This window comes from Typopeltis vanoorti, chromosome 19 (assembly GCF_054136105.1).
Source record: "Typopeltis vanoorti isolate ZY-2024b chromosome 19, IOZ_Tvanoo_1.0, whole genome shotgun sequence".
NCBI lineage: Eukaryota > Metazoa > Arthropoda > Arachnida > Uropygi > Thelyphonidae > Typopeltis > Typopeltis vanoorti.
This window is the reverse complement of record NC_143567.1, coordinates 85767607-85839695: the sequence shown is the minus strand read 5'-3', so window position 1 is coordinate 85839695 and position 72089 is coordinate 85767607. Positions and strand designations below refer to the sequence as shown.

General features: G+C 34.7%; 1 protein-coding gene across 1 annotated transcript; it reads left to right on the top strand.

Annotated features, from left to right (window-relative positions):
- Window positions 1-14749: 14749 nt before the first annotated feature.
- LOC150096311 (zinc finger MYM-type protein 6-like) lies at window positions 14750-68725 on the top strand. The gene is made up of 2 exons (XM_090409030.1): window positions 14750-15266; window positions 68616-68725. The coding sequence occupies exons 1-2, from the start codon at window positions 14750-14752 to the stop codon at window positions 68723-68725; spliced, it is 627 nt and encodes a 208-aa protein (XP_090265156.1).
- The last annotated feature ends 3364 nt before the right edge of the window (window positions 68726-72089 follow it).

Genomic DNA, 72089 nt, shown 5'->3' with positions numbered 1-72089 from the left:
AATCCTGCTGCCATACATATGGCCTACCATTGGCTACCCTTGTTATCCAGGGCTTGACTACAGTTAGCAACTCCACGAACAAAGCCCGAATTCCAATGCCAGGGTTCTTCAACACCTGTTCCTGCAGATTTGCGAGGAATTCTGCTGTACGAACGCAATCAGATCGTCTGCTAGGGATCTTTCTTCTTGCTACATCCTCGTAGTCACCATTGCAAGTCTCTAGTTCATGTCTGATTGTTTTTACTGTATTCAGGGAGCATTGGGCAGCAGTCGTAATATCCTTATTTTGATGGCGGGCACGAATCATCATGATACAAGTTATTCTCTTCCATGATTCAGGTGGGTTCCAGCTATCCATCCTTTCTGACATCTTGTATATGAATGAAGAAGGGTCCAAACTTTTAAATGAAGAGAAGTCTGTGTTAATACATGTAACTTACGGAAAAATATAATTAATTATAAATATGTCAAATTTATCCCGAACACCCTGTATATATATATATATATATATATATATATATATATATATATATATATATATATATATATATATATATATATGTATGTGTGTGTGTGTGTGTGTGTGTGTGTTTCGCCCCTTTATATTATATATATATATATATATATATATATATATATTCATTTTTTAAATTAACTGACTTAAACCCAAGAATTATAACACATTGACATTTATTTGAAAAAAAATGGATGGCAATGCTATTGGCTATAGCATTGCCATCCATTACCCTCCCTGGGTACCAATACCAATTTTAGTCGCCTCGTACGATATTCATTAGCTACATTGGTGCTATTCTTATCCCACACGGGGACTTTTTATATCCTTATAAGGACTGGCTTAAAGGGGCGAAGCAAGAATGCTTTTCATCTTCCCCATTATCTGTGGAGGACAGTGTATGGATAATAAGGTGTTATTGAGCAATTAAAGCTCTGATCATGGCAGGAGGGTAACAGCAATAGCCGAGCCTCAGTTAAAACTTCATTGGCTACAGCATTGCCATCCATTACCCTCCAAGGGTATTGGATTCAGGGACTTTTTTTCTTTATCCTTATAAGGACTGGCTTAAAGGGGCGAAGCAAGAATGCTTTTCATCTTCCCCGCTATCTGTAGAGGACAGTGTATGGTAAGGTGTTATTGAGCAATTAAAGCTCTGATCATGGCAGGAGGGTAACAGCAATAATCGTGCCTCAGTTAGAACCTCATTGGCTACAGCATTGCCATCCATTACCCTCCAAGGGTATTGGATTGAATGAATCAATCACCGCATCTCACGGTAAGTCATATATATTATAAAATGGTGCATTTATTAAAATTAAAGAAAATAGCGTAAAAAAAATATCATTTCAAAGTAACAGTAGATAAAATAAGTTATATTAAATTTATTTTTTAAAAAATTAAATTTAAGATTTCTGCTTTGTCATGACATAATGAGGAAAACCTCTCATGATTACTAGAAATATTTGTTGATATCCTGTTACATAATTCAAACCAAAGAAGTTGAATATTTTTTCTTCATAATTGTTCATTTCCAGCATGTTTCTATTTCTATTTTATTTTTATTGCTCCAAAGCATAGAATAGCTTACTAGTCTATACAAGCATTCGCGAGAACTGTTCTTCTTCTTTGAAATGTGGAAATCGTGACTGGCTTAAGTATCTCAGTTAAGATGGTCCTCTCCATGGAATGCTTCCTTTTTACTACAAGCTGTGGTTTAAAGATAAAGCGTTAAGAGTATACGTGATTACTGTAGACCAAGTTTGTTATTTTTTTCCTTTTTTATCTCTTGGAAATTTTCGAGTGTATCTCCTCTCACATTTCCTACAGAATAATTTCTCTCATCCCATTTCAACTGCACGAGGCATTTCTCTCGAGCGATATACGAGAAGTACATTGCGTGGGCATTGAACATCGTTGCTCTGACGCTTAGCGAAAAAATAAATTAAAAGAAGAAATAAACGAGTAACAAAACATTCAAAGCAACCAGACCACAACGATTATTATTATTATTATTATTATTATTATTATTATTATTATTATTATTATTATTATTATTATTATTATTATTATTATTATTATTATTATTATTATATTTTGTATATATCATTATATATACCTTTTGAATGCAGAAACCTTAAAAACTACAATAGCCTGAAAAGGACTCTAAGGACATACTATGAACAAGAAACACACATCCAAAATAGCATACAAGCGCAATGAAACACAATATATTCGTTCAGGTTTTCAGTTCAGCGACGCATCAAGACATTCCAAGTGTGTGTGTGTGTGTGTGTGTGTGTGTGTGTGTGTGTGTGTGTGTGTGTGTGTGTGTGTGTGTGCGTGCGTGCGTTCGAATTTCTCAATCAACGGTTGCAGTGGAAATCAAGCTAATTTGATCAATTAAACATAGATTTGATTCCATAGCTTCCCAGCACAGCAAATAAACCAATAAATAATAACTGGTGTCATCCTCGGATAAGCTCACAGATAAGCTTCGAGGATGAAAGCTGAGAAAATACATCTCATTTCATCCAAGATAAAAAAAAATATAAATAAATAAATAAATAAAATGTATCATATGTAATCAAATGCATCTAATGTACGTATCACATGTAAACAAATGTATGTAATGTTGTATCATATATAATGATAAGTATGTAATGTATGTATCATATGTTATAAATTATGATAATTATTATTGCGAAAAATTATTATTATTATCAGAATACATGAATGTATCAAACGTAAAGAAATGTATGTAATGTTGTATCATTCGTAAACAAATGTAAGTAATGTTGTTTCATATGTAATCAAAACAATGTAATGTATGTATCATATGTAATAAATTATTATTATTATTTTAAAAAATACATTATTATTATTATTATTATTATTATTATTATTATTGTCGACAACCTTATTAAAATACAGACTGGATTTGCTTACTCAAAATAAATGTTCCTGTAAATTTATACGAGAACTTCCATCTAATGTTCACAGAAATATACAAAAAAGCAACAAAGCCTACAAAAACGATGCGATGAACAGACAATAACTAATGGATAAATGACCACATTCTAAATAGTATTACTGTAAAAGAAAATCTATTTAATACATAGTAAAAACGTCGCCCAGTAACACTCATCTATAATCATTACACATAAACATAAGAAATCAACTAAAAACAAAGCCCACTCCTGGAATAGAGAAAATAAGACTCATAGACCTTTTAACACACTTTGATCAAATTAATCCAATACTTTTGAGACTCATGAACATAATATTAGACACTGACATTATTCCACAACAACTAGAAACTGCGATAATTACAAATTATCGCAGTTTCTAGTTGTTCAAATTACAAATAAGGATATATAGTTGGTAATTTATTATAATTTGATATGTTATATGGGAGCTATGCATTAATTTGATATCATATATATATACATATATATGGGAGTTCTAATAGTTCTAATAAGAACTGGGCGATGGACTGAGTCCTTGACTCTTTATCTCGTCATCTGAATGAAGTAAATCTGTGTGGATGGAGTGTTATTGAGCTAAAAAGCTCTAGTCATAGCTGGGTAACGGCAATAGCCGAGCCTCAGTTAAAACTTCATTGGCTACAGCATTGCCATTTGTTACCCTGGAAGTCCTAAAAAGGACTTTTACATTCTTCTTTCAAATCCTTATTCATATATATGGGAGTTCTTGTAATCGTTTCTTATATTGATTTATCATATATTCTAATAGGTGTTAGAATTTGTTTCAGATTATTTCATTATTTTCAGGTATATTTTATTTTTCATCTCAGAAAAATATAGTAAAATATTTATTTAAAAATAAATTATAAATAATTTTATAAATATTCTAATAATTATTTTTAAAGCATCCCATTTTGAAGATATAATGCAAGGCCTCAGTAAATTATGGGTTCAGGTATGCACTGCAAGGTGCATAGACATAAATATTCACATAAATGTATGTAATATATATAACTTGTATATATAAATAACTTGTATATATATAAAATGTATATAACTTTCAGGCTAAATCACATCCCTTTTTAATTAAATATAAACGTCTCATTTGATATTTGGTTATAAAAAAGGCAATGGATCTGTAATATTCTCAACATATACGTCTCATCTGATATTACTTCAAGATAATTTATGTTTAATTTCAGTTGAAAGTAATAATCATTCTAAACATTGTTTAGTGACGTACAGTATATCATTATCGCTTGATTCAGTTACTTTATCAAAGAGTGTTCATAACTTTCATAATTCAAACGTAGGACACGATGATATCGCTGATAATTGAATATAATTTGACATAATCAAGACTGTAATGGTGATTTTTATAGACTAGCCAGAGTAATCAGTAAATTTAAATAACCATTTTCTGTATTTATTATTCCATGATTTTATTTCTCTTTGAATATATATATAAAAAAAGGAAAACGTACTAATGACTTAGAACTTAAGCTTCAGTGATTACATCTTTGCTAATAAATGTAATTCGTCACTTGGATGTACATTATAAAAATAAGTTACACTGATTTTATTCATGTTTCTTTGTGAAGGGATCAGTAAGCGATGTTTTTTAACTATTACATTTTGTATTGTAGAAATAGCTTGCGTGATTGTCATAACAAAACCTGAGAACCCGGAGGAAAACACTTCAAATGAGTATTTCTTAAGCAGAAGGAAACATAGAAGTCTCTTTGTCTCTTAAACGTAACAACAGTTTCTTTTGTGCTTTGTCAACTAAATGCGTAAGTTTCCATTTACTATACGATGATAAAATAAATGCTATTGAGGGCACTGATTGTTTGCCTGATTTCTTGTCCACGATTTTGTTCGTTGTATTAAATCGAAAGACGTGTTTTTCATTAGCCCGATTGAGTAAATATTAATCAGAAACACTTCAAAATTCAACTGATTTTAAGCATTCCTTCTTACTCAACACACCAAATATCCTTTAGCGCTACATTTAATTGCATTTCTTGGAAGTGGGGAAGTGCAGTTTGGATAATTCGCAACCCCAAGTGGTCAAATAAAGATAACTTGAATTAGATGGGAGTAAATCTGACATTCTAAATGTCTTTTTATTTTAAAAGTAAATATGACCCAACCATTTCTTTACTTTTCATAACTTAACAAGATGCTAAAGATAAAGCAAATTGGGCTGGGAAATTGTAATGATTTCCTACTGTTCCTACACAGTCACACCGTTCAGATTGATTCCTTCTAGTAAATTCTATATTAATATTTTAACAGATTAAGCGGGTGTTAGGTTATTTAGTCTCAGCTTATTATCTTAGAAATAAGTCACTTTGACGTTACGTGAGAATATTATCGGCTTTCTTTATTTAACCCACAACAAGGATGAAAGTGGAAAAATTGATCATGGTGGAATTTTGAATAACTAATTATATGATTTTTTTTTCGAAATTTTACTGGCGATAATTTCTCAGAATAAGTGGATTACCCGTATTTTGATTCCCTTATCGCATCAATAGTTTACGTACGTTTTATAGATCAATATGCGCGTGTGATTTGTGAAACACCGTTAAAGTTGTATATCAGTGCAGCATTGTGCAGATGATAGCGGAGCTTCAGTTAAAACTTCATTGGCTACAGCATTGCCATCCATTACCCTCCCTGGATACCCATTTTAGTCACCTTGTAAGACATCAATGAGCTACATTGGTGCTATTCTTTTCCCGGCAACCACAAGGAGAGGTATATATATATATATATATATATATATATATATATATATATATATATATATATATATATATATATATATATATATATATATATATATATATACACACGTGGTCTTCATAGAGATACAAACTTTCCCTATATTTTCTCTTTTGTCTCATCCTTTTCAGCGATATCAACGAGATAATGTTTGGTATTGGAAAAAAATTATGAATAAATTTATTAGTTCCATTAAATTTTATTAAAATAGCAGTCATTCAACAAATCGCAACATCTCATATTGAAAATAATACAGACGAGGAATTTTTAATCGCCCATGAAGGTTCATATTTCCTTAGGGTATCAAGTGAGCTGTTCAATGTACCCTCGTCAAAACCAAGCTCGTTGTTCCTTCAGCAACTTTGATATCACAGGAAGGCAGCTAATTTATTCATCCTAAAAGAGTTTTAATACGCAAATGCATTTATTGTGTAGAAAAGGCTAATAATAGTATTGCTGACAGTTTAGGAATGCTTTCAAAATTGCCTCCGTGTCTCCGAGGGAATCACCAAATCTTAATATACCCAAGAGGAAATCAATAATCGCACTTTAATTATCACCACCTACTCAGATTGTAATTGAACTTTTCGAGTTAGACAGTAATTGGCTCTTCAGCCTGTCAATTCTCTTTCAATTTCATCTCATAAATCGCATGTTGGATTGGGAATCTACTAGTACGTTGAGAGTAGACTGTTTATTGCAGTGCAGTCGCGGGGACTACAGATAGGTAACTGTGAATGGCAGTGATTCCGACGATAAACAATCTATACATCGGAGAATACACAAACTTGCTTTGAATTTACGAACACTGGAATAGGAAGTTGCTTGCCTTATTGTATGAATCGATTTTACATTTTACAGCTTTATACAAATTGAGAACTTTATACATACAGAAGCATCAAATAATCTGATCTCATGTTATTATAATTTCATTTTACAAATGAGATATATTCCTTTGCGATTCGCGATAAATAAATCTATCTTTAATTTTATAATAATAATGTGATATAAAATATATTCAGGTGTATTTGTAACATTTTTATGATATTATAAATATTTAATATTTTATGAATTATTTAATTATTGTTTTAAAAATTCAAAAAATAAATTAAATATTAGAATAAAATTCTTATTTTAAAGGTACTTTTTTGGAATGTCTGAAAATAAGTTAAATCATGTAATGTTAAATCATGTAAGGTTGTGTCAGAAATTACGTCATCACTGTCTTTCATGTATAAATAGTATCACTCTGTTCTAAAATGTTGCTGTTTCCTAGACCGATCGATATCACACCACTCACAATTATTAGTTTATTGATTTGTTCTCCATAACAACGAACTTATTGTTTCCACCTTAGTCGCTTTCTCAACAGGTCTGGTTGTATTTATTCCTGTTAAGATACTTGCTTCAAAATTGAACGTGAAGATTGTATTAGCATATTTACATTCTAAACTAGAGTGTTTACTATTCTGCATTTTTTTCTTCCTGTTTTTGAAAAAAAAAAAAAAAAAAAACTTCTCTTGACGTAGTTCATATATCTCAAGAGTAAACCTGCACACTTACACTTCAAACATTTTTTATTCATTGAGAGGTTTCATCAATTTTGTTGCAAACAACAAATGAAAGGTTTCAGTCAAAATAAATATGCAAAGAGAAAAAACAAAAGAAAGATAGGGAACGGAGAAAGACGGAAATCGAAAAAGGGAAAAAAAATGAAATCCAAAAGATGTCACATGTCAACAGATTTTTTTTTTTTAATTAATTTTCAAATGTTAATATCTAAAGTGCTAGAGAAAGCAGTTCGAACAGGGCTTGCAGGATTAGTCTGGTGTGTCCTTTTTCTCTCTGCGTTAAGAAGTTTGAAACATTTTCATTTCAAACTTCTTATCTTGGATTTCTAAGAGTTGAAGTTCGTTTTGATATTTGTTTAGTGGAAAAAAATATCTTTCGATAATAATTGATCTGAAAAGAAAATCACTACATACATTTATATTTTAATCATTAATTTCCTTCCATCTTGAACAAAAAAAAAAGAAAGAAAGAAACAGAACAAAAAAAAACTATGCGATGTCCATAAACTTTAATTTTTTTACAAAATACTTTAAAAACGGATTTAGATTTTTCTTATTATGTTGTAACATAGATTATTAAAAGAATATAGATTGTTGCTCCACCTAGAGTCAATAAAAATGAACGTGAAAGTGAAAATGGAATTATGACCAAAGAATCTAAGACGACGACATTAAAAGTTCGACATCAGGTAGTGGGAAAATTTGGTCATGATGAAAGGATCTAGCAACTGCGGTTGAAGAAAATAATCATGTGGATTGGATTTTTTTAATGGCGTCTCTTCATTTCTTTTCCCAGGTACAAGCAATTGCGTTCTAATCCTTATTCATTTCGCATTAACCATTCAAATTCAAATAATAAATGAAAATTTTATCTTCTTTGGAGAAAAGAGTGCATTTTTCGTTGCTTTAGTGGCAGTAGTATACCCTGCATGGCCGCTGATAAAATAATCCACTAGAAATAAACGTTTCCTTTAAACAACAGCAATGAAAACGGATTGGGATGTTTTCATTCCTTTGATTTAAAAATGTTAATTGAATACTTTTCAATATTTGGATTTTTTTTTTTTTTTTTCAATAACAGAGGAGAAGGATGTTTGATCTGAACGCAAACAATGTTTCTTTAATGATTTTCCCCGAAAAGAATGCGCGAAAATTCTTTAAATCTATCCAAGAAATCTAGGGAAACTTTACTATCAGGGTTATTACTAATCCAGACGCAATGAGGGATTTGAATAGCGGTAAATTCTTCGTCTGCATTTGAGAGTTCTACGTCTTTTTCAATCAATGAAAGTTAATTCATCTTAGACATCAGAAGTTTTTTTTAAAAAAGATAAAAAAAATTACACAACAAACAAGCATAGACCATTAAAAGAATATATATTGTTGCTCCACTTACAATCAATAAAAAATGAACGTGAGATTGAAAATGGAATAACGACCGAAGAATTTAAGGTTACGACATTAGCTTATTAATTAAAGCAGACTATGAATACAGTGGTTAAATTATTGCTGCACCATTAAAAATATATTTGGATTTAAAATATTAAATTACTACTGATTCCGTTTTAGGTTAAAATAACAAATATAAATTGACTATTGATAAAATAGCCCTAGCAGTTCTTCCCTATTCAGAATTAATTTTTCATCAAACACTTGCCTCCGATTGTCTACCGTTGGAAGAAGCCTTTACCAAATGGATAAAGTGCACAGTTGGTCAGCAACATGTTTAAATAATCTTTAACATTTACAGGGTTATCATCTGCTACCCACTTTCATTATAAGGTCTGATGTATTGTTGATTCTCAATACATTCCAAACGCTGTTTTATGTAAACACACTAACTTATAGGCACTTTTTTTTGGGAACCAATTATCATACCGCACAATTGAAAGTAGCTGCTGATCCATCTATCCATTACAGTGTCAATATGCACGCGACCGTACACACAGTCTCACAATATCTGTCTCTTTGCTTTATAGTATAAAGCAAGTAGATTTAGATGTAAGTTGAAAAGATTTAGGCTTTCAACTTTCAAGCGGCCTTGCCCTGGTTGCCGAAGGCCAATTGTCAGGTGAATGTGTACATACCAGTGTATTGTCCCATTCAGTTTCTGATACTACAGTTCATTCTTACCTGACAAAGAATCAAAATCTTCGGTAGTGATGACATCAATCATTTATTTTTCTAGTTTTGATATGTCTTCTGAGTCAACCATTTCTTCTTTAGTTACTAGGGATGCCAATCCAGATTACTTAACATCTTTATCATCTTGTGTGTGTGTGTGTGTGTGTGTGTGTGTGTGTGTGTGTGTGTGTGTGTGTGTGTGTGTGTGTGTGTGTGTGTGTGTGTGTGTGTGTGTGTGTGTGTGTGTGTGTGTGTGTGTGTGTGTCTATATCACCTCTTGAATCTGATGTCAAGGCAGAAACGAAAGATTATGCAGTCCATTTCACATCTTCTAATGTATCAACTGTTTTTCCTGTATTAATTGACTCGTATAAACACCGACGTTTTAGTGTAATATATGATGATACATGTGGCTTGTCTAATATCCCAAGTTTAAATGATCATCAAGACCCCACAGTTAGGGTGCCATCAGTCTCATAGGAAACATGCCTTTTTTATACAGCCATATCCCAATGTAACTGATAGAAGCATGTGGAGTAAATTGTGTTCTGCAAGTTCTCCTGAGACAAAGGAACTGACATTTTTAAATGACTATAATAATACACTGAAAAAAGAGAGCCAAAAGGCTTCACTTTGGCGATGCAAAATTATTCAAATTAAGTGGATATTGAATCCAACATTATTTCAAAGCCGAATAGAGAAACCACAAGAGTTTCATGCCGAATATATATAGGAACTATAAAAGTTTCGGCGGATCCAAGCGTAAACAAACCTTTCAACAGGGGAAACGCGTAGTAAAGGTGGCGTAAGCTCCGATCACTATCCTTAGAATTTACCATTATGTAAAACACATATTCTAGCGGACATGTATGATGTTATTCATTATGGGGGGAGGGTCACTACCCAGACCGGTTTCTACCTTTGTATAGGTGAAGCGGGCTTTAAAAATAAGACGATCCTGAAAGATCGCCCAACTCAGTGTTGTTCCACTCGGTGACACCCACCGTCACCGAGAAGAACTTCGCAGCATTGGCTCTACATAGTCGCAGGCTCACCCCACCACCAAGAAGAGCCATAATCTCTGTGGTGGCCCCACTCAGAGACAGGCAAAAACCTACCCACAAGCATAGCATCTCGAAGCAAGACCCAAACCGGTTTAATTGAGGTCTCATCAGTGGGAGCCTGACCCAAAATTTACCACGCGAGTTGCTAATAAAATGGTGTCATCACAAAAGGCACCAAGAATTACTGAAAAAGAGAGCCAAAAGACTTCACTTTGCCGATGCAAAAATTATTTACATTAAGTGTATATTGAATCCAACATTATTTCAAACCCGAATAGAGAAACTACAAGAGTTTCGTGCCGCATATAGAAACTATAAACGTTTCAGCGGATCCAAGCGTAAGCAAACCTTTCATGACAGGAGCAACTGGTAATAAAGGTGGATTAAGATCCGATCACTATCCTTAGTATTTCCCATAATGTAAACTGATGAGACCTCAATTAAGTCATACATGTCCGCTAGTGAGATGAGTTTTACTTTATGGGAAATACTAAGGATAATGATCGGCAGTCATTCGTGGCATACCGTTATTATGAATTTGGGGGAGTCAAGAAAGGTTCTTAAGTGCTTGTCAAACTTGTCTCGTCCCCATCAGGAGTTTTTCTTGGATCCACTGATTTTAATAATGATTCGATTATATTATGCATAATTTCGCCATCGTTAGCAGAATTTAAGTCAGTTTTGCCAATCTGTGCGTTTTGTGAATTTCCTGATCTGTTGATCATATGGGTATTAATTTATTCTTGCTTGCTAGTAACTTGTGCGTGTTATAAACTATCGCGCACATGTGTGTGTGTGTGTGTGTGGGTGGGTCAAACAAAAAATCAACAGAAACACAACGAAAGTTAATTTTTAAAAATTTTATGAAGTGAATGTATAGTGCTGTATATTACTCTATAATAGACATTAAAAATTTATTCATTTAAGGTATTCTACTTTTATACTGCGACATGGGATGATATATGTTACTATATTCAGTTTTCTAAAAACTAGTAGTTCAACGTTTAGCAAAAAAAAAAAAAAAAAAAAATCAGATTCTTCGTCAGAGACCTTTTCAACTGGATGCTGTAAGACCTAACACGCTGACTATTGTAAAATAAGGGAAGAACAATCATGAAGAATTTCGTGTGTTCGAAGAGAAACCTCCAGGATTAACTCATCTGGTCTCATTCACATATTTATTCCTCCCACCACCCAAAAAAAAAGAAACCGTATTAGAACTCTTTTTCAGCTCTTCTTAATGTTGAAACTAAGAGAAAAATTAGATTAGGAGAAGCTATTGAAATTATGGAACTATATATCCCTTTGACAACAGCTTTAAGGAAAGACAAGAATATAATTAAATACACGAATTACTAGAATTAGAACTAATAAATTAAAGAGAGAGAGAGAGTAGTCCAATGGTCGGCAACCATTTTAATATGAAGGGCGCAATACTGAGGGCGCTATGACGTTCGCGGGCGCTGCGTTGCCGACTCCTCCTGATTTAAATAACTAAACTTAAAATTGCAATTGGCATGAATGGTTTTGAAATATCTTTCTATATTGCTTTTTTTTAGAAACAGCCACACTATTTTTGCATAATAAACAAATATATTTGCCATTATGATTGATAAAGCAAGGGGCTCGCATCTGATCTGACAGATACATGCTAATTGTTAACATGAATATTCTTTAACGGTTAAAGAATATTCATGTTAACAATTAGCTTGTATCTGTCAGAACAGATGCGAGCGCTCGAGTGACCTCTGATCATAAGTAGTTTGAGTTGTTGACGTCATCTACCCTTCACACCATTTCTAAACGTTGTGAGACCCCTTTGGTTTTTAGTATGTGTGTTTGTTGAATCATTCCCGCTATCAGTGCAAAAGCTTTGGTTTACAAATATATTTCTAACCCTTTATAATGGATAAACGTGAAAGTACTATTTTAATGACGATTTAAAAACGATTTAATGATGTTTTATCAATCTTCAAGCATGATCTGGAGCCTGCTCCACCTTTACTACGAGTTGCCCATAAGGCGCTACTTATGCTTGCATCCGCCGAAACTTTTAGTTTCTATATATTCGGCTATGAAATAATGTTGGATTCAATATTCACTTAATTTGTACCATCATGTATCATATTTGCAGTGTTTTTTCTTTATGTTTCTTGCATTTTAGCACATACTGGTAATAAATGTATCTCTTAGATATAATGCGATCTACGCTGCAAAATTACCGCTGCGAGCTCCAAAAAAACAGTTTACAATTTCTCTGAGGGCGCAATAAAAATTCACTGCGGGCGCCCACGGGCATTGCGTTGCCAACCTCTGGTTTTAACTATACTTAATAATTATCAAAGCAACAATTGAAATATAAACTTGCGTCTCATTTTTTAGTTTCGTAAAACATTTACAAAATTATTTTATTCTTTATTTATAATTTTCTCTTTCAATGCCTTTGATTTTCACGTTTCGTTTTCTTAATTACTGACTTGTAGAGTAAAAAATATAAAGAATATACTCTTTTAACATCGATCCTCATTTATTGTTATTTTTAGTATAAAACTCAGTAAACTTTCTTTAAAAGATTTATTTTTGCTGCAATAATTAGTACTAAAATGCGTTATCTCCATCTTAGTTCATTAATCTTTTCAGATCGCTACATTTACAATTCTTTTGCTTATCATCCATCTCAAAATTCTGGCATTATTAAATCACTAGTTTCCAGAGCACACAAATTCTGCTCTTCTGAAGAATCTCTAAACCAAGAACTAGAAGTAATCAAAATACAGCCATCCTAAATGGATATAATCCTAAAACAACTCAAAAAATCATCAGTCACTTTCCCACACATCAAACCTAACAGGAAGAAGTCCATAGGATTTCCATACCTTACGTGAAAGGCATCTCCGAACGTCTTTCTAAAATTATGAAGAAATACAATTTTGCCACTACTTCCAAACCTATCAACCAAATTTACAACTTGTTACCGTCTCCTAAGGACAAACTCTCACCTTTGATGTTACCTGGCGTTTATGAGATCCGATGCTCCTGCAAATTGTCTTACTTCGGACCGACAGGTAGGTCTGTTCAGAAACGCATCTCGGAAACATCAAGACCACGTTCGTCTTTTCAAACCGCAGAAATCTGACCTCTCTCAACACGGAATTGAAAATCCAAACCATAGGATCCAATGGGAAAAGTCGAAACTTTTGCATAGATCTTTATATAAACATGAACATTTATACAAAGAAAGTGCTGAAGCCCTACTACACGGACTATATTTAAACCGTAACGACGTTCTTACTATTCCTAAAGTATGGGAAACTGTCATACAAAATTGTGTCAAATGACCTTTATATGTGTTATTTATTTATTTTTTTTATTATTATTTTTACTTTATTTTTATTTTTATTTATTTATTTATTTATTTATTTTTTTTGTTCAGCTATATTGTAATTTACTTCTGTGATACGTTACTGCACGCATGTTGAGATTTCATTGTAATCATGCGCCCCAACTGTATGTACTAAGTGATAACTGAAAACCGTTATCACTTAGTAATAACTGTTTGCAGAAGCCTCTACAAACGGTTACTAGATGGCGCTCTACAATCATTAAGTTTCTCGAACTTTCTCGGTACTTTGTGTTCGTATATAAATAGCCGTCTGTTTCGCGAGGTCTTAGTGTTGAATGTTTTCGGAGATTGTATCAACTGAATATTGTTGTGATTTAGTCAAGTGAAGTTTTTGAAGTATTTCTTCTCGTATGTATTTTTAAAAATGGATCGGTTTTTAATAAACATAATAAGCGTTGTGAGAGAGAAAATAAAGGGGGCACACCGTCAAATAGTGAAGAAGCGTAAATAACGAAAATATGATAACAGTTATTTGGACTTTGGTTTTACGTCGACAGACGTCAATGGTGAAGGAAGGCCGCAGTGTGTTCTGTGTATGACAATTTTGGCACCAGCGTGCATGCTACCAAGTAAGTTGAAACGCCATTTAGAAACCAATCATCCCAGCATGGTTAGTACATCTCGTGACTATTTTACCAGAAAGTTAAAAGAGTTAAATCAACGAAAAGGTAGTGTTTATAAGCAGGCGTCAATACTCAGCAATGCTTTGCTAGCATCTTACAAGGTGGCACGTAGAATCGCAAAATATAAGAAGCCTCATACCTTCGCAGAATAACTCATTCAACCGGCTGCTAGATATGGTGAACATTATGATCCGTGAGTCTGCTGGGAAGCTGCTTTCAAAAGTGCCTTTGTCCAATAACACCATCAGTCGTAGAATGCAGCACATAGCGGAGGACCTCAATGATCAATTAATTGAAAAAATAAAAGGGAAGGAATTTGGGTTGCAGCTGGATGAGGCCAGAGATAATAATAACGATGCTCACTTGATTTGCTATGTACGGTTTATAGATGGTAATAACATTGTAGAAGACCTTCTCTTTTGTAAAAGTTTCACTGCTGGTGCTATGGCTCAAGACTTGTTCGAGATCCTTGATAATTTTATATCCGAAAATAATTTGAAATGGACTAAGTGCGTTGGTGTCTGTACCGATGGTGCTCGTTCTATGTCCGGCTGTTATGGAGGATTGCAGGCACTTATTCGAAGCAAAGCCCCTGATGCACTGTGGATCCATTGCGTTATTCACAGGGAAGCACTGGCGTCAAAATGTATGAGTCCTACATTGAACCAGCTCTTAGAATATAGTGAATGTAGTAAACTTTATAAAAACTCGGCCGTTGAAGGCAAGGTTTTTCAAAAAACTAATGTTAATGTTTTTTGAAAAATATTAACATTAGTTTTTTGATCGCGGTAATGTTTTGTCTCGTACGTTTGAACTGCGAAGGAAATTTATATTTTTCTTAAAGGCGAAGACCACAAGTATACCGAAAATTTTGTAAATGACGATTTTTTGATAAACCTAGCATACTTATGTGATATTTTTGAAAATATGAATGCTCTGAATCTCTCCCTGCTGGGATGCAACATGCACTTTTTAAAGTCGATTGATGAAATTTCAGCTTTTATAAAAAAACTAAAACTGGGAGAAAATGAATGAAGACGGAGGCAAAGAATGTTTCCCTTTGTTTCAACAGTTTTTCACCTCCAATGGAGTTGATTTCTCTCGAGGTATGAAATCCATTTTTGAAGAACACTTATCACAACTCATCACCTGGTTTGAGAAAGATTTTCAAATTGATAATATCGATAAATTTGCATGGATTCAAGATCCATTTAATGCCAGTGCTTCATCTGAATTTACAGCTGCAGAAGAAGAGAATTTTATTGAGTTGTCTTGCGGCAATACGTTGAAAACAAAATTTAGTAGCATGAAATTAACTGAATTTTGGATATCAGTAAAAGATGAATATCCTCTTCTGAGTGAAAAAGCTCAGAGAATTTTAATTCCATTTGCGACTTCTTATTTGTGCGAAGCTGGATTTTCGGTGGTCGCTGTAATAAAAACTAGGTATCCCGCGAAAATCAATGTGGAGAAGGAAATGAGGGTGGCTGTGTCCAGTTTGATTCCAAGATTTGAGAAGATGTGCTGTGATCAACAGGCTCATCCATCCCACTAATGATAATTAGTTGAATTTAGTCAATTACTTTTTTATGTGATCTTAAATACGTGTTTTATTTAATTTTATCTAACCCTTTAATTTAAAACAATTATTCGCTATTTCCCATACTGTACTTGTTAGAATTTGACATAGGGCGCCTTGGGAAAACATGGATTCAGCAAGGGCGCCGAGAATCGAAAAAGTTTGGGAAACCACTGCATTATGGCATCACGGACGTATCTTCGAACGGACGTAAGTCGAGGGATGACTGTACTATAAAATCTGTTTTCAAGAGTCGAAAGGTGTACATGTTAGCGTTTGTTTTGGTTTCCTCTTTTTTTCTTATAAAACCAAAACTGGGTGTTTACTGTACACAATATTTACATGCATAAATCTTATAAACATGTTAAGATTTTTATATGCATAAGTTATGATTACTGAAGTCTGAGACAGTATGGAAACACCACAAAGCTGTTTTGTTTTGTCAGACGTAGAGGGCGCTACTAATCCGAATAATGCTTAGTCCTCGTGATACTCGTTTCGTTACGAGTAACTCTTAAATTTCATAAAGTTTTTAGGCTTGTGATAATAATTAAATAACCACACCTGCAGTTAATTTATTCGATTAATCCTTCGTGCCGCTAGCATCGCTGAATGAATAAGCGGTAATGTTAACACTTCGTATCTCTAAATTCTGAATCGTGCTTTGAATGAATTATAAAGAGGCACGTGCTCTCAACATGACTGAACTTAACGTTAAGTTTTGTCATTTTACAATGAGCACAGTAACATTTCTATATGTTTAGAATAATCATGATTAAAAAAAACTAGTGCTGATTAAATGTTTGAATATTTAATAATTTTAAACATTCTTACTCTTAATATTAATCAGAACTCAATTAAAATCGAGAACTATTGAATAAAAATCCGTGACATCATGAAGTTTATCTGAAAATACGAAATTGAAAATGTTTTGTTTCATTTCGTGCAGTTGCCTTTTTTCTATTGCGTTCAATTTTAAGCCAATAAAAAAATAAATTAAAACATGAACTCGGAAATCGTCTAAATTCGTCATCGTCTTGGATGAATCTTGTAACGCAAATATCTTTCCTGGTGAACTACTGTTATCGACTTGCAACGTGTTGGGGAGAAGAGGAGAAGGGTGAGGGGGAAGTACCTCTTTCAATCTCATGACGTTTCTCTCATGCTACAAGAATAATTCTACTCAAGTAGACAATCTCCGCTATGCTAATATGAAAAGAGACTTCTGCACACACCGAGAAGACTTCAAAGCGACTACAAACTATTAAATTTCGATTTCGACAGAGCGAAGGATTTTTATCAATTGTATTGTATTTTCTTTTTTCGTTCCCCTTTCTTATTCTCCCACGACACCAAAATCGTGAGTAACGAAATAGTCTTCGATTATGTGCAATAAATAAAGATCGGTCTTATAAAAGTATTCTTTTTAAGGATGTTATTTTTACTGTAATAGAATTTCCTTGTGCATGTGTGTAGTGTAAATAATACGATGTGTACCTTACATATTCCTATCAATTCGGTTTTATATATAATACTTTCATCTAATATAATTGTATCTAAAACTAAGATCCAAAAACTAGCAATCATTCTTCCAAAAATAATCAATACCAGTTATTATGAAGATCTTTGAGGTTTGCTGTTCGGATTAACTGAGTTAAAATAAAGAACAGAAGGTTAAATGGGAGGAGAGGACAGGGCAGTCATTGATCCTGTATGTGCAGTTCACCATTCTCGGTTCCATTAAGTTTTTCTCACCTTCCTAACTAAGAGACCGCCTTCGTAGCGCGACGTTTGCCCATCCATTGGAAAGGCCCAGGTTCGAATTCAATCTACGAAGTAAGCATCTTCCAGGTGAAGGTCAGTTACCCCATCTCATATGGAAGTCAAAGGGTTTCTTCTCAAAAATCCAAGTTTCCTTTCCCCAAAACAGACAAACTAGCCGTAGAACATAAGTATTTGGCAGACATAAGCTTCTACCTTAGTTGCTTCTACTTTAATTTTTATTTGTAATTATATTTGTATTTGTAATTATAAATAAAATGAACTTTACAAATTCCTGCTCATGAGTTCTATTTTCAGGTTTCACGCTGAACAGTCTCAGAAATATCAAGGTTTTAGTAATACAGAACCTTATCGACTTTGCCTATACGTTGCTGCAAGGTGTTTTCATTTTTAATAAGAATCTCTGGAGGAGATATAAATGTAATTAATTTTTTAACTTGGGGATACTGTATATTAGGGTTACCAAGTAATTTCATAAGCTTGCTTATATATATATATATATATATATATAAGTATAAATATTTAATAATTTCTTAACTTATATTAAATATATATATATTTAATAAGTTAAGAAATTTTCATTTTCTGACTTTTTAGTTATCTTACATTAGATATCTTAGGTGGCGCTTTTTAGAATTGTTTGTTAAGGTTCAGTTGCCACTTTGTGATCTTCAACTGACGTTGTCTATGATATGACGATGTCTTAGGCGAAAATTCTACGCTAATAAAGTATTTTAGGTGAGTTTTCTTCCGGTGTTATAATTCTTTTCAATATGCCAACTCACGGTAATTCATTATTGAAACAAATATTTAACATCCCATTTATGCAATTTCCTAGATATCTGGATACTTTATATAACTCATTTGCAATAAACCTAAGATAAAATTACCTCAAACTTACAAATAATGCTACATACACTGATTAGATCAAGAATTCCAGTTAATGATCATAATAATGGTTGTGTGCTTTGTAAATATTTCAGCTGTTGCCTGCCTTAGGAATTTGCTGACTATTAAGAGGAGCAGAGGTATGTTTATATCCGCATAAATTGTCTAGGAATTTCATTTTCTGATTATGGTAAACTTTCTTGTTTTTTTTCAAAACGTTGATTTCGCTGTTTCACGCAATAAAATAAAATTTGGGTCAGGTGAATAGAGTAATGTATTAAATCTAAAATAAGATTCATTATAGATAAACCATACTAATAACGCTTTCATTATGCAGTAGAACCAAACAAATTATTCCCTATTAAATGTTTATGTTTATATTTTTATTTATATATTAAATGTTTATTTTTATATTTTTATTTATATATTAAATGTTTACGTTTATATTTTTATTTATATATTAAATGTTTATATTTATATTTTTATTTATATATTAAATGTTTATACATGTATTTATATTTTTATTTATATTTACAAAATACAAACAATTAGACATGGCTTTAAATTTAGATTTCGTCCTTATAGTCCTTATAAGGACTGGCTTAAAGGAGCGAAGCAAGAATGCTTTTCGTCTTCCCCGTTATCTGTAGAGGACAGTGTAGGGATAAGGTGTTATTGAGCTATTAAACCTCTGATCATGTCATGGCAGGAGGGTAACAGCAATAGCCGAGCTTCAGTTAGAACTTCATTGGCTACAGCATTGCCATCCATTACCCTCCAAGGGTATTGGATTGAATAAATTAATCACCGCATATCACGGTCGATTGATTCCCCTCACTCCATTCCCTCAAAAAAGTCCTTATAAGAACTGGCTTAAAGGGGCGAAGCAAGAATGCTTTTCATCTTCCTCATTATCTGTAGAGGACAGTGTAGGGATAAGGTGCTATTAAGCTATTAAATTAAAGCTCTGGTCATGGCAGGAGGGTAACAGCAATAGCCGAGCCTCAGTTAGAACTTCATTGGCTACAGCATTGCCATCCACTACCCTCCAAGGGTATTGGATTGAATTGGATTGAATGAATCAATCATCTCACTGTCGATTGATTCCCAATCTATCCCCCTTAATTCATTACGGCTATGCATTTCCTATTTTAGTATTTATGAAATATATTGTCTGTAAGGGTGTACTAACAAACCCTGCATTTACATTTCTTATTTTTTTATCAATAAAAGTGCAAATGCCAAATTAAGAATTCTAATTTCTTAATCTTTAAATGCTCATTATCATTTTTCTCTCTTTTTCTTGCCTCCTTTCAGTAGCCTAGCTTTTATGATAATGAAATTAATGGCCAACCAAATTCCATTATTTTTCTCTTTATTTAACACTGACATTTTTCATTATTCAAGAATAAGATAGGGTGTCATTTTAATATACCATTTATGTATGAGCAGGTATCGAGAGAGATGAAAAAAAAACGCTTTTTTACCTTTGTATCGATAATGAGAACACACTGATCTTAACCTTCTTTTCTGGTTACCATTAATCTCTCTCTCTCTCCCGCAATCATTCTAGAAATGACAGTCCAGTTCCATGCTTGCAGTTATTCAGATAATCTCCAATACTGTTCTTTTCCGAATTTCCAAAATTTTTTCCTTACTTATAAATATTCTTTAAAAAAAAGAAAATTACTGCCTCCAAATGTATTCCAATATTCCATTAATTAATTTTTCAATTAATAAGTAATTTATTTATAGTCCTTATAAGGACTGGCTTAAAGGGGCGAAGCAAGAATGCTTTTCATCTTCCCCGTTATCTGTAGAGGACAGTGTAGGGATAAGGTGTTATTGAGCAATTAAAGCTCTGATCATGGCAGGAGGGTAACAGCAATAGCCGAGCCTCAGTTAGAACTTCATTGGCTACAGCATTGCCATCCATTACCCTCCAAGGGTATTCGATTCAAATTTATTTAAAGATACTATATGTTGCATTATCTATATGCATTAATTTAAATTATTGGTGTGTCAATATAATACACGACGCTCTACAATAGATGCAGCTTTTTGTTTAAATCTACTTATAGAAAAAGAAGAGAATTTAATTTGGAAATAAAGATAATGAAATAAAAATAAAAATAAACGAAAATTTGTGTGAAAAACAATCTATAAAGGAGTAAGACAGGGATGCCCTCTGTCTCCAACACTTTTCAATATTTACATTAATGAAATATTAATACAGTGGAACACCTTAAACAATCAAGGTATAGAAATTTCCCGGAATAACAAAATAAATACGCTGTCATTTGCAGATGATCAGGTAATAATATCAGATAAGGAAGACAATTTACAAAGAGCAACGTATAATTTAGTTATTAATAATAGCTAATAGTTATTAATAATAAAATAATTATGCAGATAAATACTTTCGGTTATCTTGTATGTGAAATATCATATGAAGGAGAAGACATAAAATTAAAAACTTCAAAATTTTACAGATTATAGACCTGATAAATAGAATACTCAATCAAAATATAGTACAAAAAGAAACACGCTTGAAAATATACAATACTTTAGCAGTGCCCACATTATTATATGGCAGTGAAATTTGGCTAATAAACAAAGAAGATAAACAAAGAATAAAAACTAGTGAAATGAGATTAAGAAGAACTGCAAAATACACGTTATTAGATCAAAAAAAGGAACGAAGACATTTTAAAAGAACTAAAAACAAAATCAATAGAAGAAAAACTAAACAATTATAAACAAAAATGGATAGAACATGTAAACCGAATGGCCAACACCCGACATCATAAACAAATACTAAAATATAAGCCAATTGGAAAGACATGGCAGAGTAGACCTCAAAAAGGGATATTGGATGGATAATGAGACTGGAACAGACCAATATGGTCTATACCGGTAATGAGTGTTATGTCGATGATGATATAATACACAGTAACATACAAATAATTCAAAAGTACATAAACGTTTTCAAAGATATTCTCAGAAATATATTTTATACAATTTATTTATTTACTTTATTGACGAAATTAATTTAGATATATTAACTCTTGGTGCGATGATTTGGAAAGAACAGTACAGAGACTAGACTGCTATACAGTACTAACACCGTTTAGTGCACATCGCACAAGCATATTCGAACTGAGCAATTGGAAAACGAAATTGTCTCCAAATTGAATGTTTAAAAGTGAAGTTTAAAAAGTGTTTCCTGCTGTTTCAAGTAATTGGAAAATTTTAAGTAATGGATAACATGGTTATGAATTTTGCACGTAGAAATACATCCGTAGCGGGTATCAAAGTGCCCTCTTTCAATGCCTTGTGGTTAAATTATATGATAAATAATTGAATATAAAACTTGAAATAATGTTCAAAATAACTTTTTTTTATTATTAAGATCGTTTTTCGGTTGACATGCAATGCTCGAAGTTCTCAAGCGATTATTGCTTACTATTTCGATAAAAAATGCTTTATCTCTCGTATGAATAAAGTTATATTTATTTTCTTTTACTTTTATTTCTTTTTTTTTTACTTTTATTGATTTATGTTTTTACTTTTAATGTTCATTTTTAGGTATTCTTATTCAACTCACACACCAAATTTCAGAACTCTTTCCATTTTATGAACTTTTTCTCGCTTCGCATGATATTGAACGCGCTATTCGAAATCTTTTCGAAATTCGAAGAGATAATCCTCATTGTTCTCCTTTTTATTGCACAACTTTCTTTAAAAATCTTGTTAATCTTCAATCGGTATTTTCTCCCACCTTTCTTAAATAATTAACTAATAAAAAAAGAAACCTTATTCGTGTCATTTTCTTTTTTAAGCAGGTGTATCTTGTTCTTGTGGAAGATCTCCTTTCTGGTGTAAATTTCTTGCGATGAAATTCTCTTGACACACAGAAGTAACTAAACTTGGCAGAAAACTGACTTCTTATTATGATGCATGTTACGGAAGTGAAGCGACAGTGACACATCCCCACTTGTGCCATGAATAGGGATAAATATCGAACGAAGATAACACCGAAGATGTTTGCCTTTACAAAAACATCCCCGTTGTCTAAGCTTTCTATCTTAACAAGTCAATACATTTGTTTGACTTTTCTCTCCGGGCTCTGTTGCTGCTGAGCTAACAATTCTGAAATCCAAGAGACGTGTTTCTTGGATTTTCATAAGTTAAGCGGTTACATTCATCAAATATAATTCACTGCTGAGCACATCTTCCTGGCACAGCTAGATCGCTTTACGGACATTAATAACGGCTTTTGACTCGCACTCAATGCGTCCAAAAGTAGGCTTGCCAGACATGGTTCTGTCCAGTATTTTACATCGAATTTTGCTGTTCCGTATTGTACTTGCAGGGACAGCTTAATGTCCCGTATTTCAATGAAAAGATAAAATTATAAATATTACGTTAAGCAATTATAATTTTCAATATTCTTTTCGAATAATCCAACTTAAATTGATTTGTAAGCCATAAAAATTGACAATTTGAAGAAATTATTGTGTTTGCAGTTTACGGTGGCGACGGCCCCTTTCATTAATCACTTTTTATTTAATGTAATATTTAATATGAGTATTTTATTTATAACTCTGTACAGATCCTTATCCTTATAAGGACTGGCTTAAAGGGGCGAAGCAAGAATGCTTTTCATCTTCCCCGTTATCTGTTGAAGACAGGGTAGGGATAAGGTGTTATTGAGCTATTAAAGCTCTGATCATGGCAGGAGGGCAACAGCAATAACCAAGCCTCAGTTAGAACTTCATTGGCCATGTGTAAGTAAAGCCAACTCTAAAAATTCGGACGATCCCTAGGCCACTCAATCGTGGGCGAAAGACCATCCATCTCAGCGGTGGCTCCACTCAGTGATGGCCTTCCACCCACACACCACCACCGAGCAGAACCGCTCATATTCCGAAGGAAATCATTCACCGACAAAGCCCCTCAGCGGGCCGTGCCGAAGAACACTTTCTCCGGAGACTCAAATTTCTCCCTTAAGGCAAAAACCTTAAGAGAGCGAACTCAAAACTCTCGAATCTCTGCGCCCCAGGGGGTAACAGCAACAGCCCAGCCTCAGTTAGAACTTCATTGGCTACAGCATTGCCATATTTAAAGGTAAAGCCGTCTCTAAAAATTCGGACGATCCCTAGGCCACTCGTTTGTGGGCGAGAGACCGTCCATCTCAGCGTTGGCTCCATTCAGTGATGGCCTTCCACCCACACGCCACCACCGAGCAGAACCGCTCAAATTCCGAAGAAAAGCATTCACCGACAAAGCCCCTCAGCGGGCTGTCCCGGAGAACACTTTCCACGGAGACTCAAATTGCTCCCTTAAGGCAAAAACCTTAAAAGAGCGAACTCAAAAACTCTCGAATCTCAGCGCCCCTGGGGGATAACAGCAACAGCCGAACCTCAGTTAAACTTCATTGGAACAGCATTGCCATCCATTACCCTCCAAGGATCTGTCTTCTCTCTGTATTCCCTCTATACAGATATGGACGCAGGACATATATGGCGCAGAGGGCGAAGCTTGACGCTTTTCATATTCCCTGTTGTCTGTTTCGGGAGCTGTGATGGGAGAGATTTGTGAGCTATTTTAGCTCGCCCTGAGTGGGCAGAAGTGGTTATTCGTCGTTGGGTGTTAGGATGGCTTTCGGTCTTTTATGTTTCCAGTAGTCATTACCGTCATAGTTTCCGGCTTGTTGTATCAGTTGGTTTGGATGGATAGATGTCTTCATAAAGAATTTTTCTGGTAGGGAGCGTAGTAGTGGAGAGATGTAGGGGATATTTATGTCCAGGTGGATCTGGGCGTTCCTGATGAACCACCGGGCGTCCAGAATCATTCGCAGGCATTTGTTCTGTAGTCTTTGTAGCTAGAGGATGTTTGTCTTGGAGGTATGGCTCCAGGCCTCTATACAGATATAGTCCTTATAAGGACTGGCTTAAAGGGGTGAAGCAAGAATGCTTTTTATCTTCTCCGTTATCTGTAGAGGACAGTGTATGGATAAGGTATTATTGAGCGATTAAAGCTCTGATCATGGCAGGAGAGTAAGAGCAATAGCCGAGCCTCAGTTAGAACTTCATTAGCTACAGCATTGCCATCCATTACCCTCCAAGGTCAAATAAATTATTTACTCCCTTCACCAACCCTCTATATAAATTATTTACTCCCTTCACCAACCCTCTATCTATATTCACCAACCCTCTATATTACAAATATCCTTATAAGGACTGGCTTAAAGGGGCGAAGCAAGAATGCTTTTCATCTTCCCCGTTATCTGTAGAGGACAGTGTAGGGATAAGGTGTTATTGAGCAATTAAAGCTCTGATCATGGCAGGAGGGTAACAGCAATAGCCGAGCCTCAGTCAGAGCTTCACTGGCTTCAGCATTGCCATCCATTACCATCCAAGGGTAATTGGATTGAATGAATCAGTCACCGCATCTCACGGTCGATTGATTTATTATCCTTATAAGGCGTATGGCGGCCAAAATGCCACCCAATTGGTAGACAGATGGAAAACAAGTAGGAGGTGGGAAAAAGAAGTAAGAAAGGGCGCCGTTAGGAGAGCAGCTATAAAAGGGTTGGTAACCCCCCCTTCGAGAGTCTTTCTTTTTTGACTTTGGATTTTCGAGGAGTAGGCTCTTTTGGGTCTTGGGGGAGACGTTTAGGTGGTCAAGGAGGCTTGAGGCCTTTTTGCCTTTTTGCGAGAAGAGAAGAAACGTTTGGATAGTCGCGGTGGTTTTAGTTTGGTTTTCTAGTGGATTTCACGGTGTTCCTGAGAGGAGAGATATGGCATATATCCTCATGCCACAACAAGGAATCGAAGGTGAACGGGAAAGATATTCCCGTATTCCTATGTAGAAAGCGAAATATACCAGATAGTCATAGGAAGCTGTGAAAATATCGATGTCCTCGTTTCGGATAGTACAGCCGACGGTTCAGAAGTTCATATAGCCCAGAATTGTAAGAAGTTATGCAAGCAAGTTTGTTCAGTAGAAGGTGAAGGCCCGTAAGTGAAGCTAAAGAAAGGTATTGTGAATTTTGTCTTATGTTAACTAGAAGTTGTATGTGATAGATACCATTGTCATATTACGGAACTGTTAAAGTGATTAGGGAGAAATTATAATAGGACTTTAGAATTTGATAGAGAGTGTTAAAAGTAAGCTAGCTAGAGTTGATAAATTGTGAATAATTAATTATCCTAAGAATCTTGAGTGTCTACTATATGGTAAAAGGAAAGTTAATGACATAGTTGTGTGTTAATGAATATTGAGTATGATTAGTGTAAATTGAGTAACCAAGTAGCCTGAGGAATTTGAATGCCTAGTGTGATGTGTAGAGAATCGGAATTGTCATAAATATGTGCTGGAGTAGTTAATGTATGTGTTAATGTACTTGGAGCTGAATAATATTTTAATGTGTGATGATCTGAAACTTTTATGTTAGGGGAATTCATGTTTTGTATAAAAATTTTGTGGCGGCATGATCATAGTAACTTTTGTCGAATCATAGCCCAACTACTTGTATTAAGCTAATTTTAGTGTGTAAGTAATTTAGTTGTGTATTTTGATATGTACTATGTTTAGAGAAATAATAAACCTTTTGTTTAATGATAAAAGAAGTTGTCTGATATTGCTAGTCCAATGCACCGCTTAGAAACATTCAAGCCTAACTACGCGGGGAATTAATGTTAAGAGACGGGAAGCTTAAGGATTTAAGATTGAGTAATAAGAAATAGTGTCACGACTGCAATAGTTACACTTTCAGTTATTTCAGTTCCTTTCTCTGTTTATGTATAAGATATCTTAAACTAAATATCCCAAAGGGCGCAGTTAAAATACAAATACTAGGGATACTACGGAGAACAATAGCTCAGATATTAGTGGAAATTTTGATGGTGTTTTGAAAATAGAAGTTAGAAGAATATAGACGAAAGCAGTTTGTAAGACAAACAAACAAAGATCGTGAGATAGGGACATAACAAATTGAACCGGAGTAAACCAAGAGCTGCCTGTATTTAGGTTTATTTTAATCTTAAGTATGGCACTGATTAGACAATGGTCGCTAACACACTCAGTTCCTTGTAAGCAACTGATATTCTGAATGCAATTTCCATTTCTTTTACTGACTATGACTCTATTTGATTGAAGGTATGACCATTAGGAGATTTAATTTTAAATATTCAATATCAGTCGTAATTTTGGCTTCTTCTGGATTTTATTTTATATTCGTTAGGTGAGGTTTGCATTTGTAATGTATTGAACGAGTTTATGAGCTTTAACGTATAGCGTGATCAGGGGCAGTAAAACGTAAATAAGAACTTAATACCTGGTTTCGTTGTATTAAACAAAATATTTCACAATTCAAAGTCTTTCGTGTAAAGTAATATATATATATATATATATATATAGTATTATATATATATATATTATATATATTATTTGTAATATATATATATAGTATATATATTACAAATCAATATATTGTGGACTCGGCTGAATGAACATCGGGATTCATTTACAACGAGACCAACAATCTACAATGATACAACGCAATGAACTCTTATGGTGTTCCCAGTTCGATGGAAGCATCGATCTACGTCGAGTGCATTGCAGCAGTAGGCGGAAATGGCATCGTCTTCCACAACGTGTTTGATTATCAGCGAATGTACACAGGAAGAATATTATTTATCATCAAATTTGGCATCGTAATTAACAACAATAAATAATTAATAAGAGATAAAAATGATAAGTTTGAATCAGGATGATCGCTTCTTAAAACCTTCTAGATAATGATTCGATAGGACATTACCTCCTTACGTATTGTACATCTAATACCTAAATTTAAATCTTATCCAGTTCTATAAAAATCTGATCGAACTGGTTGAGATTTAAGTTAAGGTAGGTTGCTTATATTGAACCACCAGAGAAACCGTTCTTGATAGCATATTCCAAATAATTATTAATACGTCTGATTTAATCGTTTAGAAGCACAAGGTAAAAAGAATAATTTAGTAATTAAAAGTAGGTATGAAGCTAAGCAATTATCCAATAGTGGCTTGGGAATTATTGTGCTTGAGACTAATTCAGCCAGTGGCGCACTCGGGATTTAATCTTGGAGGGGGGCCGAGCGCTCAGGAATTAACCTTGGGGGGGGGGGCCTAGTTGAGTAGATGATTTGCGAATACACACTATGCATCTTATACGACCTATGACTGAGCATCTGCAATGATCGCTAATTCATAAGTAGTATAGAAATCGAAGACACGACAGAACATAAATAAAAAAAATGAATTTTAATTAGGAAAAGATTTTTGGAAAATTTTCTAGTGTTTTTCCCTTTTCTTTGGGGGGGTGGGGCCCGGGCCCCTTTCCCCTCCCCCTCTGGGTGCGCCACTGAATTCAGCTTCGACATATTTCTTTCCTTTGACAAGGTAGACCTTTTAAATCCATATAAAATATCAGGTAAAATATCGTTCAGGTAACCAGTTGTCATACTAGCAATCGTTGGAAAGATTGAGAGAGTAATGTGCACTTTTAATACAACAAAAACAAGCTCATAAATCAAAACGTCGCTAACCAGAATCGCTTTACTCTTACAAAAGTGTATGTAATGCACTGCTTACTATTATTTATCTTTGCACTCACCGTGTCTTTCATATCCACAGCAAACTAGAATGAAGAGGATCCTATTAAGAATGATAATGAACACTTTTTTCAAAGCGGCGACATTTATAAAAAGAGAATTAAAGGAGAAATCTCTTTGCATTGTGCTGGAATTCTAATCGTAAATAATTGAAGCAAAATTTCTAGCAGAGTTCTGAATGCATAACGAATTATTACTGTAGCACATGACAAGTTTGTTGTTTAATGGCTGATATGGAGAAAATGCTAATACATCTCCTCTGACGTCACAGCCGAATACTTTATCCTGAGCAGAGATTATCAATGATGCATATTAGCATAAATTTTTATTTTCTTTTTTTTTTGTCAAAATTATTTTTGTCAACCCAGACAGATCGGACTTCATCTTTCTATAAACTATAGAATAAATCTGTCCACATATGGCTGGAATGTGCTATACATTTGCAATAATTGACTATTGACATTAATGGCTTTAAGGGTGAAGCAAGATGCTTTTCATGTTCCCCGCTATCTGTTAGGGCTACACTTTGGGAAACATTTTATGAGTAGTTTGCTTGCCCTGAATGGGAATGGAGATTATGTATCGCTACAGGAAGTTAAAATAGCTTTTGGTCTTTTATGTTTAAATATCTCCGTTGCATCGTAGGCTACTGCTTGCTGAACTAGATCGTTGGGGTGTATGGACGTTTTTAGGAAAAACTTTGTTGGTAAAGATTGTAAAAAGAAAGGATATATGGAATATTTGTATCTCGATGAAGTTCATTGTTTCTGTCGAACCATGAGGCATTTAGAATCATTCGCAATCACTTGTTTTGTACACGTTGCAGTTTGAGAATATTAGTATTGGAGGTATGGCTGCAGGCTGGAGATGCGTAAGTGACTACGGGGCGAATCATTAGCTGGTATAAAAGCAATTTGATTCTGATGTTTAGCTTGCTGTTCCTGTTAATTAGGGAGTAGATCTGGACGATGACTTTATATGCATTTGCACACGTAATCTTGATGTGCTGATTAAAAGTTTTTTTAGTCGAGCACGACACCAAGGTATTTGTTTTTGTCTGCCAGGGAATTTTAGTATTGAATAGTAAGACGTCACCTGTAGGAGATATCGATCTTTTCATGAAGAGAATTGCTGAGCTTTTTGGGGGATTTTCTTATAGTCTCCATTTGGAGAACCATTTTTCTAACTTTAGAAGGTTTTCTTGAAGATTTTTAGTAACAAGGTGTGACCGAAGAGATCTGGCTAATAATGCTGTATCATCCGCATATAGGGTCATGATGGATAACAATGGGTTGTGCCATATGGTTGACATGTATATAGAGAACAGTAATGGAACCAGTAGGGATCCCTGCGGTGCACCTGCCAAGATATGGCACTGGGATGAGGTAGTACCATTTATCTTGACTTGCATGCTTCTGTTCTGTATATATGATCTAACTAGGTGTACTATTTTCAGTAAGACACCGGCTGAGATAAGTTTATGTAGCAATCCAAAATGCCAAATTTTATCAAATGCTTTGCATAAATCAAGAAAGACAGATCCAGTGTATTGATTCCAGTTGTAGCTGTTGGTAATATATTCAACTATTCTGAGGATTTGTTGGGTAGTACTCTGGTGTTTCCTAAAACCAAATTATTCTTTAGGAAGAATGCTTAATTCATTTACTGAAGCTTGAAGTCGTGAGAGGATAACTTTCTCTGCAATTTTACCAAAGTTGGAGATGAGACTGATAAGACGATAATTTTCAGGCACGTATGGGTCTATTCCTGCCTCATGTATTGGGATTACATCAGCCAGTTTCAAAATGGGAGGAAAATTGTGAAACCTTAAGATTGCATTCATTATTATGGTCAGGTGCACCACAGCTTTTCGAGGCAGCAGCTTGATCACTTTATTTGTGATGTCATCTGGACCAGGGGCTTTTCAGTTCCTTAAATTTTTATGATATCATATATTTCAGCAGGCGATGTGGGTACAATATGATCAGCACCGGTATCGTGGAATTTTAATGAGTGTCTGACCTGTCTGTGAATTTTATACAAGTGATTGAAGTCTAAGTTTTCATATGAAGGTTTGCACTGTTCTTCTAAATTTTTTCCTATGGCTTCTGCCTTTTCTACGTCTGTGTGAACAAGTCCCTGGTCAGAAAGTATAAGTGGAAATGATCTGCCTTTGTTTCTGATATTCCTCAGTAGTCTCCAGATAGAGTGATCAGTAGGTGAGATAGAAGCTAACTTTTCTTCCCATAATTGATCTCTGTAAGCTTTGAGTGCATCTCTAATTGCGTCATTAAGACAGAATTGCGTCAGTTCTGTCTTATGGCGCGCGAGTGTTGTGAAATCTTTTCCTTGCTTTGTTTTTTTTTTCTGATCAAGTTCATAATGTCCTCTGGCAGATGACCAGGCTTAGGGATAGATTTGTAGGAGGTGGCTGCCATCATAACGAAGTTATTTTGTTGAGTGAGGCTTGTGACTGCGATTTCAACATCTTTTTTGAACTTACATGAGGAACAGGTCCAATGTAATCCCGGAGTACTTTTGACAATTTTTTCCCACGATATAAATGAGTGAGAGGGAGAAGACAGGAATTCTTGTTTTTCCAGCTGTAGCAGAATTGGGTTATGATCAGATGACGATTCGTTCAATGACTTTAGGCTGCATTGAAGTTTAATATTTTGCAGGATAGCTATATCCAGGATGTCGGCAGTGCCAAACGCACTGAGATGATTTCGTTCTGTGGGGCCTACTACAACAGTATAGTTTGATCCTATGTAGTTGGAAAGGATGCAACCATTCTTGTTGATGGTTCTACAATTCCAGGCATGGTGCTTGGAGTTTAAGTCTCCGGCAATAATGATGGACTCTCTAACGCCTAAGATGGCATTCAAATCAGAATGCAGTAGAGTTTTTAAGAGTGGGTTGTAGGCTGAGTAGATGTTCAGTCTGCCAGCCGAGCTAGTGAATACTTCCACGCCTGCGACTTCAAGGTTAGTGGTTGGAGGGTTATTTACAAAATGGTGTTTGATATAATTTTTGATGACGATGGCAGTGCCACCACCTCTATAGTTTATCCAGTCTGTTTTGTATAGGAGATATCTCCTTATTTTAGGGCTTTCCGAGGGTCGTAGATGTGTCTCGCTTATTATAACAGCAATCTGGCTGATATCTGTGAGTAAAGTCTTGGAGCTCTAAAATTTTGTTTCTGGGGCCATTTGCATTCCATGCAACGATCTGAAGAGAGCCTGGAATTAGTTTGTTTCTATTCATCTATAAATGCTGTGAGGATGGCTTGTGTTTCACGTAGAAATCTTTTATTGGAGGTTGCTGAAGTCTTGTAGCATGTTTGTTAGAGAGGCAATAATAACAGTGGTCAAGTTTGTAGGTGCTGTTAGCTGATTCTCTTCTGGTGTTGACTTATTTGAGTGGGCCACATCTGCAGAACGTCTTGTCTGCCGTTAGTATTCTCTGTTCTTGAAGGTCGCTGATTGTGGCCGCTGAACCTCTGGCTGTGGTGCAGGGCCTCTTATATTCGTGTACTAGAGGAGGAAGACTGTTTAGCTGTCGTTGACCATCTGTTCTTCGGGCGTTGAGTACATCCATTATAATTCGCTGGGTGAGGGCCACCGCAGTCGGCACATTTAGCTGAGGGTGGTTTTCGGCTTGGTGCATGTGTTGGTGGGATGGTGCACCCAGCAAGTAAGGCATCTGAACTCTGCTCGTCACAGTTTCTGGGCATGGTCAAATTTCTGGCATCTGTGGCACTGTCCTGTTGAAGCCCTTTTCCTGAGGTTCCGGACTGATCTTAAGTCCACAGATCGATGTGAAGTCATAGATGTTTTTGTAGGCTTGATGGATTTTATATATATATTTTTGGAATTGTATTAGTTTCGATGGACTGTTATCCTGTGTAATCACTTCAAGATGATTGCTAAAGATATTCCAGACGTGTAGAACTCCTGCGACGAATAGAAAGTGGTAGTTTTTATCGATTTTTATCTTGACTGGTGCATAGATCATTCATGATAGGCCTTGAGACTAGTCTGCTGACATAAGCCATGATCCAACAGTTCTCCAGAGAACTGCTTGGAATTAAATCCAAGAAAAAAATCTTCCTTGCAATAAATTAATGATGGATATTAAAGAACTAAAGACCACACCAGAGAACCAAGCCTCTAGACAGTCATCAACTACCAAATAAAGTATCAATACTTGGACTGAATTACTTCGCACTCAAAGCGATGGATTCGGATTCTTTGTTGTACATGGAATTCAGAAATTCCGACTTCCAACTGAACCAATGATGTTCCATGATAATTGAACGCAAGATTTATTTGTAAAAAAATCGTATTTAAACAATGCATTTTTCACATGTTTTTTTTTCTCCCCTTTTCTAAGCATATCTTTGTGCTCTGCTTCATGACGCTTTACATGTGTTGACCATTGGCGTTTGTTAGGTTCATAAGCTTCGTAGCTGCGTATAAAAGAATATTCGTGTATGTAATAAAAATATATAAAAATGTAGAGCTACCACGAATTTGACCAAAGCTGAAACAATAATAAACATGCATTGATACAGGTTGTATGCAATATACTAAATCACTACGGCGCTACTTTAGTAGAGTAGGAATGTCGATAAAGCAGTAGAGTATCATGCTCCTGTTAAAAAAATAGACAAATTATAGGGGAAAAAATTACCATATCGTGATTCCAGAGGTAGCAGAAGACATTGAATGTCGTTGGTTGGTACTTATTAGCGAATGTTAATAGAAGATTTCAAATGGAACAGATCTTTTTAAAATTCTTTGGTCTCCTGCAGAAGATCAGAATGAAAAGCTTGCGGCAATCTCGGAATATTTTTCGATAGATGACAACACTTCGATTTAGAAAGGTGGCAGGAAACCAGTATGTACATGTTCAAGGGTGAGAGCAAACATCCTGATGTAAGTTTCGTTTAGTTTTATTCTAACGTCAGGGTGAAAAGCATATTCCCAATCCCAAAGTACTTGTTTACCATGTCACGACGACAATTCTAAACCTAAAATCTTTCGAAAGGCGTCATTCTTAAGTAAATAAGAAAAGATGAGAACTCGCTTCTCGGAAAACCGACGACCTACGAAAATATCTAAGTTGATGTGGTATGCTAATGTATTATACAAGACGAGAAAGGTCATTTAAGAATTATTGAGAAAAAATACATAACGGCATACTTAAAACACATACTCAGATAAACAACATAATAAGGTATCGTGGATTAAAATAAGAAAGAAAAGGAGTACGTTGTTAACAAAGAGAACGCTATCGGTTACTATGGTTCGACTTGTTGTTCTCTTGTCTGGAACATGAATGATAAAAGCAGCAACCCCTGCACTACTCCCATTTGCTGCCTACACGCAATGAACTCTCTTATCCATTAAGAAAATGGAAAGCCTAACAATTATTCAGTATCTTGCTGATATCGATTTTCTTTCCAAAAGACAGAAATCGAAAAACCTTCTTCTCGTACGATTTGTTTGACAAACCACCAGAAAGAAATATCAAACATAAGAGCTAGATTGTTGTTTCTACATATGTGTGCAGAATTTGTTGTTAGAGGGCGCTATAATCGTCAAGCTTTAAAAAGTTTAAAACATGCATACCTACCAATTGTGTACAGTTTATGCATTTTAATTAGATATTTTGTATGGAACATTAAGCTAAATTATGTATTAAATATATAATTTACAAGTACTAAATATACACTTTCTTATTTCTTTATATAATTTAGCTTTTAAAGTTTAAAGGATAATAAAAAAAATCTTATTTAACTTAAGATGGCGCTTCGTTATAATTTATTAATATTGTTAAACAAATAAAATAGACTTTATTTATTTTATTAAAATTATAAATATTGTCTAGAATAGAAAATAAAATAATAAATTTTGTTTTTTTATATAATTATAACATTTTAATTTTCAAAAAAAATAATTTTTATTTTAATCATTATAAATACACCTTTTTTATTAACTTATAAAAGTAAATAAAATTTAACTCGATATAAGTATCTTCAATGAGGTGGAGTGAAGGTGATTAGTACCCTTGGAGGGTAATGGATAGCAATGAAGTTCTAACTGAGGCTCGTACCCTCCTGCCATGATCAGAGCTTTAATAACTCAATAACACCGTATCCCTACACTGTCTTCTACAGATAACTGGGAAGATGAAAAGCATTCTTCAATGAGGTGGAGTGAAGGTGATTAGTACCCTTGGAGGGTAATGGATAGCAATGAAGTTCTAACTGAGGCTCGTACCCTCCTGCCATGATCAGAGCTTTAATAACTCAATAACACCGTATCCCTACACTGTCTTCTACAGATAACTGGGAAGATGAAAAGCATTCTTTCTTCGCCCCTTTAAACCAGTCCTTATAAATACTATCTTCACTGAGAGGAGCGAGTTAATCGACCGTGAGATGCGGTGATTACTACCATTGGAGGGTAATGGATGGCAATGCTGTAGCCAATGAAGTTCTAACTGAGGCACGGCTATTGCTGTTACCCTCCTGCCATGATCAGAGCTTTAATAGCTCAATAACACCTTATCCTTACAATGTCCTCTACAGATAACGGGGAAGATGTAAAGCATTCTTGCTTCGCCCTTTTAAGCCAGTCTTTATCTTTATAAGGACTATCTTCAATGAATTCCCATGTGGTGGCCGGGATCAGGGTGACTACATCTTCCTGTGTTGGTAAGTTTTTTATAGATGGAAAAAATGGGTATGAACCGAAGACTATGAAAAAATTCCAGAACAGACCTCCTACAATCATCTCACAAAAGCAAGATTTCAAGAACGCAAATCACTCTTCCATAGATCAAGAATGCCACAGACAAAATGGCCAAATTATTAAACAAACATAACATCAAAGTAGCTTTTCTACCTTTGGAAAAAATTTCAAGATCTATACATCCCCCAAAACCTTCACATCATCCTTAAAAAAAAACCAGGTGTATATAATATTCATTGTTCCTGTCGCGTCTGCTATGTAGGCCAGACGGGAAGATCAGGGGAAATTCGCATGAACGAACACCAAAAAGACGTGCATAAAAGAAGAGAATACAAATCAGGTTTAGCATATCATAAAACTTCCACCGGTCATAATGTACTCTGCCAAAAAAAACAAACATGTCTTACATTGAATAAAAAAATTGCTTCATAAGGAAATTTAAAGAAGCTACAAACATGCTTAGAATTCCAACAAAAACCATGGCCTAATTTTACAAGTTTACTCAGCATAGATAAAAAATATACCCAAGTCAGACCTCGGACAATGTGAACGTGAACAATACAATGTGACAGCATCCAGCATTGTTCAAACTTAGCATTGCACTGAATCTATATTCGGATATTCAAGTTAATGAACAGTTAGACAACTGCATAGAATGAACTATTTTGAGTAATTTCTCATTTCGTGTGTTTTAACTTTTAGTTACCTTTGATCAATGAAGATGTAAGTCATACGACTTACGAAACTTGTCGGGTTGTTTTTCATTGTTATTTATCGTAATAAAAATGTGGTACAATTACCGGAATCTTTCTTATAAACTGCTTATTGTGTATTTTGTGATAAAAGCATTAATGGTAGCATAAGTCTAATGATTCGTCATGCAAACACGCCAAAACACAAGCAGAATGTAGAATCTAAAAGAAGCTCACCAGGTATAATGTCATTGTTTAAATCCAGTTCCAAATACTAGTCGGAAAACAAATTAAAGAAGCAGAATTAGGATTATGTGCATATTTTGCAGAACCCAATCTGCCATTGAGGCTTATGGATACTCTTCCAACTCTATTGAAAACAATGCCCCCTGATAGTGAAATTGCTAAGCAAATACAGTGTGGACTCACTAAATGTAACTGTAACTCCATGAAATCTCGAAAAAACTTCAAAATACTTATTTTTCTTTAATGATTGATGAGTCAACTGACATTACAGCAAATAATCTCCAGAAGTTGTGGTTCGTCTATGATGATTCCACAAAATCCGCAGAGGATTCGTTTTTAAATATCATTGATGTTGGTGATGAAACAAGTTCAGCTTTGTTTGAAGCTCTAATAGAATTATTAAACAAGCTGAAGGTGCCTTTGCAAACTTATTAGGCTTTGCTGCTGATGATGCTTCAGTTATGATGGGACACCATTCTGGCATTCAGGCTCGCCTTAAATCATTAAATGAACATTTATATGTCACAATTTTAATTTATGTGCAGCTGAAGCATGTAAGAAACCACCAAATTCATCAGAAGAACAATGTGTAGATATTTACAATTTCATACAAAAGAAACCGAAAGGATTAACATAATTTAAACAAATTCAGGAACTATCAAACTTAAAACCACATAATTTGCTGAGGTTGGGTAAAACTCGTTGGCTCTGAATGCATGATGTTGTGCAAAGAATAGTAGAAGAATGGAATGCTTTGGTTTCATACTTTATCTTGAGCGCAGTAGAAGATGGAATTGAGCAAGCCAAATCAGTTTTAACTGCACTACAAAATCCCTTAATTAAGGCATATTTTCTCTTCTTAGTAAATCTGAATTTAGATTACCAAGGCACTGAATATCGTCTTTCTCTTCTAATTTCATCAGTAGGAGATAGAAAATGATGATGAAATATTTCATGAAATCTCAATATGTTACAAATACACCAATTGAAAAGATACATCTAGCTGACAATGGTCACTTTTTAGACATAGAAAATGTATATCTAGGGGCGAGAGTGGAAGCCCTTCTAATGAGTTTAGATAAGAGTGAAGTTCCAGAAAGAGACATAAGACACTTCAAGATGAAATGTTTGTCCTTCTGTGTTGAGTTCTTTAGCCAAGTTTTCAAACGAATAAATTTTAAACTCCTGTATTAAAATGTTTAGCGATGCTGAATCCTGAAATGTGCAAATCAGACTGTTTTCCAGTTTAATGCCACTTGCTGTAAATTTTCCTAATGTTATTGAAGAAAATAATTATGAAGACCTCGATAGAGAATGACAACTATTGAAGACTGTAGAAGCATTGGAAAAAGGTCAAGAATTCATGGGTTTTTGGAATAAAGTTTCTGAAATGAAAAATGAAATGAAATGAATAATTAAAGCTGAACTGTGCCTCCCTCATTCATCAGCAGCAACTGAAAGAATTTTTTCAGCAGTGACAATAAATAAGAAGAATAAAATGAGAAATTAACTACAAACTCTCTTGATGAATGGACTCCTTTTGACAAAAGAAAAATTGAAACATTCATCAACTACACATTTTACTCTTTCTGAAGAGTTAATTAATTTAGCAAAATCTGTTAAAAATAATGAATAAATACTTCCAGTGAAGTATTTATTCATTATTGGAATTTATTAATTCATTGTAATTTATTCATTCATGGAAGAATAAATACTTCCAGTGAAGTATTTATAAATGCGGTAGGAGAAATCTTGCTGCATAAGTTGGTACAAAATTTTTTTGCTCAGTGGTCATCCTGGCCGGGATAAGAATAGCCCCAGTGTAGCTCATGCATGTAGTACGAGGCGACGAAAATGGGTATCCTGGGAGGATAATGGATGGCAATGCCATAGCCAATGAAGTTCTGCTATTGATGTTACTCTCCTGCCATGATCAGAGCTTTATAGAGTTCAATAACACCCTATCCTTCACTGTCCTCTTCAGATAACGGGGAAGATGAAAAGCATTTTGTTGCGCATATCTAGCCAGTCCTTTTATGGACTTTAACTTCACTAAACAGTGAAGGGGGAGATAATATGCTCTTGGTAAGCAATCTGAAGAAGACACAGCTCCAAAAAGTGTTTGCAGATTAGATTTGTAATCTGCAAACACTGCTATCTGCTCCGATATTCCTTTTAAGTAGGATATGGCAATCCTTTTAACATGGGATTGAAGGTTGATCAAAGTTTGGATTACTGCTCTCGTCTGCGACGGATGAGAAGAAGATGCATAGATATACGACCAATAAAAGTAGGTTTCCGATAGAAATGGTTTCTTTCTGTTATTCGATTGTGTGTGGGAGGGAGGAAATTGCTGTAACTTATAGAGAGTACAAATGATAAAGTATGTAATTACAGACTTATTTTTTGAAAAATTCAGTTCCACAATTTTTGACGTAGTTATAAACTGATATTATTGTAAAAAAATAGCACGACGGATGAAGACTTCCTGAATTTTCATTATTATATGAACAGCTATCCTTAAGAGTAACAGTAAGTGTTAGTAATCTTTAAGAAATAACACACTACTTGTCATCACAAAGGACACAGCTCAACTGCCAACTGAAGATGTTTAAGAATTAATATTAAAATATGACCAAAAGGTGGAAAACATTTGTTCATTGAAGAAGTAACTTCGGCGTTGAGAACAGTTTGTCTTCCGGTTATTTGAGAGCACTAATAAGATGTCTGTTATATTTAATTCACTCAACTAAAAACTCCCTACTGTCCCCCCATTGAACAAGTTTCTCTGTCCAATAATTCTCACTTAGTAAACGGAGATTTTCTGCCCACAAAGCGCCCTTCACTTATTTTCTAGTTTATCATCCATTTGTACCTTCTTGTTACATAATTACCCTCTTTACAAATTAAGCAAATTATTCCTTTCGGAAGAGGCCCTACGGTTCGAATTGTCTTTGGCAATTCTACAAGAAAGAAATAGGATAATTCGAAGATGAGGAAAAATCTTGGAATTCTGTAAATAAAAATGGATAAATAGATAAATAAATAAAAATAATTTCTAGAAGTCTGAAGTAACTATTATCAGAAAGATTGTTTCGTTGTAATTTATAAATTGTTCAAACTCATGGAAAGATTTTGATTAATTCAATGACATTTCGATCTTAGTTTTCAATATAAGTATCCTTTTTTTTAAAAAAAAATTCATTTAAACACTGGAATGAGCTTCTATACTTCGTGACTCGTCGATGTTTTAGAGTGACAACAACAACAACAAAAAAGTGTAAAAAAATATTACATATAATTTAATAATGGTTGAAAATACACCTTAGCAGTTGACATTTTCAGAGCTAGAAAGCAATACTCATCTGGTGGAAGGAACTAAATTAAATAGTCATGTCGGTGTGAAGTTCGTACCTGCTTAATTTTAATTGAATTATTTCCGACCGAATATGTGCATTGCACACATACCGGCCATTGAATTATAAACTTTGGTGAGATATCAGTCGAGAACAGCTTTCGTTAAATGCTGCGATCTCCTTCCTGCAAAACAGTCTTCGGTCCACACTTACGCCTCTTACACAAACAATGTGGGTTGTTTTTCCACTGATTAAACACCCGAGATATCTCACCTTTTGAGAAACTAGTCGGCTCCATTGTTTTCAAAATCATAGCTGCAGCCAGACTGGCACCCACAATAAGCCCTTTTTCTACCTCCAAAAGATCTTTTGGTTTTCCCATTCTGATCAACACTATTGACGATTACTGACCAGCAGCATTCTTAAATAGTTACGTAGAACACGTGATCATTCACGTGACCAATTATGTTGCACATATGCAGCGTAAGTGCCGTTTACGTATATCTGCATAAAGGTTTCTGATTCGATATATGTTTATTATTATTATTATTATTATTATTTTCATTTGTGGCATTATCATACTAGTCTTATATATAAAATAAATACTTGTAAACCAGTCTTTCAGGTATTAACAGCATATTGAAAGGTCAGGAAAAATTATAATAGAAATGCTGCCTTAATTTGCATATTAAATGATTGGGCTACGGCAATCATAATCAACAGAGGTCACAGCACGAGTACATTAAAATAACCATACCTCGCTAATTTGACTGTTTTTTATAAGTAAATCAAAGGCATCAATAAAAATTTATTTTTTTATATATTCTCTTTAGTTAAACAACAATTTGTTTTTTAAAAAATATACTCCTGAGTTTTAAAAAAAAATAAAATTTTTTTAAAACGCAGGAATATATTTTTTTACAAATTTTTCTTATAAACCATCATTGAGCCCTAAACAAAATCTACCATGAGTCTAATTTTTTATGGATGATTTCTTAATGATTAAAAATATTTAAGCAGAATATTGTCGTATTCGAAGTCTTCATAACTCAGCTGGTATCGATGATGACCTTTGGTTGGAAAGATCTATGTTGAAATCCCGTATGGGGTGCAAAGAATCTTCATAAGGGCTTTTCAGCTGAAGGTGAGTTAGCTGGTCTTATACGGAGATGGACAGTTGTTTTTCTCCTGGACGGGGAAGGGCTTCTCTTATGGGGTGTTTCATCATAAAGTAGCAAGCGGCTATAGCGACTATGAAAACACACGGAGTTTACAGACCAAACATATATTTAAATAGGCTTAAGACTAAACTACCTTGTCATGATAATTTCTATTTTATGCTAATTATGAAATGTATGTAGGCTGCATTATCACTACATCAACAATCAGCACGTGATTGTTTCTGATAATTACGTCATAATGATAGTCTGCTGCTATGATTACAATTTTATTAACAGCTGAGATTTATGGAATAATAGCTCCTGGTTTAATGTACCATTCTGAGTACGCTTTCTTTTCCACTGACACCGTAGAATTGACGGTTTCTGATCGGTACGGTATGTGCGACGACAAAGACTTCCATCGCTATTCCATGCGATTCTAATCAAATCATGATATAATTTAAAAAAAATTACGGCCAGAAATAAATCGATATTAAAAATATAGAATAAATAAATAAAGTAAAAAAAGTAAAAAAAAAAAAAAAAAACAGCGGAAAGTCGCTTTATTAAAAATATGCTTAAACAAAAATAAAACAATAATTAAAAAAAAACTAATACCATCCACTACACTAGCGTTCTGTTGGTTTATAACCTTTCATGGATGGGAGTTACATAAAAAAACGCGAAAAGCACATACAAAAATATAATTTTATAAAAATAAAATTAAAAGTTTGCACGGAAACATTTCTGGTTGCTTAGAAATTAATGTCAGAAATTAATTAGCATCCCTTGTTGAGCATGGATGTTGGTGATTGTTATTATGCGAAAGATAAAGTTCATGGTCAGCGAAAGGTAAAATTCATCACCGATCATTGAAGGTTTTTATTTATTTATTCGTGTGGGGTTCCCGCGTTCCTCCCCCGCTTCTTAGGATAGGTTGAGCCCTCCTAATGAGTGATTATGTATTTTATGACTGTAGATCTGATTGTCTTCAAAGGCCGGTTTGCCTGGGGACGAAAAACCCGAGTTTAGCGGTGAAAAAGATCTCTACTTTCGTATGAGACCGGCTAACTCACCTTTCGTCGAAAGAGACCAGATAAACGTTCCTCATGTCGCTAACGGTAATCGCACCCAGGTCTTTCCGAACAAAGGGTTCGTCTATACCGACTGAGCTACGGAAGCTCTTTGTTGAAGGCGAGAAGTGTGGTTGAAAAGTTTCATGTTTGAATGCTAGAGTAGGGCTTCTGGATTGTGTAAACATATACAATTTAAAAAAAAAATCTTTAAGCTGTCCATGGTACTAATATATTATCGGTTTAGAACTTTTTTATATGGAAATCACATTTAAATAAAGTATGAAAAGCATACTGTGCTAAAATATACTGTGTGTACAACTACGTACTAGTATATACATTATAGATATTTCGAATTAATTTACTTAATTCGAAATAAATTAAGAAAATCAAGAAAAGAGAAAATAAAATATAATTTGGAAATTTGCGTTGATAATTATACGTGGACAGTGTGTTACTTTTCTATGCATATATACTGGTTTCAAATGGAAATTGAAAACTATCCATTCCCCCTCTAAGAGATTGTGAAATGTGTTGATAACTATTTCTATCCAACTAATCAACAGATATGCGGAGGCACAGTAGTGTTAAGGTACTACTGAAACAGAAATCCCACAATATTGACTTGTGTTTATTCTAGCAATTGATGAACTTCCGTGTCACCTATCAAAAGATAATAAAAAACGCATTTTCGTTCACAGCAAGGGACATGCCTTTCCATGAAAGATCGCAAATCATTTTCTAGTATCCAAGTCATCACAGTTGATATACTGTATATATAATGGATTAAACATCTGACCTTCTCCCGTAAAACGGAGTGATCCCTATCGTCTTCCTGTTGACTTACCATGAGAAGACTGATAAGGGAACGAGGAATGATAAGTCACGATCGCTATAGGAGTAATGTCTACAACTTATAAATATCTCCAAGAAAGCCTTCAATTTCTTGCTTCGTTAGCTGAATTAATCCCATCTATCTCTCCTTTCTTGCGCTAGACAAAAATGAGTAATTGTATGCAGGCACATTTCGCCGATACTAGTAACCCACTGCAAGAATTCTAGGGGGGGGGAGCAGCGATCACCTTTATTTTTGCCACACATTCAACTCAACATTAAACTTATGCGGATTCAACATTGAACCGGATCCCGTTTGGAATATGAATTTCAAAAATAATGCAATATTTCTTCAGTCTTAAAATATGACAGATGTTTCTGTCATATTTTAAGATCATTCTCAGAAAGCACTCAGAGAGAGCAATCTCAATCGAATGAGCATTCTGAAATTGAAAAGCATTATGGGATGGATTCGAAGAAAGGCAAACTAAACTTTGCCATTTCTTCCAACTTGAATATTTAATGTGAATGAACAATCATTTTTATTACCAGAAATACAACAAACTAACGAGTTATGAGAAGAAAGAGTGCTGACATATCGACTTGTTACTTATGGTAGTGCTAAGTGAAAAGGGCAGCAATTACTTAAGGAAATGGAACTCCATAATTGGACGTAATGAACCTTGGAAACGATGACACGCAGCAACATCTCTTACATAAAAGCTAATAACGGTTCTTTTCTTTCTCTCACCTACATCATTTTCTCTTTCTTTGCCCTTCGGCATTTACGTGTCTTTTTCTCTTTTTGTTCCTGCACTCAGTAAAAGACACTCACTCGCTCTGGTGCATTTTATCGAGAGAATCTTCGTAACTTTCTAAGTTGGAATTAAAGGTAATTCTTTAAAAAATGACATTTCTACCTCTTTGAAAGACATTTCTTCTGCTTTCGTTCAGATCTTGTTATGTATTTCCATTCACAAATTATAAATATATCATTCTGGATTAGAATTCGAAAATTTTCCAATATTTTCAAAACAGTTTTTTTAAAGGGAAAAAAAGTGTTTTTCAGCAAAGACGGAGTAGAATACTTATTTGAGTTTCTTCTCCTTTAAGAACATAGTAGTTATAGCATTTCAAACTGCGTCATTTTATTTACAGGGTGTTCGGGATAAATTTGACATATTTATAATTAATTATATTTTTCCGTAAGTTACATGTATTAACACACACTTCTCTTCATTTAAAAGTTTGGACCCTTCTTCATTCATATACAAGATGTCAGAAAGGATGGATAGCTGGAACCCACCTGAATCATGGAAGAGAATAACTTGTATCATGATGATTCGTGCCCGCCATCAAAATAAGGATATTACGACTGCTGCCCAATGCTCCCTGAATACAGTAAAAACAATCAGGCATGAACTAGAGACTTGCAATGGTGACTACGAGGATGTAGCAAGAAGAAAGATCCCTAGCAGACGATCTGATTGCGTTCGTACAGCAGAATTCCTCGCAAATCTGCAGGAACAGGTGTTGAAGAACCCTGGCATTGGAATTCGGGCTTTGTTCGTGGAGTTGCTAACTGTAGTCAAGCCCTGGATAACAAGGGTAGCCAATGGTAGGCCGTATGTATGGCAGCAGGATTCGGCCCCTTGCCACACCTCTGGGAAAAGTCAAAAATGGTTGTCTGAAAATTTCTACGACTTCACCAGTCCAAATGTTTGGCCTCCAAACTCCCCAGACCTTAACCCCATGGATTATTTTGTATGGGGCACAGTTGAAAAAGACACCAATCGCACTTCCAGTAATACAAAAGCCCAGTTAATGGATAAAATTAAAACAGTTTTTGCGGCCCTTCCCAGGGAGACTGTAGCATCAGCTTGTTCGAGGTTCCGAAGCAGAATTGAAGCTGTGATCGATGCTAATGGTGGTTATTTTGAGTAAATCTTGTTGATAGTATTGTAATTAACTCTGCCTGTAATGTTTTTTTGTCAATTCATTAAATTTAATAGATACAAAGAAGATTTTCTTTTTCCTTACGAAACTGTCAAATTTATCCCGAACACCCTGTATATATTTTATTTTATTTATTTAGCGTGTGGCAATCTACACGCAGTTATAAAGGTAAGTCAAAATAAATATATAAAAAAGTAAGTGACAAACAATAAGAATAAAACAAAGACACTTTCAACAAACAAAACACTTATAGGTTAAAATGAAGTTGTCTGATCCAGTCTATAACAGGCGGTGTCGCCTCCAGGAAGTCGTTTCTTTGATGTGTGTATGCAACAAGACTGCACTCAGTAGAAATGTGGGGGATTGATTGATTCGGGTGCCCGCAGTCACATTCCGGTGAGGGAATTTTTTCCCCACTTGTACAGAGAACTTGCACATCTTCCATGTCCGATGCGAATCCTGTTCAGCATTGTCTATGTCTTTCGGCTCAGTTTCATACCGGGGATGTTGAGACGATGCCTATCAAACCAAGTTTGGAGTTGAGCATTGGTATTTATGCTCCACGTTTGTTTCCATTGTTCTTTGGTATTGTAGTCGGTCTTTCTTAGGTGTTTGGCTTCACAGAGAGAGTTTTTTCTTGATTTTAGTCTGTTGAGCTGTAGCTCTAGTATGTCATTGTGTATAGGCAATTCAGTACTTCTGAATCTTTTATCATATTCACGTAGTAGAGCATCATGTCTTCGTAGGTTTGGTGGTATTATGTCTCAGCATTGGGAGCCAGTAAATAGGAGTTGTTTTTATGGTTTCAGTGATAAGTCGCATTGTGGTGTTAAGATGGCGTTCAATCAGTTTGGTATAGCAGCTGTTGAGCCGAATAGGAGCACAGTACTCTGCCACCGAAAAAACCAATCCGAGTGCGAATGTTCTTTAATGTGGTTGCTGCTGCACCCCAAGAAGTGCCACATAATTTCGGGATGATGTTATTTCTGGTTCTTATTTTTACAGCTGTGTTTTCAGCATGTTTCTTATATGATAAGGTGCGATCAAGTGTAACTCCTAGGTATTTAGGATATTTGTTATGGTGTAGAACTGAATTTTCAAATCGGACGTTCAGCTCGTCATGTGCCAGTTTATTGCTGAGATGGAATGTTGACACTTCAATTTTACTTTGGTTTAGTTGCAGTCTCCTTTTTTTGAAGTAGTTATGCATAGCAGCAAGGTTATTGGTGAGAATTTCCTACATCCGTCTCAGTTCTCTATTTCTGGTGGCTAACGCTATGTCATCTGCATAGCAGAATTTTCTAGATTCTGTATCTGGTAGGTCAGCTATGTATAAGTTAAATAAGAGAGGGGCCAGTACTGAGCCTTGTGCTAGGCAGTTGTTGAGTTTCTTCTGATTACTGATATTTTCTCCAAGGACAACAATGGAAATATCTGTTACTGAGCATATTGTTAACAAACTGTATTGTTCTTCGGCACGGTAGTACTTTCATTAGTTTATACAGCATGCCCTCTCTCCAGACAGTGTCGTATGAGGCAGTTAAATCAAGAAAAACTGCAGAAGGTTTTAGGTTTTGTTGAAAGCCCGTCATTTTATTATTTAAAGTAGATGGTAACAACTAACCATTAGTTAATTTCCATAGCAGCTTGATAGCTAAATAACAAAGATTATAATATCTCCTGATCTGCAGAAGTGGGTTGATTCTAGGAATATTATGCCGTCTATTATTTAAACAATACAATAATTTTTATGATATATCTTACTTCAAAAGATTAATTAATTAAACAAAGAACACCTTTTCTTAAAATCTTTCATATCATGTTTTATAAGTGTAATAGTTTTGTCAAAAGGCGTAGGTACTTCAGAAAAGTTAAATTGCTAGATTTTTATAAAAGTTCATTATTGCGAACTGCTGTACTGTTTTTATTTTTATGACTTTCACCAAAGTTTTACCAAAGTTATGACTTTTACCAAAGACAGAGCGATTATAAAATACACGCAGTGAGAAAATCAACATAAAGAAAGAAATCTCTGCATAACCAAAATGTGTCGCCCGTTTGACGACTAAGATAGGTGCGATAATGTTGTCATGCCTACAAGAGATTCTGTGGTATGCTTCCACTGTTAACATTAGGACTTCTTGGTCAAGAATGAAATAGGCGAGCGGACCTTACATAAGATCCTCACCACTACTTTCAAAATTTCCGAGTTCTGAGTCCAACGTACACCACAAATATGATGGATCCCTCTTTCAATATCAGGAGTAGTGCAGTTTTGATTTGCATTCTGTTGAATTGACCGAATGATCTAAACACACTGGGCTTCACTAACGAAATTCAGCATCTCCCCTCAAATAAAGATTATTTAGATGATAATAATAAGATGTAAGTCAATATATTTACACAAAAATATTGGCACAAATTTAAAATTTAATTTAAGTAAACTTTCTCTTAATTAACTAAGCTTACTCTACTACGTAGGAAGCCTTCATTCTTAAAGAAATGAATCAACCTCTTTCACTTGTGGGCTATACGAGAAACTCAGGTGACATATTTCAAGAGATAATAATGACTGCTTGTTATAGCTAAGGATTTTACAAGAGTCTGTGTGGGTGTGCGTGTGTATACGCGAGCGCACTCACTATTACAAAATCCATCAGTTTGAGAACGAACATTGATATATTCATATCAATGTTCGTTCATATGAAAACCATCATATGAAAAGCACATTTCTCCGCATTATTTATGCAATAGAGTACGTAAACATAGATTTCTTCATGTATTAGTTTATCTCATTCTTCAACAAGAAAGGGAAAAAAGCGTTCTTATCCAAACAAACAAACAAATAAAAGATCATCCAGAGCTCATCAAACATTATGTCACTAAAGAAGCTCATCCGGGAGTGTTTTATTTGTCTTTATCTTTATCTTTCATTTCTTTTATTTCTTTATCTTTTCATGACTCTATCCTTGTGTCGCGTTTTTCTTTCTTCGTTATTGATGCTTAAAATTGAATATGTGAACAGGCTAGAGGGTTCTTTATGCTATCTGACGTTTGTTAAATTATGAAAAGATACATCTTTTCATAATTTAACAAAATTTGTGTGTGTGTGTGTGTGTGTGTGTGTGTGTGTGTGTGTGTGTGTGTGTGTGTGTGTGTGTGTGTGTGTGTGTGTGTGTGTGTGTGTGTGTGTGTGTGTGTGTGTGTGTGTGTGTGTGTGTGTGTGTGTGTGTGTGTAAAATAAATGACAAAATAACGAAGTGAGAGATACATACGTTTTTATTTGTTGATGTAGCCATGGAGATAACGTTTCCTGGATAAATTTGTGGGTACTTGACGTACACACACACAAAACAAAGTTTGCCTAAGAACGTCATAACATAAGTTCGTAGGCAAACCTTCGACGATATATTTACTGAAATCTAAATGCCGATAGATCGGTGTGGATGTACAAACAGGCTTGTCTTCTTTGCTGTAATAAGAAAATAAAAACATCTTTAATACAGAATAAATTGTCCTTTCATTTAATATATAATAATGTAAAAATAAGAGCAAACCCTGAGTTTCACCTAGCTCTCCGCATGAGTCAGTCAGTATAGTTGATGCCATAGTAACAACATTAGTTATCCTTGGTATTTCATTGCATTCCAAACATTTCTATGGCAACTTGGTAGATATGGAACATAGTCAATGTATGAAGAATGTGGCCTAAATCTGATATATTAGAGCCACGATGTCAAAATGAAACTATCGCCATTTGGATGCTTCCGTCTTAATCAATGACTGCGATTTTAATTCTTTCGTTCACTTCCCTTTATCCAAGCTATGATAGACGTCTTCTTGGCCATTTCAGGAATTCGAAAGTTACTAATATGACCACGAATAACTCCTTGAATTCATCAGTGGAGAAGTAGGTCGCATTTCTTATAGGAAGACTGCAAAGTAAAGAAATTTTTCAAGTTATGCTATGTTCTTATCTTCTTGTCCGAATATGAAGTGCTACTAGAAGTCCATTACCACTACGTCTATATAACTAATTAGATTGAGACTAAAATCACATAATCTGCATTCTACTTTTACAAAATTTACTTATGTATTTTGATTGATTCATTTTATTATAAATATCACTGGAATATATATTTTCTTATATATTATACTTTAATACTTAAGTGTTTAAAATATTTTCATAATATTCAAAAAATATTATATACGCCAATTTCATATCTTGAAGGTGATCCTTTGCATAAGCTTAACGTGGTCTAGAGGAAAAAGATGGGTCTTTTAGAAGGAAGAGTGAGTGATGTAATTCTTAGTTCTTAAGTTTGTATAATCTTTGATACATCGGAGACATTGTATTTAATACTATCTGAAGAAGAAAAAGTAGCGGATACTCAAGTAAGCTAATTAAAAATGAGTAGCATTAATCGAAATTACCTTATTCAGAACTTAGATTAAAAAACTAGCTCTTTAACTGCTCAAAAATTGTTGAAGTTTCAGAAGGAATGGCGAGGATTTTTTAACCTATATTCCATGACAGGAAATGACACGGAAGGGGAGGATATAAGACCAGGGGAAGATAAACTAGACTTCGTGGTTCCTCCACCCACTGATTCTAAAGAACTGCATGTGCTCAAGAAGTCCAAAACATTGGAGATGTGCAGGGGAGACGGTATGGAGTAGGACATCCACGGTACTGACTCCTCTACCTCTGCCAAAAAAGAAGGTGCCTCCGATTGTCCTGCGGGAGAAGAACAAATGGACGACTCTGGTAGCAATTACTCGTATGAGAGAAAAAAAGATAACATACTCATGGGCGAAGAATACTGATGAAGGCATTAAAACTCAATCCACTCCAGTGGGTGATTTTCGTCACCTAACTAAAGAATTCACGCCCTGGATATCTAATACCACACATTCTCTCTCTCTCTCTGCTCTGGGAGAAATTTAAAGGTGGTGCTCCGAGGAGTGACAGAAGACAAGAACACTGAAGAGATAGCGTCGGATATTGCTACAATGGACTACCACCGGTTAAGGTCAGCAGAATGTTAAGAGCTGACAAGAGCCTGTTGCCACAAGTTCTGGTGGATATTGAAAACTACTTCAAAAATATATATCTAACATCGATCTGTGGGCTCAAGATCATTCCTAAATCGTTGAGGAAAAGAGCTTCATAAAGCCAATGCCAGATATGCCAAAAATATGGTTATGCTCGTAAATTATGCAGAGCTGATTAAAGGTACTTATGAAAACCACCCCACTAACAGCTGCACGAAACCTGAAACCACCATGGGCCAAATGTTCCAACTGTAGTGGCTCTCACAAGGTCAATTATAGGGGTGTATCTACTATCTGAAGACCGGGATAACAGTAAGAAATAGTCAGTCTCCCCTCTCAACCTCGCATACAGAACGGATGCAGAGCTTCCCCAACTTCACGACGCTCAACAAAAGAAAGCAGAATCATCACAAGCTCTGGTAGAGGTTAAGAGTGTATAACCAATCGCTAGGGCAGGACTTATGCTGAGGCGATGAAGGCAACGCCCCAGGACCAAGAACATTCTAACCTGACTGCAATAATTACAGCTTCTCTTGTCACCATGCTTCAAGATAAATGAAACCCATCACTAACCTCTACAAAAATATTTCTTCAAGAAACAAATTCTATCCTAACAGCACTCACTTATGATCAGAAATAAACGTCTCCCAAACTCACTCCAAATTGCTGCTTGGAATGCTAAAGGCCTAACTAGCAGGATTTTAAAACTCCAGGACGTTTCACAAAGATACAATCCAGACATAGTATTAATAAATGAAGCCCACCTAAGACCTGCAGATAATCCGAAATTGAGAGGATATCTATTCCACAGAAATGACAGACTAGATTAGAGAGGCGGTGGTATTGCCATTTTTATCAAAAAATACATCAAGCGCAATTCAATAACCAACCAGAAAGTAGAGATTACAAGCATCGAAGTATACACCAACACAGCTGGTAAGTTTAAAATCTATGCTGCCTACAACTCACATACAAGAACTTTACTATTTGCTGATTTAGATGGAATTAGATGATGATGGACTCCCTTATGCCATTCTTGGCATAGGGGAGTCCATCATCATCGAATTCCACACATCCAGCTTGGAATAGCAGAACTGCCAACAAAAATAGCCGCATCATTTTCAGTTACACAGGAACTAATTACGCTGTTGTGGCAGAACTCACCAAGCCAACTCATCACAGTTCTACTAGCACACCTGACATTCTAGATATTGCATTTCTACAGAATATTAAATATCAGTACAGCCTTCAATCATTAAATGAATTATCGTCAGATCAAAACCCCATTTTACTTCATTTAGGAAATCAAGAAAAATTTAGGAAATAAAAGAAATCCACTCTTTCATAGCTTTCGAAAAATTATCTAACGTACTCCCTGAATATATTGGCCAAAAGGTTAAAGGAATAAATTGACATAGCAATTGAAAACCTCACCAATCGAATCAATAACGCACTAGCAGCAGTCGCCTAAACTACAACTGCCTTCAAGCCCAATCGTCTTCCAGAAGATATCATGAATAAAATTAGATTTATTCATGAATAAAAATAGATCAGTCAGAGAAGCTCGTAAACGTCACAGAAATCAGCAATGGGAAAATAAGTTATCATCTGTTACTCCTACAGATCACTCCATTTGGTAAATCTTAAAAAATCTCAGAAACAAGCGTAAATCTTCCCCACCCTCTCCAATTAGATCAGGGTCTAGTACACACGAATTCTGAAAAGGCAGAGACTATATGAGTAGCAAGGAATTTGAAAAAGCAGTGCAGTCCTATATACGAAAACTTAAACATCAATCATATGTATATTTTATCACCATGATAGACGCACACTAAAACAATCTGAGAGTAATTCCAGCCCTGATCACTCCTACTTCACCAGTGGAAATAATTGGCATCTTCAAGTACCTCACGAATTACAAAGCTCCAGGTCCTGATTGCATCACAAACAAAGTTATCAAATTATTACCCTGCAAAGATTTGTACAACTCGCTAACACCATAATTGCAATATTCAGAATGAGGTATTTTCCTCTCTCTTGGAAAATTGCTGATATTTTCCCACATTACAAGCCAGGAAACATCCACATCTACCCCACAATTATCGGCGCATTACCTTGCTTTGAAATCTAGGAAACATCGCTGAAAACATCACCCTCTCCAGACTTCAACAATCAGTTGACAATCTAAACATCATTAGTATCATACCTGTCACTTTGAACAAGATCAAGATAAGTGTGATATTTGTGCTGGCAAAAGAAGTTTCTAATAAAAAAACGCTAATGCAGTGTCCAAACCCTTGTTTGTTTCATTTTGTTTAGTTAAAACTTACTAATGCTAAAGAAACATACGATATTTTGAAAAAAAAATAAAAATTTTGCTACAGAAATAGCTTTGAAGCTCAAAGAATTGAAAGTAAAATTAATAGCCAGAAGGGATAACAAGTTCATCCTCACAGTTTTGCAAGCAAAAGCAGTTGCTGTATATCAATGAAGGAGACATAAAAAGTAGATTTTGAAAAGCATATTTTGAATTTTTATGAGAAATGAATTTCTTATTAAGAAATGTGGGAAAGCAGACTCAATGCTACCGAGCAGTTTTCATGAATACCATGAAGTTGGGATTTTGACCTTCAGTGGCCAGATGTTGATATCCTCAGAATTTGTTAATTCTATATCTCTACTTCAGGTACAATTAAAGTGGATAAATATTTATTTGAAAGTAAACATTTTATTTTTCTTTACAATTTTTTATGGTCAAAATTGATGTCGTATATTGTTTTCAAGACACCTTTCAAAAACCTTTCAGACACTTGTTAAGTTTAAAGTTTTAATTTCTATTTAGTTATGAATGCGGAAAAAAATTTACGAGTGAAAAATACGAAGACGTAGTGCCATCTGGCACACTACAGTATGAAATTAATAGAAGAGGATAGCGGTGACTTTACTTTACTTCTATCCTTGTTTGTCCCATTTTCTTTTAGCCAACTTACTAATTCAAAAGATAAATACGGCAGTTCTAAAGGAAAAAAAAAACACGTTTAATTTTGAAGTCACAGTGAATTCACACACACACACACACACACACACATTTTTTGCTGGGTTATTCTGGTTAGAATTGTAATAAACTTAAGATTTAATTAGAAAAAAGTAATGACCTTTTTAAGATCTTAATTGCTATGGACAGACAAATGAATAAACTCTGCCCAGATGACGTCACTAAGGAGACAACATCCACATCCATGGGAAAACATTGCAATGAGCCACAGTACGAATGTTGCAATATTAAGGAAATGGACAGAAACCTATAACAAACAACAATCAAATGCATTTTCAGTTTAGTTACTTCAATTCCTTCTTTCAGACTACAGATCGTCTTGTGTGTGTTGTGCTGTACTGTACTGTTTTGTGTATCCCATTAAGTAAAAAAAAATGAGCAAACCCAAAACCTTTTGAAATTTTTCTTTCTTCGGGAAAATAGCAGGAGACAAATCTTGTGAAATATTTCTAGGTAATTTCATGTTTGAAATTTTCATTGTGAGTATACTTGTAAATAATATTAAAGTCAAATAAATGTTTATTTGTAAACTTTAAATGAACAAATTTAGGTGTTGTTGACGCGTTCTCTATATTTAATAAAATTCTAAGCAGAAGAAATTCTTCTGTTTAGAATTTCTAATAAAGTTAACATTTAATTAGAAAAGTAATGAAGTTTTTAAGATCTTAAACATGACATAGAAGCAGTAAAACTGTGTTTCCAGTAATTAATTATTTTAAAAAATGTGAACAATAATGAAAGAAAAAACATTTGTGTGTGTGTGTGTGTGTGTGTGTGTGTGTGTGTGTGTGTGTGTGTGTGTGTGTGTGTGTGTGTGTGTGTGTGTGTGTGTGTGTGTGTGTGTGTGTGTGTGTGTGTGTGTGTGTGTGTGTGTGTGTGTGTGTGTGAGGAGAGAAGGGGATTCCACTGATAACCAGTAATTAATTAATTTAGAAAATGTGAACACGAAAAAAAAGTGTGTGTTTGAGGGGAGGTGCAGGTGACACCACTGATATCCAGTAATAAATCATTTTAGAAAATGTCAATATGAAAGGAAAAAAATATATTCACCAAATTTATGTAAGACCACATATTATTTGAAGTCACAGCAGTGAATTCACACACAATTTATTTTATTTTATTTTATTTTTATTTTTTGCTCAGTTGTTCTGCTTAGAATTTGTAATAAAGTTAATATTTAATTAGAAAAAAGTAATGAACTTTTAAGTTCTTAAAATTTTAGACAAATCAAAATATTCGGATGAGTTACGTATATGAGAAAAAAGTGTCTTTGAGGGGGTGAGAGTGCACCACTGATAGCCAGTAATTAATTATTTTAGAAAATGTGAACACGAAAGAAAAAAATGTGTGCGTGTGTGTGTGTGTTTGACGGGGGTGAGGGGACACTACTCATATCCAGTAGTTAATTATTTTAGAAAATGTCTACTGCAATCTATTGACAAATATTTTCCCATAGTTCCACACTAGAACCAATGATCCCAACACTTGACCAAATATCCTCCCAGAATTCCAGTCCCTAATCATTACCCATAATGCCACACTTAAACAAAAAGCTCATCTCACGTCATTGACAAATACCGTCACATCCCATAATTCCAGGCTGTGACCATTACCCATAATTCCATGCAAGAACCAAAGCCACAACGTGATGTCAATGACGGATGGTCCTTCGAGGAAAATTCCAAACATTCCATACTCTAAACTTCACCGAATTCCGTACTAAAACGATTACCCACTATGCTACATGTGAATAAAACTTGATGGCATCGACAACTGAGGTCAAAAGACAAGATCCCAGAATTCCATACTAAAACCAATAAAAAAAATTCTACACTTGAACCAAAGACACAATGTGACGTCAGTTACGGATTTCTCTCAGGGAAATTCCAAGAATTCCATACTCATGACGTCACTTATCTAATCACACAATCACCCACTGATCTTATTAGCCAATGACGTCACAAATCCTTGATGTTGATCTTATTCATAGCGACAGGTATACTACTATCATTCTACAAGAACAATTTGGCTTTTGTCAAAATCATAGCACCATCCAAGACAACACACTGGTTCTGTATTCCTTGACATCGCAAAGGCCTTTGACAAAATTTGGCACTATGGGCTGCTGTATAAACTTATTATTTCTAACTTTCATGGACCATTCTTCGCAGCATTGACAATTCATCGTGGGAAAATTGATCTCAAAGAAATTCATCCAAAGGAAAATTTATGCAAGGAAAATTCATCGCGTTTGAAAATTGCGACAGGAAAATTAAACACAGGGAAAATTCAGCGGAGGGAAAATCATCGCAGTAAAAGTTTGCTGAAAGCGTTCTTTCGCTAAAAAATTGAAGTCCGATTTTGTTTAACACGTGTTATGTAGAGGTGTGTGATATTTGATAGTAAATTGTATCTGAGAGATACTGCGAACTCCAATATCAGTATTTGTTTTTACGTTGGGCCCATATATGAGAAGTTGGCTGTTCAACCTATAGTATTTTATTACCATATATGGGTAGTTGGATGGAAGAGGAGAAACTTGTGACATTCAATTTTAAAACCTCTATATTGTATTCCTTGGAAAATAGATCAGAGGGAAGACTGTTCCACAGTATAGCAGTAGCAGGGATAAAGGATGAACAAAAGAAACTTGTTTTGTGGGTTTCAAGTTGTACTGTAAAAGAATGTTGGGTGGTGGCTGTATGTGTTCCAACGGGCTTAGTACAGAGTGGGGGAGTTATTGATGCTGTTTCAGATGAACATTTTCTATGGAATATTTATAGAATATACAAATTGCAGAGACTAAACGTCTGTGTGAAAGTGGGGGGAGTGAGTTGGTAAGAGATGGATCATTTATCGCTCTAATTGCTCTCCTCTGTAATGAGTCAAGCATTTTGAAGGAGCGTTTGGAGGCCCCACTCCAAATGGGAGAACAGTATTTGATAGCTGGATGGATTTGTGATTTGTGCAGAGGTTAACAGTTGTTTTGAGATGAAGTAACGTGTTGAGCAAAAGAGAAAGCCTAGTTTTCTGGAAGCTGAGGATGCAATGGTTGTGATGTGTTTATGCCAGGAGAGACTGATGTCAAGGAATTCCGAGAAGATAAATTTCTTCTTGTCTGGGAATTTGTGTGTTATCAAAAATAATACTGGGGGGAAATGATTCTTTTTTGTGGGAAATAAGACAGAATTGAGTTTTACTAGCGCTGAAGTTGACGAGGTTATCTGAGCCTTCATTGGAGGATGTCTTGGAGGTCGAATTAAGGGAAGTTGTGGTTGATGTTCTGTGGGTTAAAGTGAGTTGTGTAGGGTAAGGTTTATCAAATGAAGGGGAGGAGTGCAATGTGCTGTCATCTGCAAAACTGTGTATTGTGTTGGAGGTCAACTGAAGTAGGGCATTGATATACAGAAGGATGAGGGTCGGTGAGAGAACTGAACCTTTTGGGACCCCGGCATTAGTTGGATGGTGGGAGGATCGGGAATCCATTTACCATCATACACATTGTGTGTGTGTGTGTGTGTGTGTGTGTGTGTGTGTGTGTGTGTGTGTGTGTGTGTGTGTGTGTGTGTGTGTGTGTGTGTGTGTGTGTGTGTGTGTGTGTGTGTGTGTGTGTGTGTGTGTGTCCAGACGGGAAGCTTGTAATCCATCTGCAGAAGTCCTGAAACAGTCCAAATGATAAAAGTTTGCTTAGTAAGCCTTTGTGCCAGACCCGGTCAAAGGCTTTAGAGATATCAAGTGCAACTACGTAGGATTCACCAAATTTTTCCATAGCATATATCCAGAGATGGATAATATATGAAAGCCTGTCACCTATTGATCATCATCGAGGGAATCCATACTGTTGGTCAGTTAATAGCTGGGTACCTTCAAGGTAGACTAGGAGTTGAGAATTGATGGTTTTCCTCCATCACTTTAGATAGGATTGAAGTGAGTGAGATAGGGCAGTAGTTAGATGGCAGTGATTTGTCATTCTGTTTAGGAATGGGTTGAATATAGGCCAATTTCCAGGCTTTGTGATATATACACCAGTGGATTGAGAGGGTATGTACAGACGGCATAGGACAGGAGTCAGTTCTACTTCACAGACCTTCAGGACAATTGGAGAAATGCCATCAGGGCCAGGAGTTTTTCTTCATGCCGATGAGGATTACTTTCGTGATCTGGGGATACAGTATTGGTTTAGTTTTTTATTTATTTATTTATTTATTTGACGCTGAAAATGGCTAGGAAAAAATGTCGACAGGATAATCTCAGATGTTGAAGAGATTTAGCCAATGCTACTCTAGTCCGATGATAAGAATGATAGAGTCCAATGCAAAGTGAAAGTGATATTTGACAGTAAATTGTATCTGAGAGATACCGCGAACTCCGATGTCGGTATAGTTTTGTTTTAGTTTTTTTTTTTTTCAATAATTTTGGATTGTAACTTGAAAATAAATAAACCATCATGTATTATATTTGCAGCGTTTTTTTTTTTAAGTTTTATCTCATTTCAGCACATACTAGTAATGAATGTGTCTCTCGGATATACGCGACCTAAACTGTAATTTTTTCGACCGCTACTTTCGCAGGGTTAATATCCCAATTGGCCCGGACATACATATAGGTCCAGCAAATCCTGGATACGAGTCACACCTGTTGAAAAAAAATGGATATCAAGTGGATTTGACTGTCATATCCATTAGAAGGTGGGATAATCCTTCACGCTGACGAGAACATTTAACCAGTAACACTTAATATAAAAAATTATTACCTACAAGTTACATTTATTTTTGCTACTTGTTTTGTCGTATAATTATAATTTTTAATGTCAGTTCAAATAAGAGATCCTTTCACATTTCTTCACTTAAGATTGTATCACTCTGGAGAACAATGCCGCTATCATTTTTTTTTTTTTGCTAATTATCTTAATCCCTAATACATTTGATTTTTCCAGAACTGGATTGAAGATAATTATATTTTTCAAACATTTATTTTATAAATTCATAAAAATCCGAATCTTAAAACAAATACACCCGCCATCTGTTACAAATTGTTTTCTTTATTCATAATCTTAGCCGAAGGTTACTTCACAGATTGCGTAATGGTTCGCTATTTTACGATATTTTATAGATAATCGTACGAAAATCTTGAATCATATCACATAATGTATAATATGTATAAGGCAATCTGTAGTTCTTTGCACTTCAACTTTCTTGGTTTCCTGGAATCGCTCATTACATATTGAAATGAACGGCTATTTTGAAGACAACTGTTATGTACATATTTTCTGCTAATTTTGATATTATGCGGCAATTTTGAAGTAGCGGTACTTTCCCTACAGTATCTTTCGAAACATAATAATAGAATTAAAATTGTATTTCGTCTTTGATAGTTCACACAAACAAATACTGCTAGGTAACATGTGTTCACCTTCTTTTTGCTTGAATTTACTTTATTTTTCCCAAGTAATTGTACCAGATAATTTTTAATATTTTAAAAGTTATCTGGTACAATACTCAAATTAAATTGTGATTATTACAAATGAGAAAAGTTTGCATATTTTCTCATTTATATTATTTCCTGATAAATATAAATCATTAAATGATATGATATTGATAAAATGAATGTTTTAAAAAACAGTGTCATCATACAAAAGCAATATCAGAATAAAATTTTTGAAAAATATTTTTTAAAAGAAATAGTCTTCAACATTTTTCTTATATGGGAAAATGTTTTTATTCACATATATCCGCGATGAATTTATGTGCAATGAATTTTCCTCACGATTAAATTTCCAGCGATGAATAGTCTCCGCGATGAATTGTCGGCGATCAATTTTCCAGGATGAATTGTCGGTGATGAACTATCCCGACACGTTTGTAACATGCCATTGAAGATTATACAATTAATCAAACTGTATCTCATAAACAGAAAGATGCAGGTCAAGATAAATGGAACAGTATCAACTTAACGTCGAATTTTGGCTGGAGTACCACAAGGATCCTTACTGGCCCCGATTCTGTTTTCAATCTACATGGCAGATAACCCGCATACGCCATGTAGATTGAAAACAGAATCGGAAAATTTAACCAAAAAAACTTGAAGATAGCATTTTAACCACCTTCACTGCCATTATGGATCAAATACGCATCGTCATACGCTTCGTATCCAACATATATTTCAATATAATATGAATGGTATTACAATTTTAATATGCACTTCGCATCCATGATAACCTTGACGTGTATAGATGTCTTGGCGAGTAGCGCGGTTTAAGCTAGAAAAATGGTTCTCAGACTGGAAACTGCAAGTAAACCCTCAAAAAAGTGTAGCCATACTCTTCACTAGAAGATTAGCATCTCCCAAATGGGTACATCGTTCTATTTGATACCAAAATTTCATGAGCCAAAATACCTCTTAATACTACTAGACTGAAGATTGTGCTTCAACTACCACGTTACGAACACTGGGCAAAAGTATCTAAAGCTATTGCTCAACTCTACCCCTTGATTAATAGACACAGAAAATTAAACAGACGGAACAAACTGCTACTCTATGAGATGCCAATTCGTCCTATCATTACATATGCCTCTCCAGCTTGGAGTTATATCCCCAAAGTTAATATACTTGAATTGCAATAAGTGTAAAACAAATGTTCGCGAATGATACTAAATGCTACACGATTCGTCAGAAATGTTCAGATTCAGCAGACACCAATATCCCATATAACTTCTCTTTCAATCCCATATAACTTCGATGTTAGGGGGAGTTAAATGCTCATAAATTTTTTCCATCGTTGTTTCCTACGTAACAATGAAGAAATTTCTCAGACAACGGGGAGTCTAAAATGCGTTAAGACCCTATGCAACAGTAATGTTTCTTGTTCTAGTTAACGTAGTCCTAATATATTTTCAATAATATATTATTGAAATATATTTTCAATAGGAACAATAAATGTAAAGTAATATTAATATCTCAAAACTCGTCTAATAGAATTTAGAATAAATTTTGGAAAACATAATATTCAATCAAACACTGTTCAATGGAGTTATGAATGTTAAGATAACTGTATCAGATGTTGCAGGTCAAACGCTAACGGTTACGATACGACTTTGAATTAGGATTGAAAACTAACAGCATTTTGATGATGTAGGAAAAGTGTTAATCATACTGCTGTTACACCTACATCAGCAATGAGTTTTACGAACTAATGAATAATTATATGGTAAGTACTACCACGTGTGTTCGACAGTAACTTCGATTTTTGTGGGAAGGTGTTCTGTTCATTTTCAACATAAGAATCAATTCTTTCTTTGCTGTTAAATAAAAAAATAATAAGCACATTTTTAGTTATACATCAAGAAATAAGTGATTCTTCTATATCGTTTTTATAATTTTTTTAAAGATAAAAATTAACAGTGTTGACGATGTGATATTATTTTACTTTGTATTATTTTACAACTTTAAATAGAATTATGAAGATGAGATGTCGTATTACAGAATATTAAGAATGTTTTCTCATATTCAGTTTCAGAAGCATTTTCAACTGACAAAAAAAAAATCACTCTTCATATTAACTTTTGTTACAAAGTGATCACCTTCCAGTTTAAAACAACTTACCAATATAGTTAATAACGCCGATGCGTTTGCAATCTATTCTAGCGTAGCGCTAGCGTAGAGTTGTTTGCTTTGTTAATAATAACACATTCAGCGAACATGAGAGATGTCACAGAGAAAAGTGTTTGTAACTCCCACTTAGATGCGATATTTATGACTCAAGGTACTAGTAATGGTGTTGTTCTTTTCCGAAAAATAAAACGCCATTAACTCATGCAAAAGACACTGTAAAAAGAAACTTAAGCCTTTGTAAAAAAGAAGAAATAGCTATTGCATCTGGAAAGTGATTTATAAGGATCACGAAGAAAGAGTTTTAAGCTCATATTTCAAAGAGAGAGAGAGAGTTCTTCGGAATGAATGACAAGGAGACGGCGTCGAGTAGTTGAACAATGCACTGCTATTGATGTCGACAAAATGAGTTAAACGAGGCACACTTCATATCATTAGCATCTAATGATACGTGTTAAAAGGTACTGCAGATTTCTATGTGAAGACAACACCACTGGGTCACAGAGGCGTTCGCTATGCATACATAAAAATGAAAACAAAGAAGAGAAACTGCATCATTCACTTACTCTACCATCCCTATTTTGTCATTCAAAAATATTCCAAGTTTCAAACAGGTTTCAAAATCTTTTCTGATGTTTCTTTAGCTTATTATTGCATATAATTCCCAAACTTACTTATAATGGTAAGTGATTATTGAAGTGATTTTTGTGTGCTTTTTAGTATTTCGTGTTCTAACAACATAGAGCGTTTTGGTTAAAAGCAATATTTATTACTTTGCTAGTGGGAAAAATTGACATTTGACATTTATGACTTTAGGGGTGAAGCAAGATGCTTTTCATATTCCCCGCTATCTGTTGTGGTTACAGTGACGGTAAAATTTATGAGCAGTTTGCTCTCCCTGAATGGGCATGGAGATTATGCATCGCTAAAGGAGGCTAATATAGCTTTTGGTCTTATATATTTGAATATGTCCGTTGGATCATATGCTGCAGCTTGTTGAACCAAATCGTTGGGATGTGTGGACTTTTTTAGGAAAAACTTGGATGCTAGGGATTGCAGAAAAGAGAAAATATAGGGAATATTTCTGTCTCTATGAAGTTGATTGTTTCTAAAATACCACGGGGTGTTCAGAATCATTCTCAAGCACTTGTTCTGCACTCGCTGTATTTTGATAATGTTAGCATTAGAGGTGTGGCTCCAGGCCGGAGAGGCATAGGTGATTATAGGACGAATTATCATCTGATATAGTTGCAATTTGATTCTGTTGCTGAGCTTGCTATTTCTATTAATTAGCGGATAGATCTGAGCAATGGTATTAGATGCCTTTCTGCACGCAGACTTAGTGTGCTGATTGAAAGATAGCTTTTTGTCGAGAATCACACCCAGGTAATTTGTTTCTGTCTGCCAGGGGAGACATTGACCTTTTTGAGAAAAGAACAGCTGAGCTTTTCTGGGGGTTGACTTCCAATCTCCACTTAGAGAACAAACCCTTCAGCTTTAGAATGTTTTCTTGAAGCTTTCTGGTAATGAAATGGGGTTTGAGAGATCTGTTTCGTATTGCTGTATTGTCTGCATACAGGGCCAAAATGGAAGTTATCGGATTGTGTGGGATGTCTGACATATATAGAGAACAGCAATGGAGCCAGTAGAGATCCCTGCGGCACTCCAGCAAAGATGTGGCTCTGGAAGGATGTAGAACCGCTGATTTTTACTTGCATTGATCTATTCTGAAGATATGAATGGATTAAGTGAACCATTTTAGTGAGATACCGGCTCAGATAAGTTTATGCAGGAGTCCAAAATGCCAGATTTTGTCAAATGCTTTGGATAAGTCTAGGAAAACATCTCCTGTACACTCGCATCAGTTGCAGCTGGTGGTGATGTATTCCACAATTTCTCTGTATTTGCTGGTAGTACTATGGTGTTGCCGAAAACCAAACTGTTCTTTAGGAAGGATGTTCATTTACTGAGGTTTGGAGTCGTAAGAGGATGACCTTCTCTGCAACCTTACCCAGATTTGAGATAAGACTGATTGGACGATAATTTTGCGGTAGGTGTGGGTCTTTGCCTGGCTTATGTTTAGTAATTACGTCATCACGTTTCCAGGTGGAAGGAAAATAGTGAAATCTTAAAATTGCATTTATTATATTGACAATTGACAATTGACATTTATTCTTTAAGGGTGAAGCAAAATGCTTTTCATATTCCCCGCTATAATGTCGTGGTTACAGTGAGGGTAAAATTTACGAGCAGTTTGCTCGCCCTGAATGGGCATGGAGATTATGTATCGCTATAGGAGGCTAATATAGTTTTTGGTCTTCTATATTTAAATATAGTTTTTGTCCGTTGGCTCGTATGCTGCAGCTTGGTGAACCAAATCGTTGGGATGCGTGGACGTCTTTAGAAAAAATTTGGAAGCTAAGGATTGTAGACAAGAGAGAATATAGGGAATATTTGTGTCTCTGTGGAGTTGACTGTTTCTAACATACCATGGGGCGTTCAAAATCATTCTCAAGCACTTGTTCTGCACTCGCTGTATCTTAATAATGTTAGTATTAGAGGTGTGGCTCCAGGCTGGAGAGGCATAGGTGATTATAGGACGAATCGTCATCTGGTATAGCTGCAATTTGATTCTGTTGCTGAGTTTGCTATTTCTATTAATTATCGGGTAGATCTGAGCTATGGCTTTCGATGCTTTTGCACATGCAGACTTGATATATTGGTTGAAAGATAACTTTTTGTCGAGAATCACACCCAGGTAATTTGTTTCTTTCTGCCAGGGAATTTTAGTATTGAATGGTAATACATCTCCTGCAGGAGACATTGGCCTTTTTGAGAAGAGAACCGCTGAGCTTTTCAGGGGATTGACTTCCAATCTCCACTTGGAGCATTTATTATACTGGTCAGGTCTCACAACAGAGTTTATATTTATGAGATTTATGAATTGGTGTCACATTTTTAATAATTGTTTCCATGAAAATTTTCAACTTTCTTGCAAACAGCGTCTAATTTTCATAATGTAGTTTAATATAATTTAAAGTTTTATAAGCATTTTAAAATATATATGTGAAAAACCCTGCAAAATTGCAACTGTGGTCTGTAATAACTTCATTTCGACATTACTTATGAAAGAATTATTATATTGTACTTGTTTAGTTAAACATTTTTCGGTTTGCTTTAATTCTTGGGATAATTATTCTATTCTATTATGGAAATAGGATAATTATCTTATCCTTTATTGGAAAGGATAAGATGGAAAGAAGATAGAATTCTGGAAAGAAGATAGAATTCTGACAATGATATAATAACAAAATCTGGAAAGAGAGAGAGGAATGATTTTTGTACTGTTGAAAAACTGTTCACCACAGAGAAAGGAGGCTTTAACGATATTAAACTTTTTCTCTATAGTAATGTATGCCAGATCCATCACGGCAACAATCTTCCTTCCCAGTTAATGGCTATAAGTTTCAGTTAAAAGTTGTTCTCTATAATTTTGGTAACAACAGTATTTGATTATAAAATAGTATTTTAATAATAATTTTATTTTTTAATATTTTTATAATACACCTATAATTTTTTGTATACCTACATTTTTTAATATGTAGCATATCATTAAAAATTATGAAATTAATAATTCCTTTATGATCTATGTAGTTTCATTACTCAACTTTGTGGTGAAATATTCACTGACTTGTTTCTCATGTTAATGCTTTATGTAGAAATGAAGAGAAAGTACTTATATTAGCAAAACCGTGCTAACGTGTAGACTCCCTTAACTCACAAATTAACATTCGAGATACATCAAAAAACCAAAAAAAAAAAAAAACAGAATTCATAACCAATACTTTTGAAAATTAGTAACTTTCAAATAAAGATTCTAAACGCAATCTTTCCCTTCTAAATTTACAGCGATGGAGCATTGTGGTCTTTTTCCAGTTGATTCTATGGGCCGTTTCCAAAGAATGGTCTGCAAAGTCCTGATTGACAATACTCAAGAATGTAGATGTCGTGTATATGTTCTAGCATGCGGATAGTAGCTGATCTTCCTGTGTTCTTGAAGTACCAATTTGCAAGAACAAGGAACTCTATACTCTGTATTCACCTGAAACTTAGAGGTGGAGAGGAGGGAGTTTGTCTTTAATAGAGCGGATAAGTGTGGTCGGTTTTAACTGGGACTTGTAACTTGTGCAAAGGCTGCATTTCTTTAAGATTCTGGCTATATTTTCTGATGTGCCTGAAACATAAGAGATGATGAAAGCATCACTGAAATCTTTCTGAAGAGAAGGTCGTGGATTAGAGAAGGAGATTAATTATTTTTTATACTGAGGAAACTGAGGCCCTTAGATAAAAAAAAATGCGGTGTATATTATTTGAGTTCTGCCGCGAAGGAGTCCTCACTGGAACAAAGGTTATAGGCTATATTAGTTAGCATTTGAATGATACCATATTGCTGAGAAGGGGGGAAATTTTATGAATGTATTTACCTGTGTGAGTGGGTTTCCTGTATACCGAAGCGGACTGGTTGTCGTTTGGTAGGCGCAACTAAAATATCTAGAAAGGCTAGACTGTTATTAGCTTTCTTTCTAATAGTAAATTGGATTCTAGAGTGAAGACTATTAATTGACATAGGAAAGAGTGTAATGTGTCTTGGCCATGAGTCCAAATAAAACAGACATCATTCAGATATCTTGACCAGATAGAAAGGGGTTGAGTCAAGAGTTTATTTTTCAAAATCTTCCATAAGAAAATTGGCAAAATTTTATGCTTCCAGGAGAAATATCTGGAATGGATGGCAAAGGAAAAGAGAATTTTAATATCAAGAGGAAAAAAAAAACATTTTAAATGCAATAAAGTGTAAGTACGTGAACAGTTCGCTACTACCAACACAGTCATAAGCTCATTACAGTCTGTGCTCTCAGATATTTTCAACCCTGAACCTCGTTCTATTCTCTTTAATATTTAAGAAGCCCCTGCTTAAAAATAATTCTTTAAAATAAAAAATAAACATAAGAAAATGTAGAAGAGGCTTTCGGATTTCAAACCCATGCCTCACGTTCAACTTTCTCATACAGCAACATGTCGTCAAAAAGGTCATCAACATGCCGTCATTCTTAATAAATCTGCCGTTAGCGTTCTTGGTCTCGTCCACAATCCGTCTTTTTGCACCTAAAAAGTACCTGTACTGTACTTAATTTCAATTTTGGTATCCATAACTTAGCTCCAGAGATAGTTAACAACATTTGGCTTAAAGTCGTTAAGTTTTCTTCCTGGTATCTTCATTCCCTTAAGAAATCTATCATCCTGCTAACTCAGTGTCCTCAGGGAACTACGTAAAGTTAACAGCATAGTTATCAGCAGAGCAGACAAGAGAAGCACTACCTTTATCCTTAATGCCAGTGAATATATTAATAAGAAAGTGGATATCATTCTCAGAGACTACTCCACATACTGACCTTTAGATTATTATCACACTCAAATCAAGAAAGTGAAAAGCTTACTCCAAAAAGTTTCTTCCTGGCCTCCTGACATCAGAAAAGTAAAATAATAATAATAATAATAATAATAATAATAATAATAATAATAAACAGTTAAACACTTCAGTTACCGTCCTAATTCCACCCATGAAATATTGTAGATGCTATTGATTCGCCTGCTATAAATTATTAAAACAGCAAAATATATTGCCCGTCTGTCTAGTGATAACGTATCATACAAAAATCTAAAGCCATTTTAGAAATCCTAGTGAGAATGTAATTGTTAGTAATACTGATATCTTAATGAGCATTAGCATTACTTCACTGTTCATCAACATTTCTTTAAATTTCACCATATTACGATTAAAGAAATGTTTTTCGCTTGATGCCGTAGTTCTCTTTTCTTTTGAAATCCATTCCAGATATTTCTGGAATGGATTTCATTTTGAGCTATTGACTCAGCTCCTCAAACCTTCTATCTGGTTAAGATGTGTAGATAATGTGATTTCTATTTGGTCTCATGGCCCAGACACATTACACTCTTTCCACTGTTACGTCAATGTGACCTGTCCTTTTTTTAGTATACAGGAAATCCACTCACACAGCTACATACATTCAGAAGCATTCGCATCTTCTCTCTTCTCAACAGCATAGTTTCATTGAAACACTAACAAATAGAACCTTTGTTAAATGAGTCTTGGAACAGAACTTCATCCCATACACTACACCTTCTTATCTAATGAATAAAGTTTTTTTTCTGTTTTGTATTTATTTGTACATAGTCCGGACACCTTGCTCTAGAGACGAAACAAGGACAGTTTTCAATCGGCTTCAGACCTCAAATAAAGTAGGCGATGGTCACATGCAGCGCTATGAAATTCATCTCCTACCTTGTGTTCAGGGTAGGCTAACTACTCGACCAACAGACTAGCAGTTCCCATAGCATCAAAAAATAATCGATCCTCTTCGAAATTGATGACCTTTCCTTTAAAAATATTTTAGTAATGTTATCGCCCTCTCCTATTTCCGAGGCACATCAGAAAATATATCCAAAAGCTTAAAGAACTTGCACAATTTAAAGATAAACTCTCTCCTCTCCCATTTTCAAGTGTATTATACAGTTCCTGTACGTTGGCCCACTGTGAACAGACAGGAAGATCAGCTATTATCTGTATGGAAGTACATCTGCTGTAATGATTATAGTGGCCTTGCAGACCAAGTTTTGGATACAGTTCACAGAATTAATTGATAAAAGTCCATCATGTTCCATCGCAGTAAATTTGGAAACGAAAGACTGTTTATAGAATCTGTTGATGCTCTTAAAAATCAGCCTAATTTAAGTAAATACAGTTTCATAAAACTTCTCAAAATATGGGAAACATTAACACTACGAGAATCCAGTTTATATTCTATGCTACTAACAGGTGCCCATAGAGGGCGCCCCCACCTAGTTAGGATTACTCTTTCGTTCAGTGTTTCACTTTATTTTTTGCGGCATTGTGTGTATGTGTGTGTGTGTGTGTGTGTTACAAGCCTCATACTGTATTCTCTGAAGATGTCTCTGTAACTGACGCGACATATTGGAAGAATTAAATATTATCTTTAATCCTTTCTCAATGATATTTTTCACTCCACTCAACTAAAATTCTAACATGAGTTTCTTCCAGCACTTAAGCCTTAACACACGGATACTTTGTATTTCCTGAGGGGGTTTGAGTATAAAACTTTCATATCTTTCTGACAATGAGTTTATTCTTTTAGAAAAGAAGAATAAAAATCCATACGTGGATTTTTATTCACGTAAGTAAAGTGATAACAAACGAGGTTTACTCTTTGCACTCTGCCTGAATGGTGTATTATTTAAAGAGCTGCCGAGTCCTAAAAGGCATTTCTTGGTAAAAAAAAAAAAAAAAGCTAAATAATAATGATTCATAACAATGAGGTAATGACAGATAACGAAAAAGGGAAAACAACAGTAATTTTGTCTGTTTTAAAAATTTTGAATTTGAATTTAAACATTTTTATTAGAAATTTTAAAGTTTTAATTCTTAGCTAAATATAATAATTAAAAATAAAAACTAAAAACGTAACTGGGAGATTAGCACTTTTTGTCTTCCTTTAACAAAGACAAAAAGTGTTAATGTCCTTTAACAAAGACTTCCTATTACGGTGATAGTAAGACAGTATGATAGCATGTCAAAATGATGAGTTTTTATATTAGATTAGTGAAAGATAATGCGATATCAGGCACATCAATAAACATCAAAAATCAGGCTTCATGTTGAATAAAATGGAGAACGAGGAAAATTAAAATTCTTCCCTCAAAAAATAGATAAATAAACCTATGATTAATAAAATGAAATTTTCAAAAGACAAAATATAAATAACTTTATCATAACATTGTTCATGAGCTTAGTATCGAGATAAGTATGATAGTGTTTAGAGAGGGAGTCGGGCATGCGCAGAAGTTACTACAGCGCACATTACAGAGAATGTAACGTATTCCTTCCAAACCAAAGGGGAAAAAGTTGAATAAAAAATTGCTGAAATCCCAATGTAGTAAACGTGCAATACCATTTTATTGTTTTATCAAAATGGGACTTAAATATATCGGTTATTTAGGAATTTCAAATATTAGACGTAGTCACAAATATTGGTTCTACAGTTTTAGTAAATTTTGGAGGTGTCCAAACTGATGGCATAAAACCCTGTGATGATTTTACATCTCCTGTAGGAAGCAAAAATGATTTTTTTTCTTAGCATTTAAATTTTTTTTCTCAGTTTCTTTTTTCTTTCTTTCTTTTTTGGTGTTAAATTAGGTATCTGAAGTATTTCTATTTGCATCTTTTTAAATTTTCAGATTTAACAACGACATTCAAAGGCATTACTTACTTCAGTTTCAGTTGTCTTAATATAACAGGAGGGTCTGATATGATAAATCGTATGCCAAACAACGAAGTGTTAGAATAACAGTTTAATTAATTATTATTTTTTTTTATTTCAATAATAGTCATAGTCTATGAAAGGACAGAGATTCCTGTTGCGTAATATGGTTTCAGTACTACATTACTTAAATTCGTCTGTTTCATCAGTTCATTTGGCATTTAAATGTTATTAATGTTTTAAAGTTAATGTTTCAGGAACGGATTCACCTAGGCTGAATCAAATCGATACATTACTCTGAAGTAGAATACAGTAAACCCTCGATTGAATGGACTAATGGAGGCTAAGGGGTGTCCGTTAAATCGAAAGTCCGTTAAAACACGAATTTTTTAAAATTAAAATATCTGTAACATTATACTGCAATTTTATCAATATTAGCACTGTAATAACAAAAAACGGAGCCTGTGTAGCTCAGTGGATGTGGCGTTTGCACACCACCGCACTTGGCCGCACGAAGGAAGACTTGGTTTCGAGTCTAGTCGGCGACTAGAGGAAATTTTTCTAAGCCTTTTTTCGACCTGTTCCCGAGTTAGTCGATCTCTGGCACGGGCAAGCAGGTTTTTCCTCCCGGAAACTCGGGTTTTTCGTCCTGTAAACTCAAGAAAATTGACCGTAGAACCCACATTTTTTCAGACATTAAATATATTGTGTTAGGGTTAGGGACCACGAGATGGCGGCACATTTGAGCCGTCTCTCTTCACTGCGTACCGCTTAATTAGTGATAGCATTGGGCCATCTATCGCTGATTGGTACCAGTGGAGATTGAACTGCCCACTCAGTCTCCAAAAAAGTTAGATAGGGCTAAATGGCCTCGCCTACTCCCGTATACGGGAATAATAAGGCGTTAGCTGATTTTTTTTATAACAAAAATTGTTTTACACACACTTTTAGATCAGTTAATGTGAAGTTAATGTTCGATGTTGGGACGTTTGGTTTAGGTAATCCTGCTTTGAAAGAACTATCAAGTTTTTGTTTTTGAACTTTGGAATTCTGCTGTTTTTTTATAATTAACTCCCTAAAATTACGAAAATATGTGTAATAAAACTGCCGCAGAAAGTCACGCCACGCGACAAAAGAAGCAATTATAGTGTGATTGGTGTGATCACGTCCTAATCATTCTCCGAACTTTTTTTTATGAGCGGTGACTCATTTATGTCGGCTAAATTACTAAAGTATTTTTCCAACATATGATGGCCTATTCGCCAAAATGTGTTAAAACAGGATATTAATAACAAAAAATAACCTGTTAATTTAATTATAAGCAAATCTTGGTAAAAGCATTTAAAATTAACAGGCTATTAATGTTCACATGTGACATACGGACCGAAATTTTGTCCGTTAAATCCGAAGTCCGTTAATTTGAGGGTTTACTGTACATACAAAGAACAACTCATAAAAATGTGCATCAGCTTTGTGTCATTCTAGTAACACCCACTTTAGTAAGCATTTTTTAGAACTTTCTGTTTGTTCATATTTTATATATATTTATATAAATAAAATTCCGCTACAATTTATATAATAAATGAAAAAGAGTTTAAATAACTCTAAGAAATTATAATTTTTTAAATAATTTCAAATACACCCACCTTTGATATATTAATATACATAATCTACTACAGCAAAGAATAAAGTCGCTTAAAGTTTAATAATAATACATATTCAATTTAACATCATCAGTAACATCTAAACGTTTCATGTTCGTGTTTTGATTTCTAAAGCAGGGGAACAGGATTATCTAACCCTTATGCATCTGTAGTACTAACGCGTGAAGTGTTATAATATGTCATAAGTTGGAACTGATATTTAAAAAATTGAACTAAATCGGAGCATATCACTTTTCCGACAATCTCAGTGCACGAAAATGGAGACATCAGTCTTCATTTTCTCATAGAAGAAAAAATGGAAAATGACTTCTCATAGAAGAGAAATCATTTATGACTTTTTTTTTTTGTTAGAAACACAACAGTCGGAAAATAAAAGAGCTCAAGATAAGAAATAAAAAAAATCTTTTATGTGGAAGTGATGCTTGAATGGCAAACGAAGATGAAAGTTACATAGAAGCGAAATGGACAAAGCGAAGCATTCTGTACAAAGCCAGACAAAATAACAGGGGTCAAACTTTAAAAAAAGGTCATTGACTACAGATTAATAAAAAAAAAACCGTCTGTAATAGATCATTCGCTTTCCCCCATCGACAACCTGTTGATGCACAGGAAGAAGAAAATGTCGGGGGGGGGGGCATGATCAGTGGCTCATATTTTATGTATAAACAGCAGAAAAATTTAAGACATAATATAGCAGTATTCTCAAATATTCCTAAATAAGTTGCACTTATCTCCTTCCACTGCTCCTTTTTAATGAGATTAAAAAAAAATCTGTGGTACACTGTTGGGGTTTAACAATTACTCATTTATCACTCCCTTAAAAATCCTAACCATCCCTATTAATTTTGTAATTAAAGGCAATTAACCATCGCTGTTATCATAATTACTTGCGCTCCCTAGATGTTTTTGAATGCTTCTAGCTAGCTTTTAAATACTTTCTGCAATCCCCTACCGCAAATCAGTTGGATTTTATGAAATTATGTAATAATGTATTAAGACTTTTATAAAGAAATCCATGCTATATTGGGAAGGAAATTATCTCGATGCAATTAAAATTTTCATTAAAAGGAATTATGGTCATACCTGTGACTAAGCACAAATTAAGAACTATTCAGTCTCCAGCGTACTTTTTTTAAAAGACCATTTAAGTAATGCGTGATTAGCAATATAATAAACGAAATTAAAAAGGTAAAATATTTTTAAAATAACTGTGTGCGCTTTTTTTTTTTTTTCAAATATGGTACTTGATCACATAAAGTGAATTTGTTGAAAAGAAATGGAATAATGTCAAGTGTACACCATAAACATAAAAGATATTACTGAGGTATTTTTGTAAGTTCGTAGGTTGGTTATGAACATATGATGAACAAACTCGCATAACTTACATCTTCATAGTCACTTCCAATACCAAGGCAATTCACAGAAGATAAAATAAATGTGTGACGTAGAGAAAATAAATATCTTACTTAGCCTTATGGGGATTTTTTTTGGAATGAGTCTCTCTTTTTGTGTGTGTATTCATTACATCGTCCGCTCGGTTAGCCTAGTAGTTGTGCGCTTCGCGACCATATGGCTGGGGAAGGAGTGTTCTAGGTTCGATTCCAGTCGGAGACGGGAGGATCTTAAGAATCTCGTTCATATTACTATCATTTTCTATTGTTTCTTTTTTTCCTATTATACGATCTAATTTCATGTTTCATCCGTCTGCGTATAGTTTTACAAATTTCCAAATATTCTATTTTATTGGTCTCATTCAAATCTCTTTTCATATCTCTTCTTTTATTCAT

What these genes read in the sequence shown, in the direction of transcription:
- LOC150096311 (XM_090409030.1), top strand. Translation starts at nt 14,750, where the DNA reads ATGGTGAACATTATGATCCGTGAGTCTGCTGGGAAGCTGCTTTCAAAA. An exon ending in CTTAGAATATAGTGAATGTA is followed by an intron (nt 15,267 to 68,615) that starts GTAAACTTTATA and finishes TTAAATTTTCAG; the next exon opens with ATTTAACAACGACATTCAAA.